General features: G+C 35.5%; 3 protein-coding genes, 1 long non-coding RNA gene, 1 other non-coding gene and 2 pseudogenes across 8 annotated transcripts; 4 read left to right on the top strand and 3 right to left on the bottom strand.

Moving 5' to 3' along the window:
• The first annotated feature begins 13,235 nt into the window (after nt 1–13,235).
• Nucleotides 13,236–15,820, top strand: LOC116147023 (cation/H(+) antiporter 15-like). The gene is given in 5 exon segments (XM_031432452.1): nt 13,236–13,385; nt 13,473–13,998; nt 14,081–14,466; nt 14,545–14,883; nt 14,885–15,820. Coding segments are annotated over 5 exon segments (2,337 nt in total).
• A 9,971-nt stretch (nt 15,821–25,791) lies between these two features.
• Nucleotides 25,792–28,509, top strand: LOC116147022 (cation/H(+) antiporter 15-like). Its single transcript, XM_031432451.1, has 3 exons — nt 25,792–26,058; nt 26,128–27,120; nt 27,193–28,509. Exons 1-3 carry the CDS (start codon nt 25,792–25,794, stop codon nt 28,507–28,509), a joined length of 2,577 nt encoding a protein of 858 aa, XP_031288311.1.
• A 7,860-nt stretch (nt 28,510–36,369) lies between these two features.
• LOC116104892 lies at nt 36,370–37,643 on the bottom strand (annotated as a pseudogene).
• A 274-nt stretch (nt 37,644–37,917) lies between these two features.
• TRNAV-CAC lies at nt 37,918–37,991 on the top strand. Its single transcript has one exon. It is a non-coding gene; the product is annotated as a tRNA-Val (tRNA).
• Nucleotides 37,992–38,467: 476 nt separating this feature from the next.
• Nucleotides 38,468–39,297, bottom strand: LOC116147020 (annotated as a pseudogene).
• A 4,024-nt stretch (nt 39,298–43,321) lies between these two features.
• LOC116147015 (P-loop NTPase domain-containing protein LPA1 homolog 2-like) lies at nt 43,322–48,568 on the top strand. 4 transcript variants are annotated; one of them, XM_031432443.1, is made up of 8 exons: nt 43,322–43,628; nt 43,712–43,867; nt 44,967–45,286; nt 45,820–45,901; nt 46,065–46,487; nt 46,562–47,299; nt 47,457–47,567; nt 47,994–48,568. In XM_031432443.1, the coding sequence occupies exons 2-8, from the start codon at nt 43,718–43,720 to the stop codon at nt 48,414–48,416; spliced, it is 2,247 nt and encodes a 748-aa protein (XP_031288303.1). In that variant the 5' UTR covers nt 43,322–43,628; nt 43,712–43,717; the 3' UTR covers nt 48,417–48,568. The 4 variants fall into 4 exon arrangements, with proteins under 4 accessions (XP_031288303.1, XP_031288304.1, XP_031288306.1 ...); XM_031432444.1 differs by lacking the exon at nt 44,967–45,286 and having other exon boundaries at nt 43,323–43,628; XM_031432446.1 differs by lacking the exons at nt 43,322–43,628; nt 43,712–43,867; nt 44,967–45,286 and having other exon boundaries at nt 45,833–45,901; nt 46,073–46,487.
• A 16,132-nt stretch (nt 48,569–64,700) lies between these two features.
• LOC116104896 lies at nt 64,701–66,591 on the bottom strand. Its single transcript, XR_004123970.1, has 3 exons — nt 66,438–66,591; nt 66,130–66,319; nt 64,701–66,001 (listed from the first exon to the last, which is right to left on the bottom strand). It is a non-coding gene; the product is annotated as an uncharacterized LOC116104896 (long non-coding RNA).
• Nucleotides 66,592–72,089: the final 5,498 nt, after the last annotated feature.

Below are 72,089 nucleotides of genomic sequence, written 5' to 3'. Positions count from 1 at the left end.
CCATTTATTTTTTAAATGACTTTGTAGAATTAAATGTCTTATGCCTATTTATTCTATTGCATAAATCATAATGTCTTTAATACCAAATTAAAGATTCCTTCAAAACAAGCAAATCCCCTACTGGCTACTAAAGGGGATTTCAACCGTGAAAAGTGAAGCCTTTACCCTTTTGCAATTAAATATAAAACAAAGCCCCAACAAATCCACAACCACAAACAAATTTAGAAATTGGCCTTCTGCAATTTACTGTAAAACAAATCCCCACAAGTAAAAGTCCAAAACCACAACCACAGTCCACAAACAAATTAATAAACTCCTTCTACAATTTCATGTAAACAAATGCCCCATAAGTCCACAACCACAACCACAAACAAATTAACAAATTCTTTAAAACAATTTAAACAAACTGGCCTACAATGAAACAAACTGGCCTACAACAGACTACTCTTCACAATACACATACGTTAACCAGATCAAGTGCTCAATGGTTCTTGTATTGGTTTCATGCTGACACCATAATGGTCAACGACGAAAACACAACCTTGATACAAGATTCCCTGAAATGTTTCACCAAAAAAAACCCCCGTTACAAACTTATAGTTCATGAAAATCATGAAAAAAACCCATTAAAACAATTCACAAAAATCAATCCCACACAAAGACACAAGCAACAACGGTTCAAGAAGATCCAAAACAAACAACCATACTGTGAGAAATCGACGGTCAACGGTGTTGCAGATGGGTTTCACGGTGAATAGAGAAAAGGAAAGCAAACGTGGCCAAGCATCAGAGAGAGTTGAATGGGTTTGACGGCAGCAAGTCTGTGACAAAAATCTGGCGAAGAAGATGGTGTTGACGATGACTGGAATCTTTGTTGCCGTTTTTTGGGTTTGGGTAGTGTTTCACGGCAAAATTTCGACTGTCAACATTTTAGGGATTTTAAAATTGGGGGGAGTTTTGTCATTTTTAAAAAATTTTGTTTTGAAATTTTTACTTTAATCCCATATGCTTCAAATAAAAAAACCCCAACTTTTTTTAGCCAGCCTTGACTCGCGAGCCTAATGAGCTGAGCCGAGCCTGGCTCAAACTCAACTCATTCTCCCTCACAAACCGAGCTGAGCCGTTGATGAGCCAGAATCGAGCCGAGCCGAGCCGGCTCGGATCGTTAACCACTCCTAGCCAGAAGCTCAACAGGAGAAACTCCATTCTCTCTATCATACGGGTGTAAAGTAATGGCCCTAGTTATAGTAGGGATTAGTTTGTTCAGGAGGGAAGTCTTTAATGAAGAAACAAATGAAGATCTTCTTCGCCTAAGGTTAGACCTAATTGAAGAACATTGAACGAAGTCTTAACTAAGACTCGCCTCAACTAGCAACAAGCCAGGCGATACTTCAACTCCAAAGTCAAGAACAAAGACTTTGAAGTGGGCAACCTAGTCTTCAGAAAGGTTATTCAGGGTAAACAAAACTCGAATTTGGGGGCACTTTGGCTCAAATGGGAAGGTCCATTCAGAATCTCTGAAAAGCTCGCACTAGGAACTTTTCACCTAAAACACCTCAATGGTAAAGCCGTACTTCAAGCATGGAACGCCAAGCATTTGTAAAGGTATTACTAATAAGCAGCTCGAGTTCCAATCATGTTTTGTTTTTCTCCTATATTCATTGTAAGGTCGTTTAAGGCCAAAATTCTATCAATAAAAAGAGGTATTATTCATGAACTTTACTTTCTTTGTCACTTTCTGTTTATTAGTATTTTGTTCATCATTTATCATCTATGGATTCAAAATCGTAACATATGCGATCACATCCAAAACTCAGAGTCAAGAGTTCAAAAAAAGGCAGCTTAGCTCGATAAGCCACGTCAGAATTCAACTCATAAAGGGAGAAATATCTCGAATCGATGAAGTTAAACTTGGAAAATTCAAGTAAAACGCGTTGAAAGAAAATCGGTCACAAGCCAGCAACCAAAACTCGAGACGAACAATCAGTCCAAACTCAGAGTTGTCGCACAAGATTTTCTTATGTATATTCAAAAATTTCCCCAAGAAGCGAGCTACGCATAACTTGAAGCAAATTTGAATTTTTTATGATAAGTTCAATAAGGACGATCAAAATGACTTTGCAGAAATAAAAATTGCCTAGCAGAAATGTGCAAAATGATTTTTTTCATTGATTATGAAGTTTAGTTACAAACTAAACAAAAAAAATCTCTCTAAGTAGTGGGAGGAGCGAGGGCATCGTCGCCAACAGGACCAAAGAGTTTGTTACCAATTGGGACCGAAGGATCGTTGACAATAGGAATCTTGGTAGCCTCTTCAAGGGTAGGAGGTGGGACGTCCTTCAAAGCCTCGATAGAAGGAAGGTCGACAACAATAGGCGGAAGTGTTGCCAGAGGCCAGATTCTCAACTTTCTGCTTGACGCTGGCATCCTCCTCTCCCTCCTAAACTCTCTTCTCACCTTCTCCATCGGGCTCAAAGTTGTCCGAGTAAATATAGGCCATGCCTTGAGCCTCGGTCCTCATCCTATCGACCTGCTTCTGATAAGCCTTCAGAAGAAAGGAAAAGTTGATTGAAGGATGAGCTTCCCACAGTTTCTGCACCATGAAGACCGATGTTTCCCAAGCTGAGTTCGTGATGGATACATTTAGCTCCTCGATATCGAGCCTAAGCTTTTCAGTTTCAGCCTCGGCCTTTTGGCAACCTTTCACCTCTTTGGTGAGGTTAAGTGAGCTTTCTGGGCCAAGGTGAGCTTGAAGTTCAGCTTATTGTTGGCACCTTATTACTGTGCCAAACTCTTCTCAACCTTGACTGCCTTTGCTTTAGCCTTTGCTCAAGCGGTCTCGCTTGTCTCAATCTTGTCAAGGAACTCTCTTTCATTGACCCCAAAGGCTTCCATCTCTTCCTTAAGTCATTCAAGCTCAACCTGTTTCAAGTCCTTTTCTTTCTCTGCTACCTCAACCCAAGCCAAGGCATCATCTTTAAACACCTCCGCTTCCTGCCACCCTTGATGAGTACCCATCAATGTGAGGTAACTTTCATCATAGAGAAGCTTGGTTGCCACGCAGGCCTGAAAAAAAAATGAAATAAAAGTCAACAAAGAAGAAAGGGAAGCATACAAAAGAATAAGGAAATGAGGGTGAACTATTGATACATTTGTCACGTAGTTGCATGTCCAAGATAGTAGCTGTGGAGGAGACGAACCTCTAATGTCTGAGTAAGTCCTCAAGGTGACGACATCCCTGACAGTCGAGACACCGACGTTGATATGCTCAGGTAGTTTCTCGATTATTATGTCGAGCATAGCCCGAGCTACCTCATCCGTCATTTTGCCTCCCTACTAAGGCAAGCTTGATTTACTTCCCACGGGAATGACAGCTTCGCCCATGGGAACAGACTTCTTCTTGGCCAAGTCTTTGGCCACAAACTTTTTAAGGCCACCAGCTTGCCCTATAGCCTCCTTGCCCAAGTCACCTTGTTGCTCGACGACCTTCTGTTTTCTCGAGCCCCCATGCGACTCGGTCAACTTCTTCTTGCCAGAGCCCTCATGCTGCTCCAAAACTTTTTTCTTGTCTAGGTTATCATGCTGCTCGAACGCCTTCTGCTTCTCCCAACCCCTAGTTGGCTCAGAAGTCTTCTTCGTTGGGCCCTTTTGGGACTTAGGGGCACCCTTCTCCCCAAATGCCTTTGAGACAATCACGGGCTTCTTGGCACTTGGGCTTTCCCTAAGCTGACCACTGCCATATTTGAGGACCGAGCACAAGGCACCCTGCCCAACTGTTCTAGCAGAATTAGTAGGCTGCTTCTTTATCAGAGCGACCGACAGTTTATTGGCAACCCTAGATGCTGACACCTTCTTCTTCAAGCTCTTGGGTTTCTTGGCCCACATATCTATGAAATGAGAAGTAAACAATCAACAACCTAAAAAAAAAAGGAAAATGAGCAAGTAAACACTTTACCTTTCTCGAAAATAGTGTTAAATGTGGCTTCGTCTGCGTAAAAGCTGTACACCCTCAACCGAGGTAGTGAGATAATCTCATTAACGTTGCGCTCTTTGTCAGATAGATTGCTGAAGCCGCTCTAAGCTTACTGCGAGGAGAAAGTTTTGCTAGACGTTTACTGTAAAGCAAAGATATTTGGTTAGTTCGACGATCGAGCTTGGAAACACTCTTTGCACACACAAGGATCGAAGTTTTACTAGTTTCTGAAGCAAAAGCGCCAGTTTCCTTGGCCTCATAAAAGAAAAATTGAGAATCCCAATGTGGAACTTTCTTTGGGACGTCGACCAAACCGTTAAAATGTACTTTCCTTGTCTTGGAGAGATAGTACATTTGGTTTTGACCCTTTTTTAACTTATACAGGTGGACGAGCTCCTCTACAGATGGCTCACCGAACTCAACTATTTGGTATGCTATGTACAAGCCTACGATTATAATATATGAGTTTGTCGACAACTGAAGAGGGACAATGTCGAATCATCTCAAAACACTGTTGACGAAGTGATAAGGGGGAATGGACATCTCACACCTCAAAAGGGATTCAAAGGCCGCCACATAGCCAGTGGGGGGATTTTTTTTAGAAACGCCTCCTGGAGCCCTCAAGGAAAGTTGAGGCGCATAAATTTCAGCTATGCGCCTATGATTCTTGGCCCCAACCAAGGATTGTGGTTCCTTGCGCGGCCTATGAACAGGAGATCTCTTCGGCTAAGCGATCCCTACAAAAGCATGATTAGAAGAGCCCGCCCCATCGGGGTCCTAGCTCTGTGTGATGACATCCTTAGAAACGTTAGGGACTATGCCCCCAAGAACTACCGAGCCTACGGGGGAATCAAACATGTGATCAATGGTATGGCTACTTGACGAAGACATGACAATAGTTCACCTCTAGGTACCTGAAACAGAAGCGAATATGTATTAGCGCTCGAAAATTCAACGACCTATCCATACTTTGCTTTTAGTTTAGGCACCCAAGGTAGTTCGCGTCGTACAACAAATACAAGCAACCTACCAGGATTCTTGCAGCCACCGCCATAAACCCTCCTTAAACCTAGAACCGTCGGAAACGCATTCAAAAACCTTAACAAAGCCCTAAGAAGCTCAATGTGGCCACGACAATGGCCACCCTCAACCGTAAAAGTTATGAAAACAAGTAAAGGAGGGGAAAGAAAGCTTACCGGAGTTAAAATATGGAAGAAACTCGTCAGAAGAACACCGTGAAAACGAAATAGCAGCAATGGAGTAAGCAAAGAAAACTCCAAACTTTTGCAAAAAGTGAAGAAGTTCTGACGATATTGCCCGTTGTTATAGTGGTTTGTATGGGAGACGAAAAGGTAGGGTTCGATCGTAGCTATCGATCTACAGTGAATCTTGACCTTTCATTCGTCGAGCAATCTTGGCTCTTGGACGTGGCCACGTGTCAATCATCGCGAAGGGCAATCAACCGTCAGACTGCCACAATCATAACCATCACCGCATGTAGCCTCAACTTCGTGTGTGGACAGCTGTAGTCGCCCACACATGACAAAAAGTAACTGCCAAAGGCTGCCGCATTTAATGCAACATGACCGCATGGAATTTACACATATACCTTTCATTTCAAATTCCGAGTTTGTTAAGAATATCACAGCAGAGAAAAAGCCAAGTGTTGAGTATGTCAACCAAAGATGAGTACAACTCATGAAGCTCGATCGAATCTGCATTCAGTGCACAACCGATGAAATCCGAACTTGATATCAAATCGAGTAATAGTCTTTGAAGTTTGAAACGAGCACCGAACACTAGGGGGCAGATGTTTTGTGTGATTTTTCCATCAAGCTTGGAGAATTGCAAGGTTATAGCTCGATCCAGAATTAGTTTGACTCAATCGATTGTCCTACCCAGCATAAGCTCGTCGAGTTGTAGCTTGACCTAGCACAAGCTAGTCGCAACCAATCCTTACAATTACTCAACCAACTCACAGATAACTTCATATCTCGGATATCTTGAAGGATTAGATCGATAGCAATCCTAGCATAATCTCAGCGCTCAATCACGAGAATATCAGAGTTGCATGTCAATCTTAATTGTAATCCCTTTATTTCCACTCTTTCCTTTGTACAGAACCTGTATATAAACCCCCTCCAACGATGAGAAAGGGGTTAGCAAATTGTTATAGGATTATTATTGTAAGGTCTCACAGCAAATACAATAACAATGGATGTAGGCTCAAGAGTTTAACTCGCCAAACCACTTTAAAAACTCATTGTGCCATTTACTTTATTGCATTTTCCGTTTATACATTGTTGGTTATCCGTAATCATGCACACATCATTTTCGATCCCGTCAAGGTCGATCGGATCGCTCTAGTTGGTGTATTTTTGCATCAACAAAAATATTCAAAGATTTATTTAGCTTTTATAGTCAAATATTATAACTTTTGTTATAATTTCGCTTTTATGTTTCGACCCTTTAAAATAATGCATCAAAATACATATTTTTTATATTTATCTTTTTTTTTCCTAACTTTAATATTTTGATATAACTCATCTGTGAGTAGTCTAGATGGTTAGAACGAAATTGAGATAGTGTGGATAGTCACACAGTCTCAAGTTCGATTCTCCATCTGAGCATCCGCAATTTAAGTAAAGGGCGTGAAGGTGGGTTGTAAGATATATATATATATATGTTTGAATTTTGATAATTTAACAAGGGTCAACTCACCCTCTTAACCACACCCCCCCAATGCAATATAAGCTATCTTATGCAAGTTAATGAACAACTTAGATGCCCTAAACTTGTAAAAGTTCGCAACAATGTAACGGAAATCATTGATTTTGTAAAAGTTACGAATTTCTTCTCATTTGCTTCATATATGTATAATTGATTTATCAATTAGCTAGGATTCAAAATGCAAATATAGTACTCTTACACCCCCTCACCAATCTGGACCAAAAACCCTTATCTTTTATGAAATTATTTTTTATTGGCTCTCTTCTTTCCTCATTCTTTTAGCTTATTTTAAGTACTTTCTCAAATTTTAAATTGGATTAATTTTATTCGCCCCCTCTGAGATAATTAAGTCTAAAGTAACATATCGAATATCATAAAGTCTTAAATAAGCCCCTACCATTAAAACAAAGTTCAAAGAAGTCAAACTAGAGAACGGTAAACGCGTAATTGAACTAAAAAAAAAGGTGGGATGCTATTGGCACCCTGTAAATTATCTTATTAGACCCTCCTTATTGTTTTTATTCTAAATTTCTAATTACAACTCTATCAGTAACGAAAATTACTAAAGAGTATATCATATTTACAAGATAAATCATTGTGCTATTACTATTACCCAAAAATGTTTTATTTCCCAAGAAGAAGCTTCAATTTTTCAAAAAAACTTACAAACTTAATTAATTAAATGTTTTTCTTCTCTCTTTTCATTTCATTTATTTTCTCTATTTTCTTCTTGCAAAACAAAAGAACCGCCGGTGGCTTAAATGCTTTCACTTAATATGAAAAAACATTCATGATAAAAGATAATTAATTACTTTTAATAACAGTAAATGCATTTCATATGAAGCAACTTCTTAAGATATAAATGGAATAATTCTTTGTTAAAATCAAAATTCAAACATTTACATTTAATATTGACATAATTAAGGTAATTGGCTAAATTATTAGAGTTAAGCTCTTAAAAAATTGGATTTGAAAAGGGAAATTATACTAAATGGCCGTAAAAGACCCTGAAATGAAATATAACCTGTTCCATAAACTCTTGCAAACAATGGTCTTCACAAAATTTCAAAGACAACACTGTCCTCATACATTAAAGCTATTTTATTTCACCAAAACACTCCAAACTCAAGCAGGGATGAATTTCATTTTTTTCCTCTGTATTTTTGTTTCAGTTAAATTTCTTATAGTTTTGGAGGATATGATTTGCGATTGAGGAGGAGATTAAATCATATTACAAAATCTCACACATGATAATTAGATAAACATGTAAAATATAATAAATTTCATAAAATTGAGTTTTAATATACATGTGTCCCCTTAAAATATATAAACTCATTATTTAATTAATTCACATATTATTAGTTTAAAACAAAAATTGTTTCGTATATATTGGTATATATTGAACGAATTAATTAAGGCTTTAAAATCTGTTAACAAATTTTGAATATTTAACACAATTATAAATTAGAAAGTAGTTGGAACATGGGAGTTAAAAATTGAGAGAAGATTCCATCCCAAAAATAATGCAAATATATATATATACATATATTATAGAGTAAATGACTTTTCCCACCCAAGGTTTACCTTAATGATCCTTTTCCACCCAAAAGTTTCAAAATATCACTTTCCCACCCAAGGTTTATATTTCATTAATACCCAAAGCCGATTCCGACAGCAAAAATTCTCTCCGTTACTACCATTTGGACCTCCATTCTCTTCTCTGCAAAACCTCTCACTCCGACACTTGATTTCTCATCGATTGTCAATCACTGCAATGCTAGGGTTTCCTGTTCTTAGTTGATTTCCAGTTGATTTCGACAACGAATATTCAATCGGTCATCACCATTCGATCCATCAATCTCTACTCTACAAAACCTCTTTTAGCCTAGCTCCGGATAACTCACCAAACGTCAGCTGAGAAAGTTAAATGTATTTTGGATATTAATAGAATATAAACTTTGGGTGGAAAAGTGGTATTTTGAAACTTTTGGGTTGAAAATGTCATTAAGCCAAACCTTGGGTGGGAAAAAGTTGCTTACTCATATATTTGGGGCATTTTATTAAAAGATCATGTCAAGTTCAAATTTAATTAAAAGGCTATGAAGTTTTAAAGTGTTAACTAAATAGCCTTATTATTAATTAAGGGTAATTAAACATGATTAGTGCTTAATTAGGATTAATGAAGTATTGTGTAATCTTTTAAAAATTAACTATGTTCCCAAAAACCCAAAATTCTTGCAAACAAACCCAAATACCTTCTTCTTCCTCCCACCATTAATGCATCCCTACCCTGGTTGTTGTTTCTTCTTAGCTTCGTCTACATCTTCTTCTTCGTCTACATTTTCTTCTTCTTCCTTCCTCTACATCTTCTTCTTCCTCATTCCTCTATATCTTCTTGTTCCTCCACCATTAATACTTTCTTCTTCCTCCACCATTAACATCTTCTCCGCCAAAGATCCGCCTCCTCCTCCTCCTAACATTTCGTCCAAGTATGTGTATCTCCTCTTTACATTTTATATTTAGATTTACAAAGATTTAATAATGGATTGGGTTTGGGTTATGATTTTGATTTAGTTGTTTAGGTTGTTGGGTTGTCTTTGATGTAATGCAAGTTGAAAGGAGTGAAATTTGTTAAATATTTTCTTGCATTGTGGTTAGCTGGGGGTGGTAGCACCGATTGTAGGTGGAGATAGCTGAAAATGTGTTTTGGATCTGATGGATCGCTTAAACGATCTGGTATATCGCTTAAGAGATCTGGTATAAATCTGGTATATGGTAGCAGATCGCTTAAACGATCTGGTATATGACAGAAGATACCAGATCGCTTAAGCGATACAGTAAGCAATATACCAGATCGCTTAAGCGACTCTTCAGATGCTTTTTAAAATCTGTCAACCCTTAATATATTGGTTAATAATTTTTTTTCCTTGCATTATAAGTACTTGGCTATTATTAGACATGAGACGTTGTTTTGGGTGTTGAATATTTTGGTGAGTGGCTAGATGCTGTTTCGTTACTTGTTCACTAGTTTCTCTTGGTTGTATGTCAATCTTTTGTGGTGCATTAAACTGATTTTATGTCCTTGTATTTTCAGCCATGCCATCAAGAAGAAGGATGAAATCGAGAGAATTGCCAAGGCCAACCGTTGAAGACTTATTAGTGAATCATAAAACAATTTTAATAGTTTTGATGAGTACTTTATGAGATTCCCTTTTTGGTCTCATGGACTTGTTATGAATGCTTTGTTGTTTTTAATTTTTTATGTTGACAATTGGATATCTTTTTGTTTGAAGTTTTAAATAGATGATAGTAAGGATGTTTCTAGTTACTTAATTGTTGCTTTTATTGTGCTACTAAATTCATTCAATATTGAGATGTTATCAATACAAAATCGCTTAAGCGAGTGATGACATCACTTAAGCTAATTTTTATGAATTTGAGAAGGAAATGTCAAGTACAAATAAAATTGGCCTTGGTTGCTTAAGCGATGTCGGCTATCGCTTAAGCGATCACGGCTGATCTATACAGGATTGCTTAAGCGAGAGCTGACATCACTTAAGCGATCTTGAATTTGAGAAGGAATAGACAAGTACGAAGAAAATTGGCCTTAGTCGCTTAAGCAACATCGACTATCGCTTAAGCGATCACGGCTTATCTGTATAGGATCGCTTAAGCGAGAACTGACATCGCTTAAACGATCTTGAATTTGAGAAGGAATAGTAAAATACAAAGAAAATTGACCTTGGTCGCTTAAGCGACGTAGGCTATCGCTTAAGCGATCACGACTTATTTGTATAGGATCACTTAAGCGAGAGCTGACATCGCTTAAGCGATCAAAGGTAATTTTCTTTTGTACTTAGAATAATCCTTCTTAAATACACAATCACTTAAGCGATGTCAGCTCTCGCTTAAGTGACCTAGTATAGATAAGCCGTGATCGCTTAAGCGATAGCCTACATCGCTTAAGCGACCAAGGTCAATTTGCTTCTTTTCTCCTCAATCTTTTGATATTGTGAACGTTTAAGTGAGAAATTATATTCCGTAATATGTATTTAATATTTAGTCCTTTTTTATTAATTATTAATTATTTTTTTCATTTCAATAGAATGTAAAAAGAACACTTCGGTCTTTGTCAATCAGCACTGTACATAAAACTGAAAGATCTATTGTTATTCTATTATTTTTGTTAGTTCTTGGCAAGAAAGTAATATATACAAAAATATAATATTGATATAAAATTGAACTCTGCAACCATCTGCTCTGCACTCTATAGACCAAGGCTAAATAGATGTAAACATTCTACACCATATATGTTTAATATAGCTGTAAAAGAACTAATTTAATTAAAATATAATAACAGTCATGGTCCACTGAACGAATCGTACACCTGATATGTTTAATATAGACGTAAACATTCTACACCATATATGTTTAATATAGCCGTAAAAGAACTAATTTAATTAAAATATAATAACGGTCATGGTCCACTGAACGAATCGTACACCTGATATGTTTAATATAGACATAAACATTCTACACTATATATGTTTAATATAGCCGTAAAAGAACTAATTTAATTAAAATATAATAACGGTCATAGTCCACTAAACGAATCGTACACCTGATATGTTTAATATAGACGTAAACATTGTACTCCATATATGTTTAATATAGCCGTAAAAGAACTAATTTAATTAAAATATAATAACAGTCATGGTCCACTGAACGAATCGTATACCTTATATGTTTAAGATAGCGTTAATCACTTAACCGATCTAGTGAAATACAATAAAAATAATCCGAATACACTGGATCGCTTAAGAGATTTCATTTTTCGTTTAAGCGATTCTGTGTATTTAGACTTAGTAGCTTAAGAGATCTGGTTGTATTTATGTTATCGTTTAAGCGATTCTACACTTTTACACTTGGTCGCTTAAGCGATCACGAACAAGACAGAATCAATAAGTGCCCAAACGTACGATCGCTTAAGCGATCCTTTGATTTTAACCTTGGTCGCTTAAGCGATCATGTCCGAGGCAGAATAAATTTCTGCCCAGATGCACGATCGCTTAAACGATTCTTCGCTTTTACTGTTGGTCGCTTAAACGATCGTCGATCATGAACAAGACAATAAATAAGTGCCCAGACGCACGATCGCTTAAGCGATTTATTATATCGCTTAAGCGATCCTTTGCTTTTAACGTTGGTCGCTTAAGTGATTCGCTTAAGTGATCATGTCCGAGGCAGAATCAACTTCTGCCCAGATGCACGATTGCTTAAGCGATTCTTCGCTTTTACTCTTGGTTGCTTAAGCAATCACGTTCGACGCTTGATACCACCAAGGTTTTTATGGCACCAGGGACCATGGTCAATTACAATGACGACAAGATCATTACTGCACCATCTTCCAGCTCAGGCTCCCTCCCATTTGAAGAACAACACATCACTACCACAAACAACCTCCCTATGGCCTCCCTTGGCTTCCCCGGTCCTCTGGAAGCCTAAAACACCCACTCTTCTGATGCCCTCCAACTAGTTGACAAAATACAACAATGACCCTAACAACAAACACCAACCAAATATCCCCAAATTAGCACCAACAACAATAATTTCATCTTCTTCCACCTCTTCGTTGGAATTTGCGTCTGCGTCCTCCTCTTCAGTTTCAATTTCAACTCCTGTCGTCCCTTGTTCCGCCAGCAGAATGTCTTCTGTTGGCGTCATCTCCTCTCCTGGTGGAGCAACTTCAGTCATCGGAAGTTGCTCCACCACAACTTCTTCTTCTCCATTTTTGGTAGACCCAGTGGTGCGTACAATTTGGGGAGTGGATGGGTTTTTTTCTGTTTCTTTGAAGATCTCAGCCATTATAACTTAACCGGGAATGGCAAGGAATGACAAAAATGCAAAGAGCAAAGAAGTTGTAGAAATTGCAGAAATTGGAAGAAAAAACGAGAGAGAGGAAGGTGTTTGAATCCTGTTTTGAGAAAGAGAAGCTGAGAGAAATGTGTTTTGCCTTTCAAATTTTAAATCAACTTCTCTTTATTAACCTAAAAAAATATCAAAAACCTTTTCAAGGTTATATTCTCAAATCGAAAGTTAGGAAGGCGTATCAGTTAAATTTCCTCCATATATTCTATAAACATACACTTATGCACTGTAACTGTATAAGCTAGCAATGACAACACTAACTACAGTGACAATATAACTACAAAGCAAACGGATAGCCCTCCCCAAATTTGTGTGAACAACCTTTGCAAATTTACCTATCTTCGAGATATAGATTTACATATTTATTTGTATATATACATAAATGAACATGCTCTCGGCTGAAGCATAACCAATTAACTAGTACTTATCAAGTAGCATTGTTTAGATAATAGCTAAAGCAGAGAGAGGAAATGTAACTGAGATATATACAGGATGAGCAAAATGAAGCCGGCCAAATGTTCCCGACAGTTTTACTTTCGGAAAATTTAACGTAACAAACAACTGGGGAATGGAAACACGGGTTTGTTTTATGAAAAATGCTACCATGGGTGACTCCTTTTGGAAACTTAACAATCCATTTGATCTATATCTCCCCTTGATAGCCATTCAACTGAGTCTAATGATATCGATCAACCACATTCTCATGTTCATCCTCAGACTACTTCACCAGCCTCGTTTTGTTGCCAAAGTTATTGTAAGTAGTTCATAACTGACTTTAATTATCTTCCTTCACTTTAAATATTAACGGGTTTTAATTAATTTCCATGTATATTATAAACAGGCTGCAGGAATTATCCTTGGCCCAACGTTAATTCAGACGGTAAATGTGTCGGATAAGATTTTCACTTTTGAAGACAATTACGTGGTGGAGAATTTCGCCAATTTGGGGCTAACATATTATATGTTCTTGGTGGGGTTAGAGATGGATGTATCGGCGTTGAGACATATTGGGAAGAAGTCATTAAGCATTTCGTTTGTAGGAAATTTGGTTCCACTTGTTGCAGGAGGCGGCTTATATTTTGTACCCATACGCGGTGTTGCAGGCGGGGTCGGAGAATCGCTTCCCATGGGTGCCATGTTTTGGGCTATATCATTGAGTAACTCGAGCTTCCCTGATCTAGCAAGAATTCTTTCAAATGTGAAGCTTCTACATACGGATCTTGGGAGACTGGCATTAACTAGTGCCTTTGTCAGTGCGTGGATTTTTCTTGTTATAACTATAAATTTCTATGATCTCCATAAGTTCTACATGGCGGCAATACCAACAACTATCTTTCTATTAGCCTGCTGGTTCTTGTTACGTCCAGGTATTAAATGGATAATAAATGAGAACAAAAAGAAAGGGAAAAAATGTTTCTCTGAAACACATATAATTAAGTTTAATCCTAGCCGCGGTTGCTATATGTGGATTCATTGCAGATGCGTGTGGGGCACATTCCATGATAGGTGGTTTTATGTTAGGATTAATCATCCCACATGGAGATACTGCCGTTGATATTATGGAAAGAATTCAAGGATTTGTGAACCAAGTCATGTTGCCAACGTTTTTTTTGCTTAATGGCCGTCGTTCGAACTTGATTAGTTTAGCATTAAGCACTAGATCGATAAATTTGTTGCTTGTTACGATTGGGGCTTCTTCCTCCAATATTATCAGCACTCTCCTCATCTGTTTATTCCAAGGCGTGCCATCAACGGAGGCCTTGGCTTTAGGGGGTCTTCTCAACACCAAAGGTGTTTTGTCACTCATTGTTCTTAATGAAGGCCGGTCCATGAAAGTAAGATTTCAATTCCTTTTATTTCTTGTCTTTCACTAATTAATTGTGTACATCTTTAAACATTGATCATCATTTAAGGCACTCATCGAAAATAATTTAACTGCAGGCTATAGACAATGTAGTATTCGTTGTAATGGTGTGCATAACATTGTTAATGGCGTCTACAAGCAAAGGACTATGCAAAGAAATGATCCAAACAAAAAACTTCGAATTCTCACATGCATTCATTCAACACGAAACCTCTCCGGCATCATCAATCTCCTTCAACTTTCTAATGCCACCAGGAGATCCCCCATATGTGTCTTCGCCGTGCACTTGGTGCAGCTTACTGGTACTGGAAGTGCTTCTGCCATGCTTATTGTTCAAGATTCACAAAAGACTAGTACTATTATTAGAAACAGCAAAAACAAGAATTACATCACCCCTCTTGAGGGCCGAGTCGGATCAAATCATTAATGCCTTCGAAAACTTCGAGCGTGCAAACGAAGCTGCCGTAACCATGCATCCGCTGACAGTAGTGTCTCCTTATAGCACCATGCACGAGGACATCTTCCAAATTGCAGAGGACAGGCATGTCGCCTTCATTTTGGCACCATATCACAAATTACCAACTGCCGATGGTCGGTTACGTAATGATAATGTTTCAATACGCCAATTGAACCAAAATTTACTTAATAGTGCACCATGTTCTATTGGTATTCTCGTTGACCGTGGAGTAGGACCTTCAATACAAGGTAATTCAACAGAATTTGATAAATCGAAATTCCGTATAGCCATGTTCTTCATTGGCAGGCCTGACGATCATGAGGCACTAAGTTATGCAACTAGAATGGCTGAAAAATCAGGCGTCACTTTAACCGTGGTACGATTTCTTCAGGCCAAAGAGGAAAATACAGAAAATGATCAAAGTTCGGAAGATATCACGGAGAGTACTGATAAAGTGAGTGAGATAGATGATGACTTTATAAACGAGTTCAGGTTCAAGACAATGTGCGAAGAACACTTGAGTTATCAAGAGAAAACAGTGAATAGTGGGGATGAATTAATGGAATGTGCAAGTTCAAATTACAATAAGAATGATCTGTATATAGTTGGATTTAGAGATGGAGTAAAATCAAAAATAACAAGAGAACTTTCAAATTTGAGCACTAGTCCAGAGCTCGGAGCAATTGGTGAGACATTGGTAACAACTCGAGCTACAGAACGTGCATCAGTTCTGGTAATGCAACAATCAGCCATTGATCAATTGAGAACTGGATCGCGGCGTCATAAAGCGCAATATGGAAAAATGATATGGGCCTCACCCGTCTTAAATCCTGACTATGAAGCCTATGCACGCACATACAATCTGTGAAGGTTTTTTCTTCTTTTTTTTTTTTTCTCATAAAGTTTTCACTAGCTATCAAGGCTTGGAAGCATTCGTTATTCTTTAATTATTTAGTTGATTGTAATGGTAGTTAATTTGTTAAGCGAATGTTATGTGACTTTTTGGAAATTCAATTTTGATTCTTTGTTGGAACTGCGTACCTTTCTTTTTAATTACTCCCTCCGTTTTCTTTTAAGTGACATTTTAGGTGTGGGCATAGGTTTTAATAAAAAAAAAATTTCTCTCTCCCATCAACTTTTTTCCCTGATTTTGCAGGTGAGAGAGACTTTAAAAGTGGAAAACTTTTCCGTTTATTTAAATAACATTTTTAACAATTTTGTCTTATTGCATTTGTTTCTCCCACCAACTTCATCTATTTCTTTTCTTTCACACTGCTCCAGTTCTTTCACGCTGCAACAACATCACAAATTTGACAATAATGCAACAACATCACAAATTGATTTTGACAATGATTTTGATAAGAAAAAAAAAAAATCACAAATTTCTAAACTCAAATCTACTACGCAACTGCCACAAACGCCCATTTTCTCCTTTTTCTCCCATGGACACCACTCAACTAGACTAGTCCACTCTCCCCGCACTTCTCCTCAACGCCATCGCTAAACGCCTTGCCACACTCATGGACATCCTCTCTTTCCGCGCCTTCTGTAACTCATTCAAGGACTTTCCTTTCCCATCATCTGTATCGTCACTCTCCTCTCAACTCCCTCAAGAAACTTCGGCTTTTGTTAAAACCCCAAAAGCTCACGAGTTCAAGGCTGATCTTCCAGGGCCCAAGAAAGAGGAAGTGAAGGTGGAGATTGAAGACGACAGGGTGCTTCAAATAAGTGGAGAGAGGAACATAGAGAAGGAAGACAAGAAAAAGAGAGAAAAGATGGAAGCAGAGACAGATTAGAGAAAGAAGAAGTGGCGATGGAAAATAAGGAAGAGAGGAGAAGAGGGGAAGAGATAAGATAAGATTAAAGATTAAAGAGAGACAGAAGCGAAAAGTAGAGAAATGACAAGATGAAATGGAAAGAGAGAGGGTGTGATAAAAAGTGAAGAAGGCATGATGAAAGGTGCAGAAAAGACAAGTTTAAAAACTCTTAAAACGTCACTTACAAAAAACGGAGGGAGTATTATACATGTCTATGTGAGAAAATATATATTACGCTACGCTATAATAGCCAATACAGAATACTGAGTTGGCATCGCAAATTAATAAGAAATTAATATATGTCAAATTTATTTAAATCAAATAATGAAGTTAATAGGATCAAACAAAAGTAAACAATAAACTCAAAATCAAATTTAAATAAAGTATATGACCAAATTTAAATAAATCAAGTGAAGGTGATAAATGCTTGAAACTGACAAATTTATTTTTCGGTAACCGGTAACTTAATAAAAAAATAAAGAATTACAACCTAAAGACGAGAGAAACTCGAAACTAAGCTACCCTAGAAGGCTAGAAAATGAAGGGAAAGCTCACCCAAAAGACGAGTTAACGGCTTTTTCTCACCTAAATAACGACTTAATGGTATTTTCTCTATTTTTAAAATATTACTTTTTTAATTCAAAAAATACACTTTCTAATTTGATAATGAATATAGAGCAAACCCAGTCCATTCTTTTGGGGCTTTTAAAGAGAGAATGATGGTAAGTCTTTTGGTGGTAGAAGGTTAGATTTTTGTGGTCATTATTGGTCAGAAGTTGACTTGGGATGGGTAACTGTACAAACCCTAATCACTCAATTACTGACGATTGACAAGGTCGACAAGAGTAAAGTTTAAGGAGTTTTTGTGAGTAATGATCGTGAAAGAAAATGGTGATGGTGTAGGGTCAACGGGAATGTGTCATTAAATGTATTTTTTGGGTGAGAATATGGTATTTTAAAAATCTGAGGATAGAAAAGTGTCATCAAGCTATTATTTGTGTGGGAAAAAATCTTTTACTCCCCAAAAGAACAATCTTATGAGAATAAATTTAAAAGCTGATTTATCATTAAAAATCTTAATTTGTTGATTGAGTGAGTAAATGAAACTGGGTCATAAAAAATTGTGGGAAGGGAGCGGGTGGTGGAGTTGATTGCGAAAGTAGTGAAAGTGGAGCGATGGCGAAAGATTATGGATTTTAATTTTATTAGAATCCTTGATAATATTTAAACAAAAAACTCTGATACATTTAACAAATATCAGTTTTTTTTTAATATGTTTTACTAACTCATTATTCTAAGTCTTACCAGCAGATAGTATGGCCCCTTTTGGTTGGTTTTTGAGAATACTATTATTAGTATTTCTAAAAAAGTTAAACAGTAAAATACCAAAAAACTCACAATATTATTCAACTTTTTTTAAACCCTCTAAATTTTTTAATTTAATTAAATACCATTAAATATTTTTTTTCAAAATTGCAAAAACACCCCTAAACCCACATTATACCAGATTTCGGCCACCACTGTCGGAAGTTGGCCGGAATCTGATATAATGGCGCACTACCAACTGAATCTGGTCGGTAGTGCGTCGATCTAGCCTTTTCTGGCTAGATTCACGGTGGATCTGGCTGTTGACGGCCAGATATTTGGCCGTAACCAGACATCAACGATGGCCAACATATGGTAGTCGTTGACCATCAATGACGGCCGTATCTTTGGTCGTCGTTGACGAGCAAATGTATGCAAAGGCAAAGGCCATATCGGCGCACGACCGGCAAGATCCAGTCGGTCATGCGTCGATACGGCGAATCCGGCCACCCTCCGGCGGTGGTGGCCAGTTGTGATTATCCAATGGGTGGGTTGGGGATATTTTTGTTAACTTTCAAAGTTTTATTATAGGGGTGTTTAGTAAATAAACAAACATATGGGGTATTTTTATTAATTTCCAAATCCTACATCGTAATACTCACCCAATTCAACTTTTTTTAACTTTTTTCAAAAAACATTTCTTAAAAAAGAAAAAAAGTGAACCAAACGGAGCCTATAATTTTCTCAATGTTATAGAAAAAATCTAGAATATCAAAATAGTACCATATCATCAATACCACCAACCAATAAATTTGTGACACATTTTAATTTTTTTTTTTTTTTTCTCATCTATTTTTAAATTGATTGTGATGAATAAAATTCAATAACTATTGGCATATATATATATACCTTTTTCTGTCTCTACAACCATTCTCTTATCTAAGTCTATTCAGACTGATTTTTTTTTCTAAATTATAAACTATTCTTCTTAAATTAATTTATATAATAGATAATATTAGTTTTATTAATATATTAATTAGAGATATATTCTAGATCGTTTATATGTTTAAACATAAAATAAATAATGTTTAAATGTTTAAATCAATATAATTGAATTTATAATTTTATGTGATTAAATTATACTTGATGTAATTTTCTTATCTAAATTACAACCATTATATCAAAAAATAAATATTTTTTCATTTACAAATACAATTATTTTAAGAAATCGTTAAATGAAATTAACTTTTAAATAATTAATATAATTACCATTCAAGTTTATCATAATTATTAATTATATAAATAATTCGATTCATAATAAATTTAATAGGATTAACATTTATTAATTAGTAAATACTGAACTTAGGAGAATGAAATTGTAAATGATTAATATTAACATAATTATTATTCTTTTGATTAAACTTAAATTTTTTTTAGAGATTCAAAATTTTCACCCATTGTTAGGAGCTCAAGACTCCGGCCTGGCTCTACCTTTAAGGTTGTGTTTGATTAGGGCTCTGGGCAAATAACTCCTATTATCTATCTTTGATTCCAGACATTTCTTTGTTTTATTTGACACTAATATAAGATTACAGGAATGTTTCATTCTCAATAGTGAATATTAGATTACCTAGTCTAAGGGTGTTAATTTTTTTCTACCATAATTATCTTTTTTTTAAACCAAATTTGCCCCTAAATAAAAGTCATTTCAGACTGAATTGCCCTCAAATATAAACCAAATAACAATCAGTCCAAACTCCTTACATTTGAGAATTTAGCTAAATCACCCCAGCCATAAAAAGTTTAAAAGTTAATAAAATACCTTCAACCATCAAAAACCACTGCCGGCCGCTGGCAATAGTCACCAGATTGATGCATAATCGACAGGATCTAGTCGGTCGTGCATCGATCTAACTATTTTCGACCATATTGAAGGCTGAAAACGGTCAAATCGTCGTGGATCTTGCCGAAAATGGCCAAAACAAATCTGGCCTTTTGTGGTTGTTTCTGGCAAGATCCACAACAATCTGGCTGTTTTTGGCCTTCAATCTGGCTAGAAATAGCTAGATTGGCATTGATCTTACTGAAAACAACCAGATTACAATAAATCTAGCGACGATCTAGCTGTTTTTGGCCTTCAATCTGGCTAGAAACAGCCAAAACAACACACGATTGGCCAAATCTAGTGGGTCATGCGTCGTTTCGATGACTGCCGCCAGCAGCCAGCGGTGGTAGGCCGCGGTCAGTAGTGATTTTGGGTGGCTGAGGGTATTTTGTTAAAATTTAAACTTTGTTGTTGGATATTTTAGCTAAATTATCAAATATAAGGGGTTAAAAATAATTTATAATAATAATAATAATATATTATTATTATTATTATTATATTAAAAATGAAGGACAATTCAGTAAAAGCTTCTGTCGATAATATTTTATTCTTCCTACCCAAACATTTTAATTATATATAACCACTAGTATAACCAAACATATTGATATAACATTTCCCCATAATCTTCAAGGTAATTTATCTCATTGATAATCCTACATTTTGAGCAATAAAACATTCCCCGAACCAAAAGCACCCTAAATGTTAACATAAAAATCCAACCCTTTAGATGTTAACATAAAATAAATGACTCACAAAAAGTGTTTAAAATTAAGTAAAAATTTTAAATTACAATATTATAATTCTAACTTCTCTTTTTTTTTTTTTTTTTTTTTTTTATGACGGGGTGTCCAGGCCAGCTTATGTGCACCTCAACTAATCTTTTGAAACCCTAGAACTATCGACTAGATAAGAACTCTAGTGGCTATCCCTATTAGCAACCGAGGAGGGATTCAAACTCAGAATCTCTTAAATAATACACTCAACAGTCACTATCATACTATTCGATTACTCAGAGATAGTTAATTCTAACTTCTCTCTAATCACCGATAGATTTATGTAAATGAAAGGCTCACAAGGAGTGTCAAAAATTTAGGTCGCAATGTTTTAATTTTATATAAAATGTTTTATTGTCATATAAAAATAGGATATTTTTTCTTTTCATCTATTTGTGTCTATTCATTTAGTTTACACATTAAAAACTTTAAACGTTCACATCAATATTCAGTGCAACGTCCTTTCGTATACCGTTGAGTTCATAACGGCAAATAAATCGTCAAAGGTGATGTTGTTAATACACGGACAACACAAAGCGTCAAAGCCAAATTTTAACGATTACAACAATTTTTAATAAGAACCATCAGGACTTGAGACCACAATTATAAGATCCTGGTTGATTTATAAAAAACTACTACAGTTTTGTTTTATTTTATTTTCCTCATTTCTTGATAAAAACTAAAAAGGGCTCGATTTGAGGAACTAAAACAGGGTGGTTGTTCCAAGTATTTCTGATGAATATTGTGTTTAATTTTGAAGTGTTAATGGGTTATAAAATGTAGGTATAACGTCTGGGTTCCAATTGGAGTGAACTGTTATGTTAATTTGGGTTTGAATTTGTTTTACATGTAAAGTTGAACGTGATTTGAATTTCTGTTAGTGTGGAGTTGTTACAGCTACAACTAAAAACACCATATTTAAGAAAAGCAAGAAAAGAAGAGCAAAGAATGCGGATATAAATAGTTGTGTTTCTTTTATATAAATCTTGACCAGAAACAACTATGTCATTAGCAAAGCAGTAGCAGCGGTCCCAACGATGAATACTATTAGGAGATTAGAATCTAAAGCGCCCTCCGGTTTTCAATTAGAAAAATATAACGTATCAAACAGCACAGGAGTGGAAATTCAAGTATGTTATCTGAGAAATGTTAGCACAGACAGCACCTTATGGCAAATCGACAATCCCCTCGATCAACATCTCCCTGATCTTGTCATGCAACTTTGTCTTATAATTCTCTTCACTCGAATTGTCATGTTCCTCCTCCAACCACTTCGCCAACCTCGTTTTGTGTCTGAACTTATCGTAAGTGTGCCTGCAACTTCACCTGTTAATTAACATTTTTAATTATTTGTGTTTTAATTCCAAATGCAGGCGGGTATTCTGACGGGGCCAACATTTTTTGGGAGTTTACCGATAGCAGGCTTCGTTTTCAAATTTGAGTTGAACATGGTGGTGGAGATATACACATTTATGGGGCTAACCTATTACATGTTCTTAGTGGGATTAGAGATTAAATATTTTTTTTCAAAATTGCAAAAACACCCCTAAACCCACATTATACCAGATTTCGGCCACCACTGTCGGAAGTTGGCCGGAATCTGATATAATGGCGCACTACCAACTGAATCTGGTCGGTAGTGCGTCGATCTAGCCTTTTCTGGCTAGATTCACGGTGGATCTGGCTGTTGACGGCCAGATATTTGGCCGTAACCAGACATCAACGATGGCCAACATATGGTAGTCGTTGACCATCAATGACGGCCGTATCTTTGGTCGTCGTTGACGAGCAAATGTATGCAAAGGCAAAGGCCATATCGGCGCACGACCGGCAAGATCCAGTCGGTCATGCGTCGATACGGCGAATCCGGCCACCCTCCGGCGGTGGTGGCCAGTTGTGATTATCCAATGGGTGGGTTGGGGATATTTTTGTTAACTTTCAAAGTTTTATTATAGGGGTGTTTAGTAAATAAACAAACATATGGGGTATTTTTATTAATTTCCAAATCCTACATCGTAATACTCACCCAATTCAACTTTTTTTAACTTTTTTCAAAAAACATTTCTTAAAAAAGAAAAAAAGTGAACCAAACGGAGCCTATAATTTTCTCAATGTTATAGAAAAAATCTAGAATATCAAAATAGTACCATATCATCAATACCACCAACCAATAAATTTGTGACACATTTTAATTTTTTTTTTTTTTTTCTCATCTATTTTTAAATTGATTGTGATGAATAAAATTCAATAACTATTGGCATATATATATATACCTTTTTCTGTCTCTACAACCATTCTCTTATCTAAGTCTATTCAGACTGATTTTTTTTTCTAAATTATAAACTATTCTTCTTAAATTAATTTATATAATAGATAATATTAGTTTTATTAATATATTAATTAGAGATATATTCTAGATCGTTTATATGTTTAAACATAAAATAAATAATGTTTAAATGTTTAAATCAATATAATTGAATTTATAATTTTATGTGATTAAATTATACTTGATGTAATTTTCTTATCTAAATTACAACCATTATATCAAAAAATAAATATTTTTTCATTTACAAATACAATTATTTTAAGAAATCGTTAAATGAAATTAACTTTTAAATAATTAATATAATTACCATTCAAGTTTATCATAATTATTAATTATATAAATAATTCGATTCATAATAAATTTAATAGGATTAACATTTATTAATTAGTAAATACTGAACTTAGGAGAATGAAATTGTAAATGATTAATATTAACATAATTATTATTCTTTTGATTAAACTTAAATTTTTTTTAGAGATTCAAAATTTTCACCCATTGTTAGGAGCTCAAGACTCCGGCCTGGCTCTACCTTTAAGGTTGTGTTTGATTAGGGCTCTGGGCAAATAACTCCTATTATCTATCTTTGATTCCAGACATTTCTTTGTTTTATTTGACACTAATATAAGATTACAGGAATGTTTCATTCTCAATAGTGAATATTAGATTACCTAGTCTAAGGGTGTTAATTTTTTTCTACCATAATTATCTTTTTTTTAAACCAAATTTGCCCCTAAATAAAAGTCATTTCAGACTGAATTGCCCTCAAATATAAACCAAATAACAATCAGTCCAAACTCCTTACATTTGAGAATTTAGCTAAATCACCCCAGCCATAAAAAGTTTAAAAGTTAATAAAATACCTTCAACCATCAAAAACCACTGCCGGCCGCTGGCAATAGTCACCAGATTGATGCATAATCGACAGGATCTAGTCGGTCGTGCATCGATCTAACTATTTTCGACCATATTGAAGGCTGAAAACGGTCAAATCGTCGTGGATCTTGCCGAAAATGGCCAAAACAAATCTGGCCTTTTGTGGTTGTTTCTGGCAAGATCCACAACAATCTGGCTGTTTTTGGCCTTCAATCTGGCTAGAAATAGCTAGATTGGCATTGATCTTACTGAAAACAACCAGATTACAATAAATCTAGCGACGATCTAGCTGTTTTTGGCCTTCAATCTGGCTAGAAACAGCCAAAACAACACACGATTGGCCAAATCTAGTGGGTCATGCGTCGTTTCGATGACTGCCGCCAGCAGCCAGCGGTGGTAGGCCGCGGTCAGTAGTGATTTTGGGTGGCTGAGGGTATTTTGTTAAAATTTAAACTTTGTTGTTGGATATTTTAGCTAAATTATCAAATATAAGGGGTTAAAAATAATTTATAATAATAATAATAATATATTATTATTATTATTATTATATTAAAAATGAAGGACAATTCAGTAAAAGCTTCTGTCGATAATATTTTATTCTTCCTACCCAAACATTTTAATTATATATAACCACTAGTATAACCAAACATATTGATATAACATTTCCCCATAATCTTCAAGGTAATTTATCTCATTGATAATCCTACATTTTGAGCAATAAAACATTCCCCGAACCAAAAGCACCCTAAATGTTAACATAAAAATCCAACCCTTTAGATGTTAACATAAAATAAATGACTCACAAAAAGTGTTTAAAATTAAGTAAAAATTTTAAATTACAATATTATAATTCTAACTTCTCTTTTTTTTTTTTTTTTTTTTTTTTATGACGGGGTGTCCAGGCCAGCTTATGTGCACCTCAACTAATCTTTTGAAACCCTAGAACTATCGACTAGATAAGAACTCTAGTGGCTATCCCTATTAGCAACCGAGGAGGGATTCAAACTCAGAATCTCTTAAATAATACACTCAACAGTCACTATCATACTATTCGATTACTCAGAGATAGTTAATTCTAACTTCTCTCTAATCACCGATAGATTTATGTAAATGAAAGGCTCACAAGGAGTGTCAAAAATTTAGGTCGCAATGTTTTAATTTTATATAAAATGTTTTATTGTCATATAAAAATAGGATATTTTTTCTTTTCATCTATTTGTGTCTATTCATTTAGTTTACACATTAAAAACTTTAAACGTTCACATCAATATTCAGTGCAACGTCCTTTCGTATACCGTTGAGTTCATAACGGCAAATAAATCGTCAAAGGTGATGTTGTTAATACACGGACAACACAAAGCGTCAAAGCCAAATTTTAACGATTACAACAATTTTTAATAAGAACCATCAGGACTTGAGACCACAATTATAAGATCCTGGTTGATTTATAAAAAACTACTACAGTTTTGTTTTATTTTATTTTCCTCATTTCTTGATAAAAACTAAAAAGGGCTCGATTTGAGGAACTAAAACAGGGTGGTTGTTCCAAGTATTTCTGATGAATATTGTGTTTAATTTTGAAGTGTTAATGGGTTATAAAATGTAGGTATAACGTCTGGGTTCCAATTGGAGTGAACTGTTATGTTAATTTGGGTTTGAATTTGTTTTACATGTAAAGTTGAACGTGATTTGAATTTCTGTTAGTGTGGAGTTGTTACAGCTACAACTAAAAACACCATATTTAAGAAAAGCAAGAAAAGAAGAGCAAAGAATGCGGATATAAATAGTTGTGTTTCTTTTATATAAATCTTGACCAGAAACAACTATGTCATTAGCAAAGCAGTAGCAGCGGTCCCAACGATGAATACTATTAGGAGATTAGAATCTAAAGCGCCCTCCGGTTTTCAATTAGAAAAATATAACGTATCAAACAGCACAGGAGTGGAAATTCAAGTATGTTATCTGAGAAATGTTAGCACAGACAGCACCTTATGGCAAATCGACAATCCCCTCGATCAACATCTCCCTGATCTTGTCATGCAACTTTGTCTTATAATTCTCTTCACTCGAATTGTCATGTTCCTCCTCCAACCACTTCGCCAACCTCGTTTTGTGTCTGAACTTATCGTAAGTGTGCCTGCAACTTCACCTGTTAATTAACATTTTTAATTATTTGTGTTTTAATTCCAAATGCAGGCGGGTATTCTGACGGGGCCAACATTTTTTGGGAGTTTACCGATAGCAGGCTTCGTTTTCAAATTTGAGTTGAACATGGTGGTGGAGATATACACATTTATGGGGCTAACCTATTACATGTTCTTAGTGGGATTAGAGATGGATCTATCTGCATTGAAGCACATTGGGAAGAAGTCACTCAGCATTGCGGTAGCCGGAATTTTGTTTCCGGTAATCGCAGGGGCAGCCTTGTATTTTGTACCACTGCATAAAGGTAAAGACGCCGGCAGCCCGCCGCTTATTGGTGCCGTCTTCTGGGCAACAATATTGTCTAACACGAGCTTCCCCGACCTGGCGAGACTGCTCTCAAATGTGAAGCTTCTACACACGGAACTCGGGAGACTGGCCTTGACTGTTGCTCTTGTCAGTGATATTACCACTTTTGGTCTTCTTGTTGCAACCATAACTATGTTTGATCTGAATAGGTTCTACATGGCTGTAATTCCAACAATTATCTTTCTAATATGCTGCTGGTTTTTATTGCGTCCGGGGATTCATTGGATAATTAGGCATAGCAAAGTGAAAGGAGAAAACAAATTCAGTGAAACGCATATAAGCTTCATTCTGGTCGGGGTTGCAATAATCGGATGTATTGCAGATGCGTGTGGCTCACATTCTATGTTCGGTGCTTTCATATTTGGATTAATCATCCCACACGGAGACCTTGCCCTTCAGATTATGGAAAGGATTGAAGTGTTTGTGAATAGAATCATGTTGCCAGCCGCGTTTATGATGAATGGGCTACGAACTACGTTCGGTGATTTAGCATATAGAACTAGATTGTTAAGTGTGGGGCTGGTAACAGTTTGCGCTACTTCCGCAAAAATTATCAGCACTGTCTTTGTGTCTTCATTCTTTGGCATGACATCAAAGGAGGGATTGGGTCTCGGAGTTCTTCTCAACACCAAAGGTGTGTTGTCCATGATCGTTCTCACTGAAGCCCGGAACATGAAGGTGATTAATTAATACATTATCATAAACATTTAATTTACTCAAGTTTTGACAAGTTTTTTGTTTTTGTTTCAGGCTTTGGACAACGTCTATGTGCTTGTAATGACCATCTCAATTTTGTTCATGACGTCTATAGTACCACCAATCTTTTACTTTGTCAAAAAAACAACAAAGCGTTTCACCAACTACAAGCAAAGGACTATAGAGAGAAGAAATCAAGACACAGAACTTCGAATTCTAACTTGCGTTCATTCAACCCGAAACGTCTCCGGCATCATCAATTTACTCCAGCTTTCTCATGCCACTAGGAAATCCCCAATTTGTGTTTTCGCCATGCATCTTGTGGAGCTCACTGGTACTGGACGTACCTCCGCCATGCTCATTGTGCATGACACAACCAAGAATAACAATGCCAGCAACAACAGAAACTTGCCTCGCGAAAGGGTAGAATCAGAACATATTATTAGCGCCTTCCGTAATTTTAACTCCGTAAACGACGCCGTAACTGTGTATCCACTCACCGCAGTGTCCCCATACGACACCATGCACGAGGACATCTTCCAACTTGCAGAGGACCGGCATGTGGCCTTCATTTTGTTACCTTATCACAAGCTACCAACATCCGATGGTCGATTGCAAGGAGATAACCTTTCAATACAAGAAGTGAACCAGAATTTACTCAAAAATTCACCATGTTCAGTCGGCATTCTCGTGGATCGTGGACTGGCACTGTCCGTGCTGTCCGATTCAACATTCAATGAAAAATTGGAGTTCCGTATAGCCGTGCTCTTTGTCGGCGGGCCTGACGACCATGAGGCACTAAGTTATGCAACGAGAATGGCAAAAACAAGAGGCGTGCATCTAACCGTGGTACGGTTTCTTCTTGGTAAAGATGCAGAAATTGACAATCTAGGAAATGAGGAAAACATTGAATATAGAAATGAGAATTTGTCAGAATCGATTATGAATGAAGAAGGGAAAGAGTTTGATGATGAATTTATCAACGAGTTCAGGTTCAAGACAATGTGCGACCAACACATAAATTATCAAGAGAAAATAGTGAATAGCGGTGAAGATGTATTAGAAAGTCTTAGATCAAAGTATAATGACTTTGATCTGTACATAGTTGGACGCGGATATGGAGTAAACTCGCCCATAACAATGGGGCTTACAGAGTGGAGCGAAAATCCGGAGCTAGGAACAGTTGGGGAGACATTGGTGATGACTCAAGCTGTATCACACGCATCAGTTCTGGTGCTGCAACAATCAGCAACTGGTCGATTCAATACGAGGTTGCAACGTCGGAAGGACAAATATGGGCAAAATAAATGGGCATCACCCATTTTAAATCCCGACTATAAGGAATTTGTAACTGGTGAATCTGTAAAATAGCTTCTTTATGCGTATAAATTTTGGGACTTTGTTATAATTCTTTACTTCCTTGATTGTGTTACTATTGAATCATTTGTTCCACTATATAATGTAATTGTGGCTTTAATTTATAATTCATGCTTTTAATCTATCTTTATTCATTCAAATCAAATTCTACGCTATTAAAGAGGTAAAATAACTCAACACATGAGATTGTGGCCTTTGGACCTCCAAGAGCCTAATCAGAAAATTGGGCCACCAAGATTAAATGAGAAAATTAATTGAGTTAGCTGTGCCCACCCCTTAATTGCTCTTCCTTGGCATGACATTCTTTGAGCTGCCAAGAAATTTTGATTTATTTGTTTTTAATTACTTGTTTTTGTCTAATAAAAAGAAAATTCCAAGTCAATGTCAGACGAAAGCTAGCAGCACTTCACAACGTTGATAATAATTATGATTAAGATTATGATGGTAGTGATTTAATTGCCAATTTGAAAGCTTACCCTTCCTCTCCATTAATTATAAATGTATGATCCAAATATTTTGGGTGCGTTCTTATATAAATTTGTTTATGCTTTTTACATATTTAAAAAATAAAAACATGTTCAACAAATGTTGCATGTGATTTTTCCATTAAGCTCAGAGAAATCAAAGTTCCGCGAGGTTATAGTCCGACCTAGCATAAGCTCGTCGAGATATAACTCGACTTAGCATAAGCTAATCGCAACCAATCCTAACAGCTATTCGAGCAAATCATAGATAAGCTCAGATCCCGAATATTTCGGAAGAGATCAGATCAACAGCAATGATAGCACGATCTTAGCGCTCAATCACAAGAATATCGGAATTGCACTTCAATCTTGATTGTAATTCTTTTAATTTCGCTCTTTCCTTTATAAAAAAACTTGTATATTCCCTTCCAACAATGGAAGAAGGGTTAGCAAATTGTTTTAGACATTATACTATTTTCTTGTAAACTCTCTAAATAACTAAGAAACATAATAGATGTAGGTTCAAGATTCAAACTTGTCAAACCACTTTAAAAACTTGTCGTGTTCTTTACATTATTGTTCTTACATTCATATTGCATTACTGGTTATCTTTGATCACGCACATATCAGTTTTGATTCCACCAAGCTCAATCGGATCTCTGTGTAATTCTTACATCAACAACATATTTATTTAAAACAATATTATTATGTAAAAATATTTTCTTCTAAATTCAATAGGTTTCTTTATAATGTAAACCATTTTTTAGAAAAGTCAATAAAATTTTAAAAGACAACTATTCCCATTAATAAAGCGTTCTATTATATTCCCCTTGATGTGATAGTGTAACAGAAAGAAAAGTAAAAGAGGAAAGGCGAAAAACAAGGAAACAGAGAATGAGGTAAATGGCAATATGCCTTTCCATTTGTTATTCATCTGTACAGTATCCAGTATATATACAAAAGCAGAGAAAGAATATTCTAACAACCTATAGAAGGAAAAATACAAAATATTCTAACAACCTATAGAAGGAAAAATACAAATAAGCCCTTATGTACAACTCAGCAAAATAACAAACTAGAATGAAGCATCATTAGGTGCCTTCTCTTCTGTTAAAGCAGAAGGCTGTGGGATATTCTCCAATACCCCCCCATAAGATGGAGAGTGCAAATTAAGGACTCCCATCTTGGATAGGTGATGATGAAGAACAAGAGAGGATAGGGCCTTAGTGAAGATATCAGCCAACTGATGAGCACTTGAGACATGGCAGGTTTGGATACTGCCTTCTTGGATCTTGTCACGTATCAAGTGGCAATCGAGCTCGATATGCTTCATCCTCTCGTGAAACACAGGGTTGGCAGCAATGTGGATGGCAGCCTTGTTGTCACAATACAAGAAAGCAGCCTGAGGATGAGGAACATGGAGAGCAGAGAGGATGAAACGCAGCCAGGTGAGTTCTGAGCAGGTTGCTGCCATTGAACGGTACTCAGCTTCAGCTGAGGATCGGGACACAATAGATTGCTTCTTTGATTTCCAGGAAATCAAAGAAGAGCCAAGGAATATGCAGTAACCTGTGACTGAACGCCTGGTGTCAGGGCAAGAGGCCCAATCTGAGTCGCAATAGGCATGGAGTTGAAGGGAGGAAGAACTTGAGAGAAGTAGACCCTGTCCGGGAGCAGCCTTAAGGTATTTCAGAATTTTCTGAGCTGCCAACAAGTGATAATCAGTAGGATGAGCCATAAACTGACTTAAAGTTTGAACACTGTAACAAATATCAGGCCGACTGATTGTGAGGTAGAGAAGACGACCAATTAATCGCCTGTAGATACTCGGATCTGATAAGGGTTGGCCTGAAGAGTGAGCTAACTTGAGATTTTGCTCCATGGGAACTTTAGTTGGCTTGCTGCCCAGATTACCACTATCAGCTAGAATATCCAAGAGATATTTCCGTTGACATAAATGGATACCTTTGGAGGACCGAGCTATTTCAATGCCAAGGAAATACCTCAATGAACCGAGATCCTTCATTTTGAATTTGCTGTCAAGAAAGCCCTTCAATGCAGTCACACAATCAAGATTATCACTTGCCACAAGTATGTCATCGACATACACAAGTAAAGCTATGAAAGAACCATTAAACTCTTTAGTGAAAAGACTGTAATCAGCCTTGCTTTGAGAAAAACCAGATTCAATCAAAGAGGTGGAGAACTTAGAATACCATTGCCTTGAAGCTTGTTTGAGGCCATACAAGCTTTTGAGTAACTTACAAACTTGAGTGGGTTTTCCTTTAGTGTAACCGGGAGGCTTCTTCATGTAAATGTCCTCATCTAAATCCCCATGCAAAAAGGCGTTATTTACATCAAATTGATGTAAATGCCAACCCTTAATGGAAGCAATAGCAAGAAGAGACCGCACGGTTACCAACTTGGCAACGGGTGAGAATGTCTCATGAAAATCAACTCCTTCAAGCTGTGTGTAGCCCTTAGCTACTAAACGAGCCTTTAATCTCTCAACTGAGCCATTGGAGTGATACTTGAGCTTATAGACATATTTACAATCAATAGGAGATTTACCATCAGGTAAATCTGTTAAAATCAAAGTGTTGTTGGCTTCTAAGGCAGCCAATTCGGTATCCATGGCCTGGCACCATCCCGGGTGACTAAGGGCTTGTTTATAATTTTTAGGTTCAAAATGGGTAGAGATAGAAGTAGAAAAAGCTTGATAAGTAGGAGAAAATGCATGATAAGATAAAGTATGAGAAAGAGGAAAGGAATTACCTGATAGAGGACACAGCTTTCTGGACAACAATCGGTTGGAGGAAATGAGAGCTGTTTGACAATGGTAGTCCTACAGAAATTGGGGTGCAGTCCTAGTCTGGGTTGACCTGCGAGGAACAGGAGGAATTGGTGGTGGTGAAGGGATGGTAGGAGGGGAAGAATCTGGTAATGGAGGAGAAAAGGGAGCTAGTGGAGAAATGATAGAAATGGGAGGGGCAGTGTGATTATGTGTAGAGGGAGATTGAGTGGAAGGTAGCTGCTGCAATGAAAAATTGAAGGGTGATGGTGTGGTGAGGGGAATGGAGGATGAGAGAGGAGGAGTGGTAGCGGAACACTTTGTATTAAAAGGAAAGACTCCTTCATGAAACACAACATCCCGAGAATTAAAGATTTGGTTGGTTTGTATGTCTAAGATCTTGTAGCCTTTTATGCCAAAGGGATAGTCGAGAAACACACATTTCCTACCTCTTGGATCAAATTTCTTTCTTCCATGAGATAGAGTGGAAGCAAAACTAAGACAACCGAAAATTCTCATATGATGATAAATGGGGGGTTTACCAAAGATGACTTCGAATGGTGTTTTATTGTGAAGAAAATGAGTGGGGGTTCGGTTTATAATGTAAACAGCAGTCAAGATAAAATCAGTCCAATATTGAAGTGGAACATGAGATTGAAATCTAAGTGCACGGGCTATATTCATGATGTGTTGATGCTTACGCTCAACAATCCCATTTTGTTGGGGTGTTTCGACACAACTTGTTTGGTGGATAATACCCTTAGATGTGAAGAAATCGGTCATGGAAAATTCTGGGCCATTATCACTGCGAAGGATTTTGATTCTTTGGTGAAATTGTGTTTCAATTAAGGAGTAAAAACTTTTGATGCATTGTCTTACTTCAGATTTGGTTTTGAGCATGTAGACCCATGTGGTCCTTGAGAAATCATCGACAAGAGTTAATAAAAAACGAGAGCCATCAACTGCAACAATGGAGTGAGGACCCCAAATGTCACAGTGAATAACATCAAAAGCATGAAGAGATTTAATGGTGGAAATAGGAAAAGGAAGACGATGCTGTTTGGCCAAACGGCAAACACAACAAGGTATTTGATTAGAGAAATTCGTATGTTGTCTTACAAGAGGATCAGAAATTAAATGAAGTCTAGAAAAAGAAATGTGGCCAAGCCTACAATGCCATAAATCAGAAACAGAAGCCTTGCAGGTTATAGAAGCACTAAGAGGCTGATCTTTTTGGAGGAAAGCAGGAAAAACATCAACCAAGGCTGAGGGAGACGCACCAAATCTTAGCAGATGATATAGGCCGCCTCTCATTTCACCCATCCCAATCGTTGTCCATGAGGCTAAGTCCTGTACAAAGCAGGAATGAGAGAAAAAAATGAGACAGCAATTGGAATTAAAAGCAAGCCTTTTGGCAGAAATTAAATTGAAATTGAAAGAGGGGACACAAAGGACATCTTGAAGTATTAGAGTATAGGAGATTCGTACAATACCAGTGTGGGTAACAGGAACACTTGAACCATTAGGCAATTTAACCAAAGAAGAAGCAGTAGAAGAAATGGATGTGAAAAGAGAGGGGCAACAGATGATGTGATCTGTTGCTCCGGTGTCAAATATCCAAGGTGCAGTGTGTGATGAAACAGGTGTGTAAGTAGACAAACAAGTAGTCATACCAGAAATATTTGAGTCATGGACAGCTTTGGAAGATGGGGAAGGATGAGCAACTGAGATGGTGGCCATGGCTGAACTGGAGTCCTTAGAATGCAGCAACGCAAGAAGTTGATTGTATTGGCTCTTGGTAAGAGCCATAGGCTCAGTAAGTTCCTCATCAAAATCAGCATTGGAACAAGGCTGGGATGAAGCAACAGCAGCAGCAGAGAGCTTTGGCTTTCCATGAAGTTTATGACCAGAAGGATATCCGTGAAGTTTGTAGCACTTCTCAATGGAATGACCAGTCATATTGCAATGGGAACAAAGAGGTGGGATAGCATTTCCTGCCTTAAAGCAATTTTCAAGGGAGTGTCCCTGAATGTTGCAATAAGAACAATAGGGTCGAGTGGATTTCTGGGTGGTAGATGGGGAAGGTTTTCAGGGAGATTTGGTGTATGGGGAATTATTTTTAGCCATCAGAGCCATTAGATTAGGAGTGGGAGAGGGATTGAGCATGAGGTGTTGACGTTCTTGTTGTTGAATCATGGAGAAAACACGGTTAAGGGGAGGCAAAGGCTCAATAAGCATAATCTGATCTCGGGAAGGTGAATAAGCATCATTAAGGCCCATAAGAAACTGTATAACACAGTCTCTATCGTGGCGGACATGAAGGGTTTTCAGTTTGCCACAATCACAATCAGTTAAGGGATCATAAACAGCCAATTCATCCCAAAGAACTTTCAGACAACCAAAATAAAGGCTAATAGAATCCGAACCTTGAGAGAGGCTAGCAAGGTCATGTTTCAGTTGAAAAATTCGGGGACCGTTTTGTTGAGTAAAGTGGTCCCGAAGTTCAATCCAAATAATGCGAGAATCATCAACCAGAGCAAGACTAGATTTAACAGAGGCACTCACCGAATTTTGAAGCCAAGAGACTACGAGATCGTTGCATCGTTCCCAGGCTTCAAGAAGGGGGTCGTCGACATCGGTTGGTGTTAGAGTCATGAAAGTGACTCTATTTTGGTCATAAAAATACCTCATGTGTGATTAAATTGAAGTATATTGAGATAATTAAAGAATTTATGAATTTATTCACGAAAATTGCTTCCTAATATTTTTCTTATGAATTTAACATGTTTGGAATGATTTTGGAAAGTATATGAGTTGATATTAGGTTGTGGTTTATGGATTAAGGGTGATTTTGTCTCATTTATGCTGTTTAGGGGGTAAAATGTCATGTTTTAAGGGGCTGATTTTGTCACTTTTCAATTATGCAGGGACTACACTGATATTTTACATATTGTTCTATAAAAGAAAAGTGCAGATCGCGTGAACAGGGGGGCTGTTCATCTTCATTTTTCCGGCGACCCTTCACCTTCTCCGATCAAGCTCCAGCGACGAGTCATCTCCTTTTCCGGCGACGATTCGGCTCCCCCTTGCTCCGGTCACCATCATCCCTCCATCACCACCGTGAACCATCTTCCCACCACGGTGTTTCATCTTCCCACCGCGACTCTTCGTCTTCCAGGCCAGTTTTGGCCGTTTTTCGGTGACGTTCCAGCTCCCCAAGGGTAGATCCTCATTCCCCACGGCCGGATCTACACTTCCTTTGCTTCAGCCGCCGCAAAAACTGCCGGAATCCGCGATTTAGCCGCTACGACTCTTCATCTTCCAGGCCAGATCCTGCTCATTTCCGGCGACTTCTCACGTCCCCAGGACCTGATCTAAACTCCCCATCACCAGAGCTTTCCATCGGTACCTTCGGATCCCATTTCCGCCATCGTTTTCCGGAGACCCGCTGGAAAATTAACGTTTTCCAGCGAACCGCGGCTGTTCGTATTCCGGACTGTTCGTTAGTCGTTTTCGGCCCTTCTTCGCATCATATCGCTGTCGGTTACCTCTTCTCCGCCATGGTCAGCTCCGTTTCCACCGTTTCGGCCTCCGTCATCACCACCATGAGCGGCTAAGCTCTCGGTTGTCTGTTACGGCATAGGCGAGATCGGGATTGACTCCACGACTCTCCACATCAGCTCTCAACTAGTTGGATGAGCCCGATTATAGGACATTTGGTAGTATTGTGCTTCGGATTATATTTGTTTTCGTTTCATGATTGATTTCGATACTTTAATATGATTTGAGCATAACTTGTGATGAATATTGTTGTCCATTATGATTTAATGTTTTCATAGAACTTACTGAATAATAAACGTTGGTTTGGAATAATTAAATGATGAATATTGTTTTTCATTACTTCGCATCGATTGTAATTGAGTTGTGTTCGGATTTAATTTAATTTCTACTATTGTTGCGTTTATTGTGAAGTTGGTTAATTGGATATTACGTGTTGACAAATTGTATTTGTTAATCGCGTACCAACTAGTGGTATTGCCTTGCAGCGTTTGTCGACGTTCAATGATAGTCTTTAACCAATCGAACTTGAGTGATCGGGTGAGACAGGATAGATTATANTTTTTTTTTTTTTTTTTTGGTAACTAGGGTGTTCGGACCAGCTTACGAGTGTCACAACTAATCCTTAGAAGTCCATTGAATACCTTACAAACCCAATAAACTGGATAAGGCATAATTATGCAATGACGTCCTAAGGTTTGAACCCAAAAAGTCAAGGAAGGGAGTACACCTCTTTAACCACCAACCAACCTCTCGGGTTAGCTCTTCATATTCTGTTTCCGCCAACCATCATTTGGGAAAAAGCCATTGGATTTGGGTCACTTGAAACCTTCAAAGGAGGTTCATTTGTTAAGCCTTCAGTATAACTTTACCAACTTTAGTCACTGGAAAACCTGATACATCGACCAACTTACCATAAACAAATCAATTAAACTCAGAACATGTAACCTCTTGGACAAGCATGCAGATAGTGACAGGATGTAAAAATTTTATTGATAATATTACAAGAATTTATGGATCAGTAATAAACTGACTGGCAGAAAAAGTGTAGTATTGAGTAACATCGAGGAATCTCTCTTCACTGAGCCGCTCCATTCCCACGAAATCTTGCAATATTCCAAATCAGTGAGCTATAACAAAAGGTTAAAATGCGTAAGTACCCAATTGTTTCACCTCCAATTAGACAAGTCCTCAACAATGATCTTATTCTCAAGAGCATCTGAAAAACTTCTTCAATGCCTTGTTCTTGTTCCTTCCCTTCAAAAGGATTATCCTCCTGTGCTGTTGCTTCAAACCTTTCCATGTTTTTCTCTACTAACTTTTTCGTGTATGATTTAGCCCAGAATGGATCGTGCATGGATCTTGAGGTGAAAACCATTTTTAATAGCATTTCACGCCCTCTATTAATTTTCATCATGCATAACAAACCAAACTTTTATTTATAGCTAGTATGCAAAACACAATCATAAAACTCACAAGAGATGTGGGTTATGATCTTATAAAGGTAATGTATAACTCTTCATTTGGCAGCAGATTTGAAAGCTTCATAGCGAGTTCTAACAAATTCAAGATGTTTTTCTCTGGGAGGTCGGCATTCATGGACTGCATCACTAGCTTGGAGCTTCTCAATCCAAGTTAAACAGAAGTGGGAACTTTTCTTTAGTCAATAACTCTTCTCCAATAACTTCTTGTGTCACTCGGAATCAAAATGCTATAACAATTGCCGCAATGTCCACATAACCAATACTATCACCTCCAAAGAAGTCCCGCCCATTAAGTTCCTTCTCCAGTAATTTCAGCTGCTGAGAAGCCTCTTGTGTGCATTTCTCTTTTTCCTTCTCTGCACCAAAATAAGCCTCCCAAACTGTTGGCAAGACCTGCATACTAGAATCCAATGTACAATATTGTAAAAATATTCAGATCAACACATTATGTTCACACCATTTTCTGTTAGTTTAATCTTCCTGAAGAACTTACCTTTTCATCCATGAGCCGAGCACAGAAGCGAGCCATGGCTCTTTGATAAGGATCTTGTGGCAAAATAGGATTATTTTTCCATATCTCATCGATGTATTCAAGAATGACTAGTGACTCAGCGATTGGCTTCTCATTGTGTACAAGTACAGGAATTTTCTTATGAACTGGGTTGTATTTTAGAAGTAAAGGACTCTTGCTGGACTAATCCTCTTCAATGTACTCAAATGGTATCCCTTTCAGTCTCAGGGCAAGTTCAGCTCTGCGACAAAAACGGCTTACCCACATCCCATAGAGCTTCACTTTTTCAGCCATTTTTGCACTTCCAGAGAGATGCAATGAACTTGGCGAGACTCTACATTTTCTTCACTTATATTTAAAAAAAAAAAAAAAAAAAAAAAAAAAATCTTGGTAACCAAGAAAATATTGTATCTAATTCAAATGGTTTAAATTCAACGTAGTTGAGGTCGCAAGTGATTAACAGCAGACTATAGTGAAAGCGACAAAGGTGAATATGTCAACTACTCTTTTTGAAAAAAATTGAACTGGAAAAATGGAACTGATCAATTTGGTTCAACTTACTAAGATAGGCAAAAGTAGGCAAAACTTTCAATTGTCTGGGTGGTGTAGTTGGTTATCACGCTAGTCTCACACACTAGAGGTCCCCGGTTCGAACCCGGGCTCAGACATTGCCGATGTTTCAACATGTTTATAATTTTTTTCTGATCAAGGTGCTCTCTTCATAGTTCAGATTCTGTTTAGTAACTGGAAAAAATGATTTTTTGCTGTTTACATGGTACAGAATCCATCTTAATTTGCAGGAGCTTCTGACATTAGTTTCCCTCCATGGTTTTTGAGCTTGTTGTGACCACAAAACTAACGATCATTGATTGGCAATTAGTGCTGTTATTACGGATTAGGCAGCATCCCATATATCTGGCCAGCAATTGCTGTTTAAAAAAACAGTGCCAACTCCCAGGAAATTCCCCCACAAGTGAAGGCCACTATCTCAATTTTCTGTTGGTGAAACATTCCCAGTGCAACAAGCCAAGCTTTTATTCATATCAATAAGATTAAAAATACAATCACTCCAATGTCCACATACATGATATGCAACACATAAGAAATGTGGGGGGATGATCTTGTCAAGGCCATATAAATCTTTTCACTTGGCAGCAGATGCGAATTTGAGGGCTTCAATGCAAGCTTTAACATAAGCAAGATATTCATCTATTGGAGGAATGCATTCGTCGACGACATCAAGGTCTTTGAGTTTCCCATTTCCATTTGTATAGAACTGGAAACTTTTCTTCAGTCTGTAATTTTACTCCAAGAATTTCTTCGGTCACTGGGAACCAAAATGCTACAGTATTTGCAACAATGTTCAGATATCCAATACTTTCATCTCCAAAGAAGTCTTTTCCACTGAGAGCACCCTCCAGGATTTTCATCAGCTGATACATTTCTTCCATCACTTTCTCTCTTTCATTCACTGCTCGTATTAAACTTGATTCCTGTTGGCAACATCTTCATACGATAATCTTTCTCAGAACATTTTTATCTAAATACTATTAAATTAAGAAAGTATTATATTTTGGACTTTCTAAAAAACACTGAAATTCAATATCTTACCTTTTCATCAATGAATTTGGCCCAAAAGCGAGCCAGGTCTCTTTGATGCGGATCTGGAGGCAAAATAGGATTTTTCTTCCATGTCTCATCGATGTACTCGAGAATGACTAGTGACTCAGCGATGGGTTTTTCATTATGGACAAGCACAGGGACTTTCTGATGAACTGGGTTATATTTTAGTAGTGGAGGGCTCTTGTTGTACAGGTCCTCTTCAATGTACTCATGGGGTACCCCTTTCAGTTTCAGTGCAATTTCAACTCTGCAGCTCAAAGGGCTTGCCCAGAAACCATAGAGCTTCACTTGTTTTGTGTTAGGGTCAAAAATCGTCTTAGGCTTAACAAGACCCAATAACGAAATAAGCATGTCACGGTCCAAGACCTTAACCCAATCTCGATTGAGCCTACGTTTAAAATCATCTTGCGACCTACCTATTTTATGAGTTGGGCTATCCTATAAGTTAAGTTAAACTGGGTTTCAGCTCATTAGCCTGTAACAGTCTATAAATAGGAAATCAGATTCTCATTCTATTTCCTCTTCTACTAAGATTTTAAATCTTACTCAAACTATTAAATTATCTCCCAAAATAAGACTTAGTGTCCTATTAAGATTTCAAATCTTATTTAAACTATTAAACTTAATTTAATAAGGTCAAGAAATCATATCTCATATGGATTATCTCCCAAAATAGGACTTAGTGTCTTACTAAGATTCAAAATCTTATTTAAACTATTAAACTTAATATGATAAGGTCAAGAAATTATATTTCTTTCTTGATAGGGATTATCTCCCAGAAAAGAGGACTCAATGTCCTACTAGGATTCTAACCCATTGAGTTCACTAGAAAAACAGAGGTTTGCCCTCTCATCAGGGGGCAATCTCCCATAGTCAATCTATATTATTCAAAACCATTTATTTGCTCCTAAGTTCTTGCTCCCAAGAACCTGACGCCTCCGCCGTAGTCCTAGCCTCCGACAAGATTCCTAGTAATTCTTCATCTCCTTAATTCTTATCAAATAATCTCTTTCAGTCTCGTTGACTTGAGCGTCGAAGTGCCTACGGCAAACACCACCCTGATATTTTCCGAAAGTTTCACGCTTGCCCTTTCATGTGTGCAAGTCTAGCGGATTGTTAGTGGCCCCAACCTCACGGGATCAGACCCTATTTTCATGACGGTAGATTTTTTGCATCTACAGTTTTGTGGCCCAACGGCTTCTCTAATCACACAGTTTTAATCCTAAAATACAGTAGTAATCTTCTCAAAACACCCAAAGTCATCCGCGAAACATGAAAAGAAACCTTACCAGAGAAATGGGAAGAACCCACAAAACATGTCCAGCCTTCATCACACAAAAACCCACTAAACAGACACAAAACCACTCTTAAAAAAAAATCTACCGTCATGAAAATAAGGTCTAATCTCGTGAAGTTGAGGTCACTAACAATCCGCTAGACCTGCACACATGAAAGGGCAAGTGTGAAACTTCCAAAAAACACCGAGGCGGTGTTTGCTATAAGCGAGGTTGAAAGAGATTATTTGATAAGAATTAAGGAGATGAAGAATTACCAGGAGTCTTATCAGAGGCTAGGACTACGACGGAGGTGTCGTGTTCTTGGGAGCAAGAACTTATGAGCAAATAGATGGTTTTAAATAGTATAAATTGACTATAGGAGATTGCCCCCCTAATGAGAGGGCAATCCTCTGTTTTTATAGTGAACCCAAGGGGTTAGAATCCTGGTAGGATATTGAGTCCTCTTTTTGGGAGATAATCCCCTATCAAGAAAGAAATATGATTTTTTGACCTTATCAGATTAAGTTTAATAGTTTAAATAAGATTTTGAATCTTAGTAGAACACTAAGTCCTATTTTGGGAGATAATCCCTATCATGAAAGAGATATGATTTCTTGACCTTATTAGATTAAGTTTAATAGTTTAAATAAGAGTTGGAATCTTAGTAGAACACTAAGTCCTATTTTGGGAGATAATCCCTATCATGAAAGAGATATGATTTCTTGACCTTATTAGATTAAGTTTAATAATTTAAATAAGATTTGGAATCTTAGTAGGACACTAAGTCCTATTTTGGGAGATAATCCCTTTCATGAAAGAGATATGATTTCTTGACCTTATCAGATCAAGTTTAATAGTTTGAGTAAGATTTGNTGAAGGAGACATGACCCTACAAAATTAATATTAATATTAAAGTAATGAACCGACTCTTTTATTTCTTATTATATAGGTGGTGGTCACGTGATGTACGATTGGTTCAAGCCTACAAGGTCGTTTAAGATAACTATCCAATTTTCAAAGTTTCAGTTTTTGTCTTTTTGACCCCTTCCAATCTCTCAGTCTTTATTAACGATAAAGGGAATTTAAAAATCCAATTTGTTCCCCCACATATCTTATTAAAATTCCTATAATACCCCTAATTATAGTTAACTACTATTGGATGTTTGCGTGGATTAGAAAGCGCTAACAAAAATATTATTAGTTTATGACTTGTTGATATTATTAATTAAGGATGCACGGGAAAACCGACGCAAAGAATGGAAGTCAAAAACGATATTGTCCATTTTTTTTTGTCTTTTTTAAATATTTGTTGACGGAGTATTTTTTTTTAAATTAATTAATTATAGAATAACTATAAACCTTATTTCAAATAAAGTTACTTATAGTAGGTTAAAATGAGTTCAATTATAAATATAAATAAAAATAAAATAAAGTAGTTGGGGAGTAGCCAAAAGCATCCAAAAAACATTGTCGAATGTTTGAAACATGGTGATATCATATCATATGAGAAAATTATTTAAATTATATTGGTTCGATGTAGTGCAAGTTTGAAATAAATGAATGGACCCATTTTGATGGGATATTTCAGGGTTACAATTTAAGGCCTCGGGCATAAATGGAACACTACATTCCAAAGCCTTGTTTCATTCCCATTTCAGATTTTTTCTTGGTTTTTCATTAAATTCAACGGCTTCCAAATCATTTATAATTTTGATTTTTTTTCTTTTTTTATGAAAGTGATTTAACAATAAGTAATAGATATGAATCGAGTTATAAAATGGATAAACATGTATAATAAAATATCTATATAGTGATATTATATATAAGAAAAATCTTTAAATAGTCATAAAAAATATATAGTCTTATTTTGAAATAATTATAAATAAGAATTTTTTATATTTTTGTATTATCATCTTCAGGATTATTTCTTTTCTCTTATTGTCTAATTGTAATAATGATTTATTTTTTAGTTAAAACATACATAAGTTGTTGTTCATCTGGATAATTGAGAAAGACATTAACATCCATTAAATCAGTGTAGTGAAGTTATCGAATCCGATCACTCAATTTTACAATGACTCTTTGATTCTTCTCATCTACTTTATTTGTAATTTTCAATTCATAGACATCGGAGGTTCTAATTTTGTAGTACTTAAAACAATTGACAGTTGTTTATGACTTTATAACAATTGACCATGTAACAACCACATTTATAATTTCATCAATGCAACTTATTTTTATTGGTTTCAAGATATGATCTTCTATCCGTTTTAAAAGTAGGTAATTGAAACGTTGAATTAAAATTCTAATACTACTAAAACATTAATTGAAATCCTAATACTACTAAAACATTAATTAAAAGTCTAATGCTTTTAAAACATTAATAGAAATCATAATACTATTAAAACATCAATTGAAATCCTAATATTATACTGAATTATAAAATAAGAGATCAAAATAATAATTTAACTACAACTCTTTTAAGTTATAACATTCTCATAATAATAAAATTAGTTAATTTCATCATTATGACTATAGAGAGATTCTACTGTATTTAATTAAGAGTCTAAGTTATAGTAACATAATCAAAATCCTTGACCATTGATTTAAGACAATTCAATTAGGTTAAAATTTGTAACTGATTTTAACTATTTTTTGTTTCTTTTAGACTAACTACTCTTTTTTTTTTTTTTTTTATGGTTTTGAATTATTCAAAATTCACCTGAATGATTTATTTTTTATTTTTGGATAAACATAAAATTTGTGTTAAACTACAATTGAAATAGTAATGTTGACCATATTTAGAGATATTTATAGATGTGAAATTATTTTGCTTAATTAGAAAATAAAATCATGTACTAAATTTAAAAGAAAAATAAAAATTTGACCAAATAAAACATATGTTTAACGGGTGACCTGACAGAATCATATTAGTTTTGCAAGGTGGACACTAACAACCTCCGTAGTTTTACCCTAATTTATCTCAATAATTACATCCTCTACCCCTCCTCGATCAGCGTTCTTGGACCCCACACGCTCTCTCTTCAAATATATGCTTCGTGAATGGTGACACGGTAATTAAGAAACAAAGGCAGGGTGAAATCTGTAATTTCCTTGGTAGAGAGAGAAATCAAAGCGGTTACTACTTTGTTTTTTTGGTAGAGCGAGAAACTGCATATGAGCGAGACTCGTGGAGGCTTCTGTTGTGTTGGTGCTACGTTTTGATGACAGGTGACAGCAATGGCGAGATCGTGTCCTTGTTCTTCTCCTGCGTTGTTTAGATGGCCGATCTTCTCGTCGTCTTATAAACTAACTCACCTCGATTCAGTTGTATTTCTTCTTTTCGGTTTAACTCGCTGATATCTTGCACTTCATCTCGTGTTTTCTTCTCTTTCACTTTACCAGGTTCGATTTCTTTATATTTCTATCGCATTGTAATCATTCTCAGCATTCTCCTGAATTTTATTCGATTTATTCTAATGTTTTAGGGGGAGATGGCGGAGGTGATGAAAGTCTTGTACATAGCGGTGGTGGATGATGAGGAAAGAGGAGAGGAATGTAAAACCGTGTCGTTTCGATATACGCGTCCCGTCTTGCAGAGCACTCTTCAGCTCATGGGCTGCAAAGCACGACATGCGTTTAAGGTATAAATTTTGGGTCAATTGAGCTCAAATTTCTGGTTTAGAGCTCTGATTTTTTTATAATGGGGTGTGATTTTGTTTTCACGTTGGATTACGTGGTCCTATTTGTCCAGTGTTGGATCTGGGCTGCATCTAATAAATTTCGTAAAATTTATTTTATATTCTTATAATTATTTACTTTTCCGAGTCAACGATTACATGATTTTTGTTGAATTTTTAAGCGAATTTCACACAATTTCAAGTGACATATGGTGTTGATATCGGTCGGTTTATGTCAAAGCATGCCTGTTTATATTTCGGTCTCAATGGCCATAAATCTCGCTAAATCATTGGGCCTAATGTCATTTTCACTTTATTTGTTATACTTTTATGTATATTCTTATCTTTCTGATGTTAGGTAGTTTGTTTTCCAACTTCGATCCGGTTTTATAGTTTATCCGAGTTTCAAATTTGTTTGGTCAAAACACAGTTTCTCAGCCTATCTCTTTTATAGGTTTGGTCATTTAGGGTTTTTAACACAATTGCTCGACTCTTTGCTTCATAAGAGGTGTAAGATGCTACACATTGTAAATGTAGTTGGCATGTCTTGGGTTGATGTGATGTGATTTGCAGTTTTATTGATTCTGCATGTGAATGCCTAATCTGAACTGGAGATATAATTTCATCTTTATTTTGGGTTTTTTTCCCTCTATTTCTTGTAAACTTGAAACGGATCTATGCAACTACATTTATGTAATAACGAAGGAATTTGGAAGGCAGATTAGATTTAACATTGTTTTTTCTTTCTGCTCTTGGACAAGTGTTAAAGTTGTCTTCTTTCCACACTCCATCTCTCTTTGTTGACAGTAGACATCCCTCACTAGTGTTCATTTAACTGGTTTTGGAGATTTCATTTTTCCTAGAAGGTAATGATTTAAGAACAACAACTCTAAATAAAAATTCATTGTTATGTTAATTTACTTAGATTTAAAGGGGTTGTGGTGGTTTTGACATTATTATTGAACTCTTCATTTTAGTTGTCGGTATCAAAATATTATTAGATTCTTTGTGTTATTGGAAAACATCAAAGCTTTTGCTGATAATTAAATTTTACTTTCATCAGATTAGTCAAAGGGTTTTTGAATTGATAAGAAGTGGCAGTCCTAGTTGTGCTCAACACAAAGCAGAAGAAATATCAGGATTAGAACCTTCGGAAGGAAAAAATGAAGTGGAAGATAGTAGTTCCTTTGGTGGTAGTTTCCATGACACGGGGTTTGTTTCAAAGACAGAAGATAGAAGTAGCAGTGTGCCATTCGAATTGTACAAAAAACGCGCTACTGTTGTTGTTAAAAGAGAAACATTCTTAGATATTGTTTGTGATGCTCTGACTGAATATAAGTATGTGGGTCAAAATCAGAGGGCAGATTTGGTTTTAGCATGCAGGTATTGCTTAGCATCTTGCGCCCTTCTTGAGAACATTATATATATATATATATATATATATAATGTTCATGTGGTAATTAAAAAAAAAATGCTTGTTAATTTTGGTACATGTGAATCTCTTTTTCCTTTTATCTTGTTCCTTCATGTTAAATTGGAGGGTTTTAGCTTTACTAAGTCTAAACAACCAGCTCAATACTGCTATATTGAACTGGAGACTGAAAGAAGTTCGGGAGGTTCTTGAGAAGCATGCTTTCTAAAGTTGTGTGTTCTGCTTTTCTTTTTTTCCTCACAAGATGCAGATCCAGTGCCGAGCTTACTTTAACTTGTCTTATTGCATTTATACTGTCTGATTCGGCTATCATTTTTTCAGGCTGAATTTAGATAAATGCTTTTGATTTACGAAACTATTGTATTGGTTAATTTTCATTGCTTGTCTTGCTATAAGAAATTCATTCCCTGTAAAATTATTATTTTTTTGTCTTGTTGCATCTTGTCTGGTTTCATATAGGTGTCATGTTATCTTCTTGTTGCAGAATCCGAGAAAGGAAGGAATCTGTAACTGTGCTGTTGTGTGGCACTAGTGGCTGTGGCAAATCTACTTTGTCTGCATTGCTGGTATTTCTTTGTTGTGTACACTAATATTCTGTTAATCATTTCTATTTATGGAACTTATTTTTAATTTGTATGTGGTAATGTGGATAAATCAAGTTTATGGATTGAGTAGAATATCTATTACTCCCTTAGTTAGTACTCTTAATGCTTTCCACATATCTTGTAGGGTAGCAGGTTGGGAATTACTACTGTTATATCAACTGATTCTATTCGACACATGATGAGGAGTTTTGTTGATGAGAAACAAAGCCCTTTGCTTTGGGCTTCAACATATCATGCAGGGGAGTTCTTGGACCCTGTGGCAGTTGCAGAAGCAAAGGCTAAAAAGAAGGCCAAAAAATTGGCAGGTGGTTCACTTTCACTTCCAAAGGATGAAGCGTCCAATAGTTCTACAACTGGGAAATCTGATACTCGTCCAGAGGTTGGTTCCAGTATGCCTGAATTGATCAGTCCAAAACAGATGGCTATCGAAGGGTTCAAGGCCCAAAGTGAGATGGTGATTGACAGTCTTGATCGTCTGATTACTGCATGGGAAGAAAGGAAAGAATCAGTAGTTGTTGAGGGTGTTCACCTGAGTCTTAATTTTGTGGTATGTAGTAGTTTGGCTTATGTTCCATTTAATTATCTCTAGTTATTTCTTTCTCAATTTTAATCTTTCTGCAGATGGGGCTTATGAAGAAACACCCTTCAATTATACCATTTATGATATACATTACAAATGAAGACAAACACTTGGAACGGTTTGCTGTCCGTGCAAAGTACATGGCGCTGGATCCAGCCAAAAATAAATATGTGAAGTATATAAGAAACATCAGAACTATTCAGGAATATCTCTGCCAAAGGGCTGACAAGCATTTAGTGCCCAAAATAAACAACACAAATGTTGACAAGAGTGTGGCAGCCATCCATGCAACAGTCTTCAGCTGCCTTCGCAGGCGTGAGGCAGGAGAGCAGCTTTATGATCCCACCATGAACACAGTTTCAGTGATTGAAGAGGAGTATCGGAACCAGTGTGCTGCTCATTCCTTGAGCTCCAAGGGGATGTTTCAGCTGATCCAGAGGAAGGGTTCTTCTAGGCACCTGATGGCTCTTCTTAATACTGATGGATCTGTGGCCAAGGCTTGGCCTGTTAATTCAGTAGATGGTAATGGGAAGCCTATATTGGTCCCTGGGACTGAGCGTGGAATGGGAAACCCGATGTACGGACCTTTGAAGATAGGAAAAGTTGAACCAGTTAATCTTCAGTTTGGTCACTTTGGGATCAGTGCTTGGCTCAGTGATGGTGGCACAAGTCATGCTGGAAGTATTGATGAGTCAAGAGCTGAATGGACTGATACTGGTAGTAGAAATCACTCTTCCTGCTGTAGCTCACCAAGGACATCTGATGGACATTCCAAGGAGGTATATTCTAAAGCTGAGTTTTATCTTTTTTTCCTTAAAAGTATATTTAGTCTTTTACTGTGGGTGGTTATAGACTCCTAGGAATTTGGTTTAGCTGTTGCAATTGTCTTTGATGTCATAAATAGTCTGGGACCTGATGTTTTTATTGTCCTTTCAGCTCAAGGAGGAACAGTCAGTCCATGGCAGTGATGAAGAGGTTGATGATCCACTTGAGGCCGACAGTGATGAGGATCTTAGTGATAATACTGATGAGCAGGTCCTAGAAGAGGTATTTGGTTGAACATGTATTTCGATTCTATTGCTGTCTTTTATCATGATCTAAAGGGATAAGTTCAAAAAGCCTGTACGATGACTCCTAATACAGTAAACCTCCCGTACTTTCAAAATTATAAAAATAAACTGCTATTCAAGTACAAAATTCAGGTGGTTTATTGTACACTATAGGGGTAGTTTTTGAAACTGCAGTGATTTATTGTATTCTGGGCTAAGCACGGTTTTAATGTAGTTATACTAGAATCTAATTAGAATTGTTTGCAATATTCCAAACTTCAGCACTTCTAATTTGGAACTGGTATCATTGTTTCACCTTATAACCACTTATGGATGGATGTTTGGACATTAGTAAAGGCAGATTTTAAAAATAATACAGTTGAATCGGAACAAATATTGATATTTTGATCTTTTTGTTGAACAGATAGGATCTGTTGATGAGGAGTCTACGAAGTCAGATGAAGAGTACGATGATCTGGCTATGCAGGATATGCAGGAGAATGGCTATGTGACTGACGATGAGGAGTTCAAGAATAAAGTATCTTCAGTCCCTGGTGTCCAACCTACTCGCATGAGAGGTGACAAATATCACCGGAATCTAGACCAGTTCCTTAAAAGTAGAAGTGAGCAGTCGTCTGAGCCATTGTGCTCCTACTCTTCTCTACTTACTGAGAAAAATGAAAAGAGATTACAAACTTCAGGAAGTGTCAGAGTGAGAAAACGCTCTCTTAGTATTTCAGCCTTGGGCAAGCAAGGGTCAATAACCAGTGATCCCATTCTGTCAGCTTTGGGCAAGCAAGGGTCTATAACCAGTGATCCCATTCTTTCTGGTGCTGCTCGGAGGTAGCGGTACAATTTTGTCCCAGTTTTTAATGCTTTTGCTTTTATTCCCTACCTCACCCCACGCCTCCCATTTTTCTTATTTAGACAAGGAGAATTTAGTTAAGTGCCAAGCTGGGTTTTTTTTCCCAAATCTTGTGTATAAAAATTGCTTGACTTCAAATGGTTTCTTTTGTGTTTTTCCATTCCCAATGCAAAATATGAAGTGCTGGCAAGTGAAGTGTGCAGCCGGTAGGAATAAAATAACTAGTTAATATGTTAGTTTAAATTTGTGTTTATGAAAGTCTTGAGTTTTGGTCGATTAAAGTGCCGTCTTATAGGTTTTAAGACCAATCCTCTGTCTAAGTGTCCTATATCAGTTCGGACTTTCTGCGTTAGACGTTGGGGTCAACTCAGAAAGAGTGTTTAGAGATTATATATAAGAAACTAAGGTAGTTCTAGCTATTATTGGCGCAAGGGTTATGCCATGCAGATGCACTACTATGCTTTCATGACTTTTTATTAATGAACAGCTGAGGGGACAATGTGGAAGTTCTCTCGAAACCCAGGGCTCAAGTGAAAATGTGTCTAGCCATTTTTTTTTTTTTAATGAAATGCTTGTTTACAACCGTCGACATATGGAGTGAATGGTATGGGTTGTTTGGTCAGGCGACATTCGTTGATTTTTTATAAGATATGTTTATCTTTTTTAGGAATTAATTAGATGTTTGGAGCTATGCCTGTACAATGGCATTTCTGTATTATAATTTGTAATGACTAATAATATATTTACTCATAAATGATTATGGACAGCAGAAAGATATTTGGAATTTCTGTAGCGTAAAAATGAATATGAATATTTGGTGTAGCATTGTAAATTTGTAAGAAGTTAAGAGCAAACGACATGTTCCCACCCAAAGATTGGCGAAAAGGAGTCAGTGAACTCCATATGTGTAGGGGTACAATTATCAAACTACCCTCTGTTCTTCTTCTTCACCTCCCACTCCCCATCTTCACTGCTACTGCCGCCATCATTGGTTGTGGTTTTTTAACAAACACATGGAAGGCGCCGATGGGTGAGTGGAAAATGACCGTTTCAACAATCTAATCTCCCAAAATTCAACAAATCAACTCCAATCAATAGCCAAACAAACTACAAACAAAAACTTCAGTAAAATCACTCCCAAACAACTCCAAAAATCAAATCAAAGCAACCAAAGTTGAACAACAACCCGTTTTGAAGTTCCTTCGCCACACCCGCCTCATCGACGCACCGTCGCACTTCCTTTGCCACTCCCATCGCAGTCGGTGACTTTTGAAGTTCCCTCGCAATAACCCCACCCAAAACCAGCCCACCACCTATCTTTGCCGCCGCAAACACCATGGGTGCCAACCTTCGACGATAAAAAAAAGTTGCGACTGGAGTTGAAGGGTGATCGGAAAAATAGTAAACACGGCAACACAACACAACAATGCAACAATCTCCAGCAAACAAGTTCAAAAAAATGCTTAAAATGTCAAAAAAACAAAAAATCTCAATTCGTCCTTCAACAAGAGCCTTTGAGAGGCAGCGGCGGCAAATCGGTGGTAGATGGAGGACGAGTTCGAGGGGGTTTTGAAGTGGAATAGCAGCTAGTTCGAATGGCAGTGGTTGGAGGCGTTTCTGGTGAGTGGGCCGACCAGCGAAAGGAGAAGAAAGTGAGACAAAGTCGCAAATCCTTAACAAGTCTAGCTGTAAACTTAATTTTAGTGGGCTACGGTGTTGGTTCACAGAGAAAGAGGCCTAGCAAGGCAAGGGGATGGGTGGGGATGGAAGAGGAAAGGTCGGTTAGGGGGAAAATGGATCGGAAGCAATTTTCGTTGCCGAAAAAGTGGCGAAACGGCAGGGGGCCATGCTTGCTAACGTGCACCGAAGGCTGGCCGGAAAGTCCCGTGGCTGTAGAAGACGAAAAGTCGTGCAGATGGGGTTTTTCAGCAACTAGAAGATGGTGTTTGAGTCGGCAAAAGGATGGTGGTGAGTTGGTGTTGCTGTTGGTGGTGGTGGTGGTGGTGGTGGAGTTGGAGGTGGAGTGGAAGGATTGGGTTATGAGTAAGTTTTGAGAGATGAGAATTATTTTGGATTAATAAAGAGACTTAAATACCCTTTAACTGTTAAGTTATATGATTTTCTGTTAATTTAAAGGTAGGAATATATAATTTATGAAAGAAGAGGTGAAAACTTGGCGTTTTGCTATTCTTTGGGTGGGAACATGTCGTGTACTCTCAAGTTAATTACTATAGTAACACTAGCAGGTCAGTTTTTTTTTAACACTAACAGGTCAGTAATATCTTGGAAGTTAAAAAAAATAGTTTGATAAAGTACGGTATTGTATAAATTTGTTTTCTTTAACCTCACTTGAAACCGCTTATCTTCTGTAAGGTGAAATATATGAATCGAATAAATAATTAAAAAAGGATTAGAAGCAATTCATTTATCAATCACCATGCTGTTGCCATTTCATAACCACCAAGCAATTAGTTAGTCATGTTGTAGGGGAAGTGATCTGTATTTCACTCTTTTGTTTTTGACACACAGTATAATGAATTACATAATCAATTTTTAAATATTTTTTTTAACTCTTAATACTTAATAAATCCTAAACGTTTAAATCTTAGAGAAAAAATAACTCAGATAAATTGATCTAATTATGTAGAAGAAAAAATAAGTTTCAAATTTAAAATTGGAAACAATAATAAAGAGTCAACCTTTAATAAACAATTGAGAAAAAACTGGGGGGTGTAAATAAAAACCTTAATGAAACTACTATATAGGTTTTTTTAGTATTAAGAATTTAAAAAATATATATTTAATAACCAGATATTGTTAAATATCTTCGTGACAAAAGTGGGTTAAGCCCATGTTACTGTTATTAGGAAAGACAAAGGTTTGTGTTGGTAGTGGTTAATAATGAAAGTAATGATATCATACCCAGTGGCGTATGTTGTCACCAAATTACATCATTATTTGGACAATTTGATATAGTGATGCAAAACTCCTGTGTTCTCTTCACCCGTCAAACTTATACCACTAGGAATTTTCTCTTTTGGTCCCTCAGGTTTCGTTAACTAACAAGTTCACCCTGGGGTTAGTTAATCATCAAACACTTAGGGATTAATATTTTTCCAAACTTAAAAACTATACAATTTAATTTGTAATTAGATATTTATATAGAAGGAAGGCGGCTACCCTTTTTTTTTTTTTTTTTTTTTTGTTACTGTCCGAACTAGTTTACGGTATCTAAACTAATCGTCCGACTCTAAAGTTGATAACTAGGGTAATCCTTAGTGGTCACCCCTATTAACGTGCTGTGAAAATTGAACTGGAAGAGTTCATAGAACTTCATTTGCTCTACTCTTTACGTCAAGCAATTGCGGCTACAAAATGTGAATAAGGCAGAGGTGCAGAATGTAGCAGAAAACGGAGGAGTAGGGTGAGTTGATAATGGAAGGTCCTCACTTGCATGTCTGCCACGTGAACCCGCTCCTTTGACTACATGGCGACCATGTTCTTTCCGCCTTTTCAACTCCTTTCTCTTTATAACTTCGTCTTCCTCCCACACCCCACAAGCATGCATATAATAAGACTTGTTTTAATTCAACCAAAAACTCTAATATAATCCTCAACATGAAATTCCAACATTTTATGCAAAGAATCATCAGGCCAACATTTAAAAAAAAAAAAAACAAAATCCCCAGAGAAGATATTACTGCTTTAATAATTTTAATTATCATATTTTCAATCTCCAAATTCATCTATGATTGCCTATGAATGAAAAATAAACAGGTCTACACTAATCTATTGATTCATGAGCTATACTTCATTTTTATTACTATTATGTTTTTTAGACCGAAGAATCCAACCAGCTTATGCTTATCTCCTATCTTTCGGAACCCTAGAACTACCGATTAGAGTACTAAGAGTTCTATTGCTACTTCTAGTAGTCCTGAAGAAGGACTCGAACTCGAATCGCTTGAGTAATACCCCAAAGTCTTTATCGAACTACTCGGCTACAGAGAGAGTTAGTATACTTGTACTTGCCATTTTCTAGACAAATCCAATTAAAATTAGGATGATGATATATTAAACTCCATTCTTTCCTGTAAATTAGAATGAAAACATTTGATTTTTAGTTTATTAAATTCGCAATCCCTGCCATTAAACATCCATACACATATAAAAATAAAAACCAGTATGTTCCGAGCTTTGTGATTACAGAAAAAGGCAAATGAAACATAAACAAGTAAAAGATGGACAAATCTATTGTGCATATGGTATATAAAAGAGGATGGGATTATATATGGATTTTGAACTTGTAAAGATTCCATGAAAATAATGGTAATGAATGAAAAAGGAGTTCTAAAACTGCAGACAATGGTGCTATACAATTTGGCATTAGACCATTTACGGAAGAAATATTAGATTTATACATTAACCAAACCAAAATGCACTCGAAGACCTCGATTATTACACTATAAAACTCACAATTGAACCTATAAAAGAATTGGTGGAGAAATTTGATGAACAATAGTTCATACACCACCCAAAAAAAAAAAAAAACTGTATCTATGAAAACCTAACGCATGCAAGTATAATAAAATCCTACACGTTTCTGGTTTTATTTGATACACATACAAACGTAATTAGTCATTATAATAATTGGAGCAAATATATGAAAAGATTGTATGAGACATAATTAACAACCACCACCCGCAAAATAGCTAGTTAAGCAGTATTTTATTTCTATTTTAACAAATAGGGATCATCTCAACTTTAATTTGGACGTGAAATATGCAATTGCAGTCCATTATACTTCACAGAGGAATTAGCATATGTCAGAGGAAAATTGCAGTCTATAAGCAATAATGCTAGCTAGATAGAAATGGTTCAACACATGAAGGCGATTAGAGGAGAAGCAAGTTCACATTTACCTACAAAACTCTTTTAATTGTAATATCAGACTACACAAAAACTCCAAACAAAAAACCTATTTGCATGTTGCCACAATAATATAATCTGCCTAACCAAACAACTCACATACAACTACAAACAATTTGTCAAACAAGAAAACTGAAAGATTCTAAAGACAAAGGATGATCCACAAATCAATTAAGGAATTACACAAATCCTCATTATGATTAATATATATGTTACCTAAACATTACACTAATACTCCGGTCTAAAGGATTATGGAGAATGTGTTTTTGGCATAGAGACAGTGAATAGTGACAGGGGCACACAGCTCCACAAACTGAAAATGGGTAGTGAATGAGCAGTTTGATCAGTGAATAAGAAGGTATTTTAAGAAAGATTTGGGGTTTCTCTTATACTAGATGAAAAATATGTGCACAGAAAATTGTCTGCAAGAGAGAGTAAGCAAAAGTGAGAGTAAATATACGGGGTCCAAGCTACAAAGAGGTGACTGGAGGTTGGTCCACAAAGGAGTTGATAGGTTTTTAAGGTAAAGCCAATAACATGGCTGTGCAATGGTGACAGTCTCCACCATAAGCTTTGCAATGGTACTACTACATTTCTCAAGCATTTTCCAACTTTCAAGAGATCTCGTCTATCCCAAATAAGGATGTCCACTAAAATAATCAATTTTATTTTTGAATAATTTCTAGTGAAGACAAAGCTGGTGGGAACCCCAATTAATTTCAGTAACCAAACTCATATAGCTAGATCATCAAACCCCATAAAGAAAACCAAAAACTGAAACACAAACGAAAAGAAAATTAACCATTTTATCTCACCTCTTGTTCTGAAATTCTTCTGCACTTCAGGGGATCTTGTAAGCAGAAAATTGTTCTTCTCCCTTTTGGCACTCCTGAGAGAGCATTGAAAACCCACAAAAATTCACCAGTAAATAATAACAATCAAAATCAAAGATCTGTAGGGTTTGAGATGAGCTGAAATTAACATACATGTAAAAGATTTGAGGAATGAACTCACCTTTGCTTATGCTTTGACAGCAGCTTCACCAAGAATCTTTTATCTCTCGGTTATTAACAAAGTGCCTTCTATTTTCCATCAGAGTATAGTGTGCTCAGAAGAAATGATAGATCTGCAACGTCAATATGAATAGGAGCTAGCTATATATATCTTCAATAGCCGTGCAACAAGATCTTATCGTTCCCTGCAAAGTGGAAAAGGGACGTATGTATAAAAAAAAACAGACTGAAACCCATTTATGGTATGCTCTATTATAGAAAGGCAAAGGAAATAGAAATAGAAATAGAAATAAACACACCCCCTGCAAGCACAGTAAAGGAAAGTAGATGGAATATCTTGTTGATACAAAGTGCAAAGTGCAAGGGTGAGATGTGATTAATACTTTTCAGTAGTCCTTAATAGTCGTTTATTGCGATGCAGCATCATCAAGATTCTCACTTTCAAAGAACTGTTGGCAGAATTATGCTCACACCCTGCATTGGCATGTGACTCTTGATGAGCACAATCCGCAAACAACGACTGTCAAATCTATTCCATGCACTAAACTTTACATTCGTAGCCAAATACAGAAGAAATATCAGTCTCATCAAAACCAAAAAAAAAAAAAAAAAAAAAAAAAAAAAATCTCGTTGAATAGTTATCAACTATTTTGTACACTTAGAAAGTACCGCCGTGCCGGTTCCTAGTGGTTGAAACATAAGAGTGTTATGCGAAACGGCACAAAGACAGATCTACCAAGTTAAATAACTCCAAAAGTAACCCGTAAACCAAACAAACCAAAACCAACAACCCTATTTTTATTTCTCCAAAAAAAGATAATACAAAAGTTAATCAAAGATAATAAAGTACCATCAAAATCTAAGTTTTCGATATCTGGGTAATATTTTCGCCGATAGATTCTGGCAAGAATAAACACTCTGCAGCAATACCCTATTCAGATCCGTGCCAAAATGGCCTTTGAGACGGGAGAAATTATCAACATTTTCCATACTAAAAAGAATCTATCACAAAATGATTAAATTTGAAGCAGTAAATACAGTGTGGAAGAAATAAAAGAGAAAGATGTAAAAAGAGAGTTATTAGGAGACACAAAGAATGTACACGTACGTATTGTAGAGGGAGGAAGGTGGAAGGATATTATATACATAAATGGCTACGAGTTTTATTGCTTTTAATGTATTGGCTTCAATGTACTATGGGTGTGCTTTTCTGTTTTTTTTTTTTTTTTTCAGTGGCTCCATGCTTAGGGTACAGGTGACACTAGTTTTAATTAATACTAATTAATTCCTTCTTAATCTTTCAATTTTTAGAATTATAGAATGGGCCAATAGATGTTAGTAAGTCAACTTATTCCTTATAGCCATTTTCAGAAATGTACCAAAACTTCATATGTTTTCACATTATGACTTTTTTATTTTATTATTATATCAGAGTGTCTGGACAGTTTAATGCATACTTTAACTAATTTTGTTAAAATTTTGAAAACTGTGAATCGAATACGCGTCTTACTATCCCTTAATTAGTGCTTGAAAAACTCCCATCAAAAGTTTCTTGAGTTTTATTTTTATTCGTTTAACCATTAGTCACGTAATTATGGTTTTATTGACTTTTTCTACTACACAAAAAACTTACAAATATAATCCTAAATATTTTTTTCCAAAATTGTAGAGAATACGGAAGATCCATGAGGAAGGAGGGAGATGCCCATTTGAGAGTATTTCTGACTTAATTTATGTAAAATCGGGTTGCACACGGGGTCAAACTCATGCTTTTCTGTTTCTTTGCTTGGCTGCTTAAAATTTAAAACTTTCTCTTTTTATGATCCCTCGGGTTGGTGTGTTCATTCCCGCTTACACTTGCCACCTGCCATTCCCTTGTGTTTTTTTTCCCTTTTTATTTTATTTTAACTCTTCTATTTTTAGTGACTTTTATTTCAATGTGGGTGTGGGTAATTAATGGAAACAAATAAATGGCAATTAATATTATCTTTTAGTACGTTTATACGTCTCAAACAGGTAATAATATCTTATTTTTTGCTTAAAAATGACTTTCTTTTCTTAGATATGTTTCTTATTAACTTAGTATATAGCATTGCATTGATTTAAACTCACTATTTTTTCACATAATTGTGTACTAATAGTGTAAATGACTTTATCGGAATAGTTTTACTCCATTAAGTATTAATTTAAAACATATATATTTTTTATGTCTTAGAATTATAAAATGAGAATAGATACTCCCGGAAAATACATTCCACTTGTTTCTCGTTCCAGCGACCCCCCTGTTTAGGCTCCCCCGAACTTATTAAATGTAAAAAACACAATTAATTCGACCACCTAAACAAACGTATCGTCACGGTAATTCTCTTTATAAATTGTAATTAAGATCAACTGAGTTTTTACTATAAGAAATTTAATTATCGAAATGTAATTACAAAAATAACGTTTTTGATTTTTAATTTATAATTCCTTTAATAGTATGTAGTGAATTTCACTCTTGTTTTAGTATACCGAAAGGTTAATTTATGGGATATTTTATTACCCCAACAGGTCATGTATGTTTTGTATTTTTTAAACGAAGAAAAAATCATGGTTACAAATTAGACAAAAGATAAAGGAGCCAATCCCGAGGACAATAATACGGAAATACCAAAAAGTTTCGTGTAAAAAAACTTAACAACCCAACATGTTTGAGAAGGGGAGAAATATTTTTTGACTTTAAAAAAAAGATGTCTATGCTAAATGAGTTAGTATTACGTACCTACAATTAAAGATTTGATAGCAACGTTTAGAAAGCATAATCATTGTCACAAATAATTTAGATAAATAAATATTTTATTTATTTTAATTTTTAATTTAACCTATCATATATTTTTTTTTGCAATCGACAGATAATATGTATTATATGAGCAACTTTCTTAAGGACGGATTAAAAAAATGAGAACTTATTACAATATGGAGTTTATTATAATTTATAATCATCCCCAGTTTGGGACTAGAATTTGTTCTGACTAAATAAGGTTATTCCTATAAAGTACCACTATAGAGAGGTTTTACTGTATATGATTTTAACATACCTAATTTAATACATTCATAAGCACTGTTAGTAACCAATTACTAAACATACATTAAACCAAAAATATTAGTTGATATTGAATGAAGAAAAGTCATTGTATAAAACATGTTTCTGTTTTATTTTCGAAGAATTTTCCTGTTCCGATTAAATATCATCGATTTCATTTATTTTGGTTCTTTATTTAGTTTGTTTTCAGAAACACAGATCGGTCAGATCGCGGTCATTCATACTCCGTTCCGGCCCACGTCGACTGGCGATGTTCTCGGGCCGGCAATTATGGTCTTGAGTAAGATTAATTTTTTAGATTGAATGAGAGAAAAATGATGAGAAAAAGAAAAATGTTTTCATTGAATTACGTTGGATAATCGGAAAACATTCTCACCTAGGCATGAGAAGCGAGTAAGTCCGAAACAGCATACATCGCAAGCTACTCGAGCCTTCATCTCATGAAAAGCTCGAACGTGATTCGAAGTCAATTGAGTTGAGCTTGAGCTCGGTAGCTCATTTAAGGGTCAAGTCAAGTTCTCTCCGATTTGAAGCTCGACTTGATGATCTCGTTGGTCCACAATTGCAAGGTTATTGTAACATTTTTTTATTATCAAGTTTTTAAAAAAACAACAACCCATTCTCACAAATGCTTGAGCTCATGCAAGCTTGATTACTCGAGTACAGCAACGACTCGCGTACCCACCCATACTTTCGCGCTCGAGCTCGGGCCCAAGTATTCAATCTCAAACGAACCTTGGCTCGAACTTGACACTATTCCTCACGAACTGAGTTCAAGTGTTCATATCTCTACGTGCCTCATATACAACCCCTAGACTCCCACCCTACCAAAAAAAAAAAAAGCTTATTTGAGTTGGTTAATTTTCAATTAGATTGCCCCAATTAAGTAAATAATACATATCGATTTTTTAATCGAAAAAAAAAAAAAAGAGATAACCGAATAAATGAATCTGAGAAACAGTGTAAGACAAACATGGACTTAAGTTCTCAAATTGAATTTTGAGGATATTAGAATACTTTTAGGGCCCATATATATCCCCGTTAGTGTAAATTCTACTTGAAATATAACTATACATATTTTTTATTAAGGCACCACCTTGTTATTTAAGGAATTACTGTAACCTTAAATTACATCTATGCAACTGATTAATATATATTCCAGACTAACATACCATTTTTAATTAGATTTAATTTTTTATTCTCCATACTTTAAAAATAAAATGTGGGTGCCCATGTTTGCTCTGGGTACAGATATTTTCCTACCTAATCCATGGATGCGGTGTACTAAAATTTTGTTTATATAGTAAACGACGATTTCCCGACCGCAAGTTTTGACGACTTCTCATTTGGTAACCTCCATTTTACATTTTTTCAGATTCTCATTCCTTAAAGTGATGAAAAAGGTTTGATGTAACGGTAAAGGGTAATTGGTCATTTTACAGGGCGACGCACGTTCAGATCGTCGCCCCTATATTCCCTCCGCGCAACGTTAGAGACTTGTCCCCGCGTTTTGCGCCTTTTTTTCCTGTGATTCGTCCATCTAAATCACCATATCACACCCATTTGAACGCTTACCTTCCCTCTACAAACCATAAGCCATATACCTCACAACCCCTCACACTCGTCGTCCTCCGACCATGCAGCCGCAACATGCGACTTGTTTTTGCTAGTTTTTTAACGTTTTTGACTACGACAACCCAAACCACCCACCACCATTTGACTCCTCGCATCCTCCCTACAAAACCCTATCTTCCATCCACGACAACTCACAGTTGTCCGTCCACCAATTCACCAAAAAACGGTCGCTGAACATGACTCTCGGTTGGCGAACGGTGACGAAACAGTTCTGGGACATAGGAGTTTTATAGATTTGGAGAAGGTGGTTTGCATGGTGGTGTCCCATTGGATTTTCGTCGTCGAAATTGATGGAAACCAGCGAAAACATCGAAATCTGAAGCCCCTAATGGCACCAGACAATTAGAGGGTCAAAGAGTCGGGACCAGAGGGGTTTTTGGATATGACTATGGTAGAGTGAGGGGAGTACCAGGGGTTTCGACGCCGTCAAAAACATCCTAGATCAGTTTTTTCAAACGAGTGTGTGTAGTGACCTAGGTGTTTTTTACATAATTTGAAAATTAAATGGTAAGTTTTATAATCTACGTACTTTAGGGTTAAAACATAATTTATTAATTTATGATTTAAGGGCATTATGATATTGCATTCTCTAAATTTAAATTTGTTAACACTGTTATTTTATGGTGGAATTTTGAAATAAATAACGTTGAATTACCAACGGGGATTTCGTTATATTTTAGTTGGAATAAGTCTTTTACTCGCTATATAATCTCTTAACAAGAATGTTCTAATCCTAGCTATACACTCCCGCTTAAAAGTAGTTTAAGATAAAAAGCTACTAAAATCGTACCACATCACATGATATTAATTAGAACCCGAGCGCTCCCATTCGGAAGGATTTGATAATGACTTTAAAAATTTATCAAACATCACTTCATAAACATAAAATAAAATATCCTTATTTTTATTTAATTTATTTGTTTACGAAACGTTGAGCACCTTTTGCTTTTACTACACACACCCGTGCTGGATAACCTAATAACTGTTTTTATTATAGAAAAATAAAAATATATAATAATACAATAAATATTAAAACATAAGTTGATAGAGTTCTTTCATCCCCTCCTCACCTGAACAGAAGACCATTCCGTACAACTATGACGTGGCTGTTGCAGAGTTGAGATTTTTCTTTTATTTTGTTGGCCCACTGAACTTTGCTTTTCTATCCTATCAAATCATCAATCATGCTCGCCCTGAAACTTATTTGAGTTTGTCACACGGTACACCTGCCATCTTTGATTTTTTTATCTGTTTCAGGTTTTCCGTGTGTCTTACATACACTCTCTACGGATTTTGAAATTACAGATGAAATAAGAATTGATGTGATTATTTCTATAGCATTAACGAGGAATTTAATTAGGATTTGCTTAAATAATACATTCACTCAAATATGATTCGTAGTTTTCGGTACTTATATATATATTATATAATACACTGTGAATAAGTCATCAATATATAATTAAAAAATATATCTTAAACCTTTTAAATTATGTGGATATATCATACGAACAAACTGTATCCGTTCTTAATTTAAAAATACCGATACAAATTTATATGATTTTTATTATTTGGGCTAAAACTCCAAACAAATTTCAGGTCGAAACCAGATTCACGTCAATCCGATTTACTAAAACTTGTCCACATTTACCCAGTTTACATGAAGAAAGTGAAGAAGCACATGTGTTTTACCCATTTTTCGTGATATCACATAATACAATTGAAAACATGATATTGACGTTGATCTTGGAAATAGAATGAGGGTTGAGATAAAATAATCATAAATTCTTAATTTTGTGATTCAATTTGGAGTATGTAATACCATAAATTTAAAAGTTCATAATACCACAAAAAGCTTTAATTAATTTAGAGTGATATTACTTTTTAGAAGTTTTTGATTATTTTATTAATTTGTTTTTTAAATATTTTACCCTACGATACGATAATGATTGTGATACCGATTTCAAAATTAAAGCCTTGTACACGATTTGACAACTGACACTCACTTCCGTAAAATAGTTGATATTAAATTATTATATCAATTTGTATATTTATGTTTCCATTTTTGAATTATATTATGAACCCGTTATAATTGCTTGATAATTAACATAAGTCGGATTGTTAAAAATTAAAAAAATTAAAACTTCATTTTCATATATGTATTTACAACCTAACCGGTTTATTCTTTTTCTTTCCTAGCCAAATCCTATATATCAGATATGTAATTTGGTGAATAAAACGAAAGATGGAATCTGTACACGTTGCATAATATAAGAAAGTCATAAAAACAACCACAAGAGGCCTTAAGGCTTTAATGACTCTATATGATTGTCAATGTTTGGGATAGAATAGGGATCCCACGCTCTAAAATCCATGAAATGTGCCATTTTTTCTATATCAATATAGAATATCATTGCTTGGTTTGATGGATGGAGCGTTTGCCTTAAGAATGGTTTGACGTTCATTTGCAAAGTGCCACATGGGAATCTTTGCCGCCCAATTTGTGATTACCTACCACTTTCGTTTTCCCTTCTTCTTTTAAAGATGCTCTCGCTCCATCAAGCGTCCCCATGGAATTTTGTCAGGAAAAAGTCCTCTCGAATTCGATTCTCAAAATGTAACTTTAGCAAACCAAATGAATGTCGTTTGTCTGATATAGTAATTAGTAATATGAAATGAGAAAAGCAAATTGTTCATGGTTTTTGAAATTGATGGACAAGACGAAAGAAGAGTTTATTACTGTTCCTCTATATTATTTTCACGTCTTCATTTCTTGTCTCCTATGCGATAGTCAATGTTCTTTATTTAGTACGGTGTTTACAACATGATGTGTTTCTTATATACTTTGATATGTTTGTTGTTCTATTCATTATCATAGAGATTCGCTTATACCCTTACTTTATACATTTTCATTAGTGAAGAAGGGATTAGTTGCCTACTTGGTGGATCTAAACTGGAAATAAAATTCTTCCAGTGGCATAGGCGTGATAAAACTAATTTGAATGAGATTTTTTTTTTTTTTCATAATTACTTTAAGATTACTTTTGAAGAGAGGTTTTGCGTTCTCAATATAAAGAAATGGAACTATGGAAGGAAGAAGAAAGTGACATCGATGAAAACATGAGTTTAAGTTAAAAAAAAAAAAAAAAAAAAAAAAAGTATAATATATATGAATCTTCTCTTTGTGACCACATAACCAATATATATATGAATGAATGATAACAGTGAGGCTTGTGCGTGCATTTAATGAGTAAAAAGTTGTGACTGTGAGAGGGTGGAGGGGGATGGCGCGTCACGTGGGAAGAAGGGTGGTTTAGTTAAAAGAAGTAAGAAAGAGGGAAGGGAGTTGTACGGAAGGGGCCACCTAGCCACGTGACTGTGGTCGGAAACGATTGTCCTGTCCAAATCTGATGCATTTTGAAGAGGGCAGAACCAGAAACAGAACAAGAGAAGAGATAGATAGAGCTTTGGCAAGGACGACGTTTTTGTGATTCTGATTCAGAACACACACACACACTCACATATATATATATATATATATATATAAGCTTGAATAGCTCTTAATTAAAGATTCAATTGGGGTCCTCAAATATTGTAAGTTAATTTGGTTACAAAAACTGAGTCATGGTGGGGATATTCAGATCGATTTTGACGAACGCGAGCTAGCTACCTATATTCAACTCAATCTCAATCTCTCCATCACAAGCAACCTCAATCAATTTTCTGTCTCTCAGTATTTAAAATTTCCCATCACTACTCCTAAATGCATCCTCAGATTGCTAATTGCTATTATATATATCTAGGGTTGAAGTTTGACTTCAACGTTTTAATGTTGACCACAAAGTCATAACATTTAATTGCTTTACTATACGTTTTTACGTTTTAATGTTTAGCTAGCTAGGGTTTGGGGGCACGTCAGTATGATAATCTTGCATGCATTGAATATCAAGATTCAATTATTCTTATTTTTCTTTTGAAATTTAAAATAATATTATTGCTCCTGTTTCTGTTTTATTTCATTGCCACGTCTAAGACCAGTCTCTATAGGGTCGTTATTTTGGCTCTTCCTGAATCAGTTTGTTTAATTTCTTCACATTTTGCATCCACATCACCTTCTTTAATTTACTTACACTTAACGCATTTTATAAAAAAAATATCAACCATAATTCCAATATTTTTTTCGATCTTTTTGGCTGCATTTTTTTTTTTTTTTTTTTGGAGGGGGGCTAACCTGGATGTCCAAGCTAACTTTCGCATATCTCAACTAATATTTGCAGTCTATTAAACATCTTATAAATTCAAAGAACCAGATAAATCATAATATTATTGTAGCAAATGATCCCAAAATTTGAACTTAGAAGCTCAAGTAAATGAGCAAACATCCTTGACCATCAACCCTATAGGGTTATTTTTTGGCTGCATCATTTTATGTTAAAAATATTTAATTTTTGAGTATTCAATCTGGACAACCATACTGAAATTGACTAGAAAGTCCACTGACAAAAATTGGGATGAAAAATTCGACCAACATTTAATAAGAGTTCAATAGATAAATAAGATAAAACTTCTTTAAATGAGCATAATTTTTTTTTGAAAACTTAATATATACCTTTATTTAAGTAATGAGATAATTATAAATTGATATAACAAAAAAATTATGAATATATTTATTAATTTCGTATATATTATTTATGTGAAATGCTTTTTTCTTTAAATTTCTGAATCTGTCCTGACTGGGACTGAGGGTTCGTCCAAATTAGGTGAAATTAATAACGGGATCAAGACTTATTTTTGTTTTTCTCCTGCCAAGGACAAACGGGGCTAGATTTTAGCCAGCTATGGCTATCCAAGCAGTTTCTTAAACTCCAAATATTTAAAAATCAAGAATCGATATTAAACATAGGAATGTGATTCCCATATCTACAGGTACAGATAGGTCCAGATCCTAAGCTAAAATAATAATTGGGTATAGATATGAGAATATTACTGAAGCAGTTTCACATGGCCACCAAATGCCATGTTCCTTCATCGTTTTGAGTGGAGCAATCTGCTTTTCTTCATGCCCAAAAAATAAACCTAGTACCACTACCGCATCTTAATATCTCCATAATCATCCACCATATATTATATGAAAATTTATGTCGTTATGCATAAAATTTATATGTATATTTTGACGACGTTGGTGTCTTAAGAATATATTCTTTTTATTAATATATATATTGCTCCTTGATTCACGGGTCACCACCATCATCGGTTTAGGTGGTCACCGACAATGTTAATTAAACATTCAGACCCAATTAAATCATATAATATACATAATTAATCCACATTGGGAATATTTTTTTTCCTAACTGCCCGTTTTAAATACTAGAGAAAACAAAAAAAAGAATCTTGCCTTCCAAAAATAAATCTATACCAAATATTTTAGTTAAAGAATTAGTATATAAAGTACTGACCATTAATATATTATTTATTCTCAAATGAATAGTGGATCTTTTTGAAGATAGTCATGAAAATGATATTCTAAATTTTTGGGACAAATTTCTTTTTCATTCTTTATTTACTTGGTTTAATTTTGTACTATTAACATTCATTTTTCNAAAAAAAAAAAAAACTGTATCTATGAAAACTAACGCATGCAAGTATATATAAATCCTACACGTTTCTGGTTTTATTCTTGATTACACATACAAACGTAATTAGTCATTAATTAATAATTGGAGCAAATATATGAAAAGATTGTATGAGACATAATTAAACAACCACCACCCAGCAAAATAGCTAGTTTAAGCAGTATTTTTATTTCTATTTTAACAAATAGGGATCATCTCAAACTTTAATTTGGACGTGAAATATGCAATTGCAGTCCATTATACTTCACAGAGGAATTTAGCATATTGTCAGAGGAAAATTGCAGTCATATAAGCAATAATGCTAGCTAGATAGAAATGGTTCAACACATGAATGCGATTAGAGGAGAAGCAAGTTCAATTTACCTACAAAACTCTTTTAAGTTGTAATATCAGACTACACAAAAACTCCAAACAAAAGACCTATTTGCATGTTGCCACAATATATATATCTGCCTAACCAAACAACTCACATACAACTACAAACAATTTGTCAAACAAGAAAACTGAAAGATTCTAAAACAAAGGATGATCCACAAATCAAATTAAGGAATTACACAAATCCTCATTATGATTAATTATATATGTTACCTAAACATTACACTAAACTCCGGTGTCTAAAGGATTAATGGAGAATTGTTTTGGGCATAGAGGACAGTGAATAGTGACAGGGGCACACAGATCTCCACAAACTGAAAATGGGTAGTGAATGAGCAGTTTGATCAATGAATAAGAAGTTATTTTGAGAAAGATTTGGGGTTTCTCTTATTGAAGTAGAGGTGAAAAATATGTGCACAGAAAATTGTCTGCAAGAGAGAGAAGCAAAAGTGAGAGTAAATATACGGGGTCCAAGCTACAAGAAGGTGACTGGAGGTTTGGTCCACAAAGGAGTTTGATAGGTTTTTAATGGTAAAGCCAATAACAATGGCTGTGCAATGTGACATGTCTCCACCATAAGCTTTGCATATGGTACTAAAGTTCTCAGAGCAGTTTCAACTTTCAAAGATCTACTCTATCCACAGACGAAGGATGTCCATAAAATAATCAATTTTTATTTTGAATAACTTCTAGTGAAGACAAAGGTGGTGGGAACCCCAATTAATTTTCAGTAACCAACTCATATAGCTGATATCATCAAACCCCATAAAGAAAAACCAAAAAACCTGAAACACAAACAGAAAAAGAAAACTTAACCATTTATCTCACCTCTTGTTCTGAACTTCTTCTGCACTTCAGTGGATCTTGTAAGCAGAAAATTGTTCTTCTCCCTTTCTGGCACTCCTGAGAGAGCATTGAAAACCCACAAAAATTCACCATTAAATAATAATAATCAAAATCAAAAGATCTGTAGGGTTTGAGATGGATCTGAAATTAACATACATGTAAAAGATTTGAGGAATGAAACTCACCTTTTGCTTATGCTTTGACATGCAGCTTCACCAAGAATCTTTTATCTCTCTGGTTATTAACAAAGTGCCTTCTATTTTCCATCAGAGTATAGTGTGCTCAGAAGAAAATGATAGATCTGCAAAGTCAACTCATGAATAAGGAGCTAGCTATATGTATCTTCAATAGCCTGCAACAAGATCTTATCGTTCCCTGCAAAGTGGAAAAGGAGCGTATGTATAAAAAAAAGACTGAAACCCATTTAATGGATAGGCCTATTATAGAAAGGCAAAGGAAATAGAAATAGAAATAGAAAATAAACCACACCCACCTGACAGCAACAGAAAGGAAAGTAGATGGAATCATCTTGTTGAATACAGAAGTGCAAAGTGGCACTGGTGAGATGTGGATTAATACTTTTCAGTAGTCCTTTATAAGTCGTTTATTGCCGATGCAGCATCATCAAGATTCTCACTTTCAAAGAACTTTGGCAGAGATTATTGCATCACTACCCTGCATTTGCATGTGAATCTTGATGATGCTACATCCGCAAACAACGACTGTCAATCTATCCATGCACTCAAACTTTACATTCGTAACCAAATACAGAAGAAATATCATCTCATCAAAAACCCAAAAAAAAAAAAAAAAATCTCGTTGAATAGTTATACAAAACTATTTGTACAGCTTAGAAAGTAGCCGACGTGGCCGGTTGCTAGTGGTTGAAACATAAAGTGATTATTGTGAAACGGCACCAAAGAAAGAATCTACCAAGTTAAACTCCAAAAGTACTCCGAAACCAAACAAACCAAAACCAAAACCCTATTTTTATTCTCAAAAAAAGATAAATACAAAAGTAATCAAAAGATAAATAAGTACCATCAAAATCTACAGTTTTCGATATCTGGGTAAGATTTCTCCGATTAGATTCTGGCAAGAATACACTTTGCAGCAATACCCTTGTCAGATTCCGGCGAAAATGGCCTTTGAGAGGGAGAATTATCAAACAATTTTCCAGATAAAAAGAATCTAATCAACAGAAATGATAAATTTGAAGAGTAAATAATAAGTGGGAAGAAATAAAAGAAAGATGTACAAAAGAGAGTTATTAGGAGACTCACAAGAATGATAACAGTAGTATTGTAGAGGAAATGAAGTGTGGAAAGGATATATATACAAATGGCTACTAGTTTTATTCGCTTTTAATGTATTGGCTTCAATACTATTGGTGCTTTTCTGTTTTTTTTTTTTTTTTTTTCAGTGGCTCATGCTTAGCTGTACAGTGAACATAGTTTTATTACATACTAATTAATTCCTTTTAATCTTTCAATTTTTAGGAAATAAATGTTAGAAGTCAATGTTATTCTTATAGCCATTTAAGAAATGATACCAAAAACTTTCCATATGTTTTCATCAATTATGACTTTTTTATTTTATTATTATAATCAGAGTGTCTGGACCAGTTTATGCATACTTTAACTAATTTTTTAAAATTTTGAAACTGTGAATCGAATAAGAGTCTTAATGATCACCTTAATTAGTGCTTGAAAAACTCAAATTCAAAAGTTTATGGAGTTTATTTTTATTCTTTTACCATTAGATCACGTAATTATGGTTAATTATGACTTTTTCTACTACACAAAAAAACTTACAAATATAATCTAATATTTTTTATCCAAAATTTAGAGAATACGGAAGAGTCCATGAGAAGGAGGGTGAGGATGCCCATTTGAGAGTATTTCCTTGACTTAATTTATGGTAAAATAGGGTTTCCCACACGGGTTCAAACTCAGTGCTTTTCTTTGCTTGGCTGCTTAAAATTTAACGTTCTCTTTTTATGAGCCCTCGAGGTTGGTGTGTTCAGTCACCGCTTACCACTTGCCCACCTGCCATTGCCCTTTTGTTTTTTTCCTTTTTATTTTATTTTAACTCTTCTTATTTTTAAGGGACTTTTATTTCAATTTTGTGTGGGTTAATTAATGGAAAACAAAATAAATTGCAATTAATATTATCTTTTAAGTACGTTATACGTCTCAAACAAGGTTAATACATATATTATTTGTTCTTAAAATGACTTTCTTAGATATGTTCTTATTAACTTAGATATATAGCAGTTATTGATTTAAAACTCAATAATTTTTCACAAAATAAATTGTAATTAATATTTGTAAAATGACTTTATATGAATAGTTTTACTCACATTAATTATTAATTTAAAACATATATATTGTATGTTCTTAGAATTATAATGAGAATATATACTTCCCGGAAAATACTATTCACAACTTTTTTAGCACACTAATTATTAATTTAAAAAACAAAATAAATTCACCTAAAATATATACACGGTAATATCTCTTTATAGAAATTTTAGTAAGATCAAACTGATTTTTTACTATAAAGAAATTATAATTTAATCGAAATGTAATTACAAAAAATACTGTTTTGATTTTTTAATTTATAATTCACGTTTTAATAGTATGTATTGTAATTTCAATTCATTGTTTTAGTATAGAAAGGTTAATTTATGGTATATTTTATATACCCAACAAGTCATGTATGGTTGTATGTTTTAACGGAAGAAAAAATCATTGTTACAATTAGACAAAAAGATAAAGGAGACAATCCCGAGGACAATAATACGGAAATACAAAAAGTTTCGTGTAAAAAAACTTTAAACATGTTTGAGAAGTGAGAAATATTTTGACTTTAAAAAAAAGATGTCTATGCTAATGAGTTATTACGTACCTACAAATTAAAAGATGTGATAGCAACTTTAAAGCATAAATCATTGTCACAAATAACTTTAGATAAATATTTTATTTCATTTTTAATTTTTAATTTAACATATCATATATTTTTTTGCAATAGACAGATAATTATTATTATATGAAGGCAACTTTCTTAGGACGAGAATTAAAAAAATTAGAACTTATTACAATATGGAGTTTATTATAATTTATAATCATCCCAAGTTGGGACTATAATTTGTTATGACTAAATAAAGGTTATTCCTATATAGAGTACCACTATAGAGAGGTTTTACTGTATATGATTTTAAAATACCTAATTTAATAAATTCATAATGAACTGTTAGTAACCAATTACATAAAAATACAATTAAAACAAAAAAGTATTAGTTGATATTGAATGAGAAAAGTAAATTGTATAATAACATTTTTCTGTTTTATTTTCGAAGAATTTTCCTTTCCGATTAAATATCAATCTATTAAATTTATTTTGGTTAAGTTAATTTATTTTCAGAAACAGCAGATCGGTCAGATCGAGTCAGTCATACGCCGTTCCGGCCACGTCGACTGGCGATGGTCATCGGCAGGCAATTATGGTCTTGAGTAGATTAATTTTTAGATTAGAATGAGAGAAAAATGAGGAGAAAAAGAAAAATGTTTTCAATTGAATTAAGTTGGATAATCTGAAAACAAGTCTCACCTAGGAATGAGAAGCGAGTCGAGCAGTTCGCAAGCTACTCGAGCTCAGCTCATGAAAAGCTCGAACTTGATTCGAAGTCAATTGAGTTGAGCTTGAGCTCGAGTAGCTCATTTAAGGGGTCAAGTCAAGTTCGATCCGAGTGAAGCTCGACTTGATGAGGCTCGTGGGCCAAATTGCAAGTTTTGTAACATTTTTTTATTATCAAGTTTTTAAAATAACAAACAACCCCATTCTCACAATAAGCTTGAGCTCATTCAAGCTTGATTACTCGAGCTACAGCACGAGCTCGAGTACCCACCCATACTTGCGAGCTCGAGCTCGGGCCCAAGTATTCAAGCTCAAACGAACTTGGCTCGAACTTGACACTATTCATCACGAACTGAGTTCAAGTGTTCATATTCTCTACTGGCTCATATACACCCCTAGACTCCCACCCTACAAAAAAAAAAAAATCTTATTTGAGTTGGATTAATTTTCAAATTAGATTGACCCAATAAGTAAATAAATACATATCCTATTTTTTAATCCAAATAGGATAACCGAATAATGATCTGGAACAGTGTAACAAACAGGGACTTAATTCTTCAAATTTGAAATTTTGAGGGATATAGAGAATACTTTTAGAGGCCCATATAATATCCCCGTTAGTGTAAATTTCATACATTGAAGATATGAACTATAACATATTTTTATTAAGGCACCACCTTGTATTTAAGGAATTAATTGTATACCTTAAATTAAATCTATGCAAATTGATTAATATATATTCCAGCAACTAACATTACAAATTTTAATTAGATTTAATTTTTTATTCTCCTAATTTAAAAAATAAAATGTCAAATTTTACTACATATATTTTCCTCCCTAATCCATGATGTACTAAAATTTTGTTTATATGAGTAAACGACGGATTCCCACCCAAGGTTTGACGAAATCCCAAGTTGGTACCCCATGTTACATTTATTCCAGATTCTCATCCTTAAAGTAACGGAAAAATGTTTGATGTAACAGTAAAGGGGTAAATTGGTCATTTTACATGGGTGGTGCACGTTAGCAGATTGCCACCTCTAATAGTCCTCCGGCGTACATTAGCAGACGGCGTCCCCGACATTTTTTGCCTTTTTTCCGGTGATTCTTCCACCCAAAATCACCCTTGTCACCACCATTTGAACTCCTACCCTCCCCTCTACAAAACCATACCCTTCACAACCCCTCATCACTCGCCAATCGCCGACCATGGCAGCCGCAACATGCGACTGGTTTTTGCCAGTTTTTTACTGTTTTGAACAGCGACAACCCGAACCACCACCACCATTTGACTCCTCGCATCCTCCCCTACAAAACTCCTAACCTTCCCAGCCACGACAGCTCATCGTTTGTCGTCCACCACTTCACCAAAAAAGGGTCAATGAACATGAACTCTCGGCCGACGAACGGCAACAAAACGGTTGCTAGGGACATAGGGGTTTTATAGATTTGGAGACGGTGGTTGCATGGTGGTGTCCAATTGGATTTTCGCCATCGGAATCGACTGGAATCCAGTGAAGAACACCGAAATCCTAAGCCTAATGGCGCTGACGATTGGAGGGGCTAATGAGTTGGGAACTAGAGAGATTTTGGATGATGGACTACGGGGAAGGTGATGGAGGTGACCAGGGGGTTTGACGCCGTCAAAAACAACTCAGATCAGGCTGTTTCAGATGAGGGTGTGTAGTGACCGAGGATGTTTTTGATATAATTTGAAAATGAAATAGTAAGTTTTATAATTCTACTAATTTAGGAGTTAAAACATAATTTATTAATTTAGGATTAATGACATTATGATAATTACATCTTTTAAACCCTAAAAATTGCTAATACTGTTATTTTAAAGGTGTGAATTTGAGATAAACATAACCTAGATTACCAATATAACAATTCGTTAAATTTTGGGTGAGAACATTTCGTTTACTCGTTATATAATATACTTAAAAAAGAATGTTCTAATCCTAGCTATATCACTCTCCCTTAAAAGTAGTTAAGAGAAAATATCTACTAAAATCGTACCAACATCACATGATATTAATGAGAACCCTAGCTCTACCATTCGGAAGGAATTTGATAAAATATCTTTCAAAATCTTATCAAACATCACTTCATAAACATATAAATAAAATATAACTTATTTTTTATTTAATTTATTTGTTTTATGAAACGTTGAGCACCTTTTGCTTTTTAACGACACACAGCCCGTGATGGATAACCTAAATAACTGTTTATTATATCAAAAATAAAAATAATATAATAATAAAATAAAATATTTTCAAATAAGTTGATAGATTCTTTCATCAATCCTTCGCCTGAACAGAGGACCCATGTCCGTACAACTATGACGTGGCTGGTGCAGATTTGAAATTTTTCTTTTTATTTTGTTGGCCACTGAAACTTGGCTTTTCTATCTTATCAAAATCAATCAATCATGGTCGCCCTGAAACTTTATTTGAGTTTGTACACGGTACACCTGCCATCTTTTGATTTTTATCTGTTTAAGGGT

This window comes from Pistacia vera, unplaced genomic scaffold (genome assembly GCF_008641045.1).
Source record: "Pistacia vera cultivar Batoury unplaced genomic scaffold, PisVer_v2 Contig487, whole genome shotgun sequence".
Taxonomy (NCBI): domain Eukaryota; kingdom Viridiplantae; phylum Streptophyta; class Magnoliopsida; order Sapindales; family Anacardiaceae; genus Pistacia; species Pistacia vera.
Note: the sequence above shows the minus strand (reverse complement) of the source record. Positions and strands in the feature narration are given on the sequence as shown.

Excerpts from the sequence above, each read along its gene's own strand:
- LOC116147022 (XM_031432451.1), top strand. The coding sequence starts at position 25,792 with ATGAATACTATTAGGAGATTAGAATCTAAAGCGCCCTCCGGTTTTCAA. Across the intron at positions 26,059-26,127 it reads GTTTTGTGTCTGAACTTATC|GCGGGTATTCTGACGGGGCC; the intron begins GTAAGTGTGCCT and ends TTCCAAATGCAG. Across the intron at positions 27,121-27,192 it reads CTGAAGCCCGGAACATGAAG|GCTTTGGACAACGTCTATGT; the intron begins GTGATTAATTAA and ends TTTTTGTTTCAG.
- LOC116147015 (XM_031432443.1), top strand. The coding sequence starts at position 43,718 with ATGGCGGAGGTGATGAAAGTCTTGTACATAGCGGTGGTGGATGATGAG. Across the intron at positions 45,902-46,064 it reads CTACTTTGTCTGCATTGCTG|GGTAGCAGGTTGGGAATTAC; the intron begins GTATTTCTTTGT and ends CATATCTTGTAG. Across the intron at positions 46,488-46,561 it reads ACCTGAGTCTTAATTTTGTG|ATGGGGCTTATGAAGAAACA; the intron begins GTATGTAGTAGT and ends ATCTTTCTGCAG.